Below are 72089 nucleotides of genomic sequence, written 5' to 3'. Positions count from 1 at the left end.
ATATACTCAAACAAGGTCAGCCCTGATTGACAAACAAGTTCATTGGTTCCATAATATTTTTCATCAAAAGAGAACGCATCCGCATAAGCCATGACCACTTTCTTTTCTCCAAAATTCAAGTCGTAATTGTAATTTGGATACTTTATTCCATTAACAGTCACATAAAAGTTGCTAACATCACAATGGTCGAATAGTGACGGATTGACAGTTTGACTGGAAGATCTGTTCGTCTGAAGTCCAAACACGATAAATCTTGGAACGCTTTTGTAAGGAATAAGCTGTCTTTCACATTTGTTTGATTTATAAGCCACTTGAATGGGAATCTTCTTAGTCATTAAATTCATGAAATTGGTCTTTTTCGAAACATCTAATTCAACGCGAGGCATATAAAGCCTGAATTTTTCAAGATCATTCATTCCTGCACTAACGCTCTCCGCTCTGTAAATCGCATCATCGCATACTTTCTTTGTAAAGGTGATGGTATGTCTAAACCCATAAACAACTTTGTCATAGGTTTCGCAAAAACCAAAAATGTGCTTCAACGGAATTTTAAACGAAAAAGCTCCAACAGATGTAATGTCTGCAAACAAATGGTCTCCTCTAATGTTAAATCCTGAATTTCCAACAAGATTTGATGCGTCCATAAGCCACATTTGCTTCAAACCATCTGTAAACTGAAATCCGTAAGGATATTCAAACATTCTAAGAATGGTGGTGGCTTGACCTGGATGAATAATTCTTTCCACTTGCTCTCCCGACAAGTCAGAAGTCATATCGTTAAACAAATACATCAAAGCATTGTTCACCAAGGCAATCTTGTCTGTAGCTTCGTAAAATGTTCCATCACTCTTTTTCAACACTCCTTCAATAAGAATGTAAGCCTCTGATGGTACTGTTTGAATCGATTGACAGTCAATTTCAAAAGTTATCGTTCCTGAAGAATTTAAATCAAGATTGGTTGGAAGGTACTCGAAAAAATCCTCTTTTTTAATACCAATGTCATACTCTTGGTTCTCAGTCATTCTTAATCGATCAGTATTTATCATTTTTTATTATAGAAAAGAATTTTTTTAATTCATTTTACGCAAGACGGAGGAAGCACGCGCGCCTGAAGACGCGCTTCACCCACTTCATACCATGTCTGAAGGACATGATATGATGTTCCCCACGCACACCCTTTGAAAAATGAGATTTTTCAGAGGGTGTGCGTGAAAAATGAGATTTTTCAGAGAACGCTTTCGCGCAAGTTGTTTTTTCAGACCCCAGACACGCCACTTGCGCGAGAGCGCAAGTCCCCCCGGAGTAGGAACAGAAGTTCCGCCGAAGTTCCGAATGTTCCGAATGTTCCGAAAGTTCCGAAGTTCCGACGATGTTCCGACGAGGTTCCGACGAAGTTCTGAATACTTCAGGCTATCTTCATACCCCTTCCCATTTTAACCAGGTCTTGGATTCGGATGGCGTTCTGTTTAGACATTTTCCTAGTTTGAATGGACGAACCAGTCTTTAATTTCTCAATGGTCTTTTTACCTTTATCAATGGCTACGTCTTTGGCAGCAGAGATGGCAGAAAAGGCTAACTCTGTACCAGCAGATTTTGCAGCTGTAATCGCTTCTCGTCCAATTTCGCTTTTTGCAGCATTTTTAAGCAAATTCACTGTTGCTTTAGTCATGCTTGAAGCAGCTACTCTCTTGATGAAATTTTTAATCGTGTCTACAATACCACCTCCTCCAACAATGTTCTTTTTCACATATCTCCGATTATTACAAATAAGCATTTTTAAATAAAAAGAAATTTTTTTAAAATAATTTTATCAATCGTCCTCATTAACGATTTATATTCCTCTTTATTAATTTCCCCTTGTCTCAACAGCTCGTCGCAAATAGCAACAGCCTCATTTCTCGAACCTGTATTTCCAGCATACCAGGCAGCAATACTCAATTGAAGCTTTTCCACCAACGCATTCGGATTGCTGGGAAGAATGATGACTCCACGACCTTTTTTCCCTTTTTCAATACGCACCATTTTTTCCCAAATAGGAGCAATAAGTTGTTGATACTTTGGTCTTCTTGAAGCTTTCGGTTTATGCGGCTGCGAATCAGATCTTATAGCATCACTGTCCATCAAAATTTTTTCATAATTTTGCAAATCTTCATCAGTATACCAGCTCGGTATTTCAAATTTAGTCATCAGCTCCCAAAGACCTTTTGTTCCTTCATACCTTTCTCCACCTACAATAATGTCATCTCCATCCATTTCAACCTCCCTTTTCCCAATGTACATTTTATCTCCAACTTTATTCACTTCAAAAGGCATTTTCTTTTTGATCAGCTTTTTATTGATAAGCGGCTGAAACATCTTTTCGTTGCTTTGAATGAGCGGCTTAAACAGCTTGCTCGTATTAGCTTGAAATTGAGTATCTGAAATGTTGTCGTTGATGCTGTTCTGATAAATCCTCTTTCTTCTGTCATTAATTTCTTTCACAATTTCATTCATTTTGTTTGGGTCTTGTATTTTAAAGAAAAATATCTTTTTAAAATACGTGGAAAAAAAACATAAATTGGTTTTTACGATTATGTTGATCCCTTTTTAAATAAGTTGTTGAACGTTTGAATCGCGTCTTCTCGGCCTTTTTGGATCAAGTTTTCTTTGGTGACTTCATCAATACCTATTTTGGTTTTGGTTCGTATTTCTTCCATCATGGCTTTAAATTTTCGAAGCTCGTCAAGAATCAACTGAAACTCAGAATCGCTTATTTTTCCGTCCATCAACGCTTTGGAAATGTGCTCGCTGATCGTATTCAATTTAGACTCGGCTAACACTTTTATCTTTTCATGCTTCTCCGCTTTCAATGCCATCTTTTTGTTCACTTGACCTCCGACAATCGTTAAAAAACCCATTCCAATAGCCACACCTTCACACGCAATTGCTACTGGGCTGGCAATAATCGTTTACAAAAGACCTATTCCAGTCACACCTAAAGCTATGCATAAGGCTTGCATCGTATTATCTACATTGGAAACGATCCTGAAAACGCGATAGTACTTTTTACTCAAATGAACACGCTTTGTTTTTTCACTCTCTATCTCTTTCTGAATCTCGCCGATCTTCTGAAGACGGTAAACATGTCCTTCCTGTTCAGTGGGGGCTGTTGGAAGAACTGGATAAAGTTCTTCATTTAATATTTCCATTTTTATTAAGAAAAAATTATTTTAAATCAATGTAAGTAATCTTACAAAGTTTTTCGTCTTTTTTAACAATCACGTCCTGTTTGCTGTTGCTATTCACGTCCATAATAACGTTATCTACAGACTCTGAAATAATAAATTCGTTTTTTCTATAATTCAATTGCTCAGTGATTTTATTCATTAATGTCACCACTGCAACACCTTTCTCCAAATTCAAACCAATGGATAAAGATATCGTTGTATGGGAGAGAGCAACAAATTTAATGTCTTTCTGAGCAAAAATCTCATACTGTCCGTTCGTGTTGTAATAAGTAGGATGATCCAACGTTATCGTAGACACAATAATGTTACTCGGTTTTCTTTCCTCCAACTCTCTTATCCTCTCTTCCAAATATCTCAATTGCAAATCTAAACTGTGAACTTCTGCTGTTGCAACATTTCTAAAAAACTTGTGAGGGGCATGCATTTTAACATTAAAATAAATTTTTAGATCATTTTTGCAAACTAACCAATTCATTATTGTCCACCCACGAATTAAACGAGTCTGGGTATCCCAACCATTTGACTATCGATCTGCTCTTGGTTTTGCGAACGATTTTTTCAATTCTGAATATGTACTGATGCGTCTTTTGCATCTCCTGCTCGTAAAAAGTGCCTTGAATTTCCTCACCGTTAGCATCAGCAATTTTATACGTAGGCGGATCCGTATACTGAACTTTTGACACGGTAAAAACCTCTTCAGTCCATCTCAGCGTATACCCCTTTTCAAAATTGGACCTCTTTTTTGTTATTCTCACTTGATCGCCCATGAAAAATTTTGGTTCTCGTCTTTCTGGTCCCACCTTTCCATTCAGATTCCACCAGACTTTTTTCTTATTCTTCTCTTCGCTGGCTTCAACTGGAGTCATTTTGATGGAAGAGTGCCTTGTGTTGTTGTAATTTTGTACCATCTCATCTAATACGTCAATGTATTTATTAGTGTTATTAGCTGAAAAATATTTAAACATTCTCTCTTTCATCGTTCTGTTCCATCGCTCGACGACACAACTTTTCTCCTCGTTTTCAGTGGAATACAATTGAACACCCAACGCTCTCACATCCCTGTTGTAAAATTCTTTTCCTTTATCTACCCACAATTTGATGCACTTTTTTTCTTCGAAGATTTTTTTCAACGCTTCAGCCACTTCAAAACCTGTTTTGCTTTTTAATAGAACGATCCATCCATACTTTGAAAACACATCAATGACCATGAGCAAATATTTTACACCCTTGTTAAATTTTGAAAACGATTTCATATCAACCAAAACTGCAGCCCATATTTCATCAACGTCGTTCACAATCACCCGTCTTCTTTTAAAATGGTGGGTGACCGGTTTATGAAGCTCCTCTGCAAGCTGATCTGTCCATTTCAAATCATCTCCTTTTGCTGGTGAAGATGATCCCTTTAGTGCATGCGTAGAAACAAAACTGCATTTAGTCGTTCCGCAAGAGTCGCATGTTCCTTTGAGCATATTTTGATTATTTTTTGTCTTCTCGTTTTTCAAGTGAATGGTTTCAGTTTCTCTTTTGCATTTAACACAATACATTTTAACATATATAAAAAAAGTTTTTAATATAAAAAATGGAATTTACTAAACTGTCTTGGAATATAGGAAAAACCAAAAGAAATAACAACAAGCTTTTACAAATAAGCATTCGAGGACTCATCGTCGGAAAATCTGGCTGCGGAAAAACAACGTTGCTACTCAGTTTACTGCTCAAGCCTGGATGGCTGGATTATAACCACTTGCAAATCTTTGCCAAATCCCTTTATCAACCCGAGTACCAAATACTTAAAAGCTCCTTTGAGAAGAAACTGCCGAAAGAATTCATTCTCCAATTGTTCAAAGAAGAAATAGTACAAGAAGAAATAGAAAAATTAAATTTAAACCCTGAAGATGTTATTATCGACCTATCAAAAAAATATTCAAACAACGAGAATATAGAGTGTAAATTTTTCGAAAATGAAGACGTGCCTGAACCTCAAAATCTCGATTCAACCAAAAACAATTTAATGATCTTTAACGACCTGCTACTCGACACAAAACAAAACACGTGCGAAAAATATTACACCCGAGGAAGACACTCCAACGTCGACTGCTTTTACCTCGCTCAAAATTATTTCATGCTCCCCAGGCAAACCATCCGAGAAAATTCAAACTTTATTTGTCTCTTCCCTCAAGACTCTAAAAGTCGGTCCCATATTTATCAAGACCACGTTTCGAGCGACATGTCTAAAGAAGAATTTAAAAAGTTTTGCGAATACTGCTGGGCTCAACCTCACGGATTTGCCGATTTATCCTCTAAAAAAGACTTTGGAAAATACCGAAGCGGGTTTGACGATTTTTTATTCTTCTAAAAACAATTTAAATAAATAATTCTTATTTTAAAAATGCCTGGTATTATAATCGATGTAGATGGAAAATCAAGTGTTATCACAACTGAATTTTTAGACAAAATCGTTTTTGACGAAGGAAAAAGTTATGAAATGGCTTTTCTCGGACTTGAGGCGTACAACAGCATTCCAAATGTAAACCGCAATAACAATTCTTTCAAATACAGCATGAACAATAGAGCTAATTGGGAAAACGTTATCATTCCTGATGGATGCTATGACATTAAAGACATCAATGAGCATTTGCAAAAGCCTATTTTAAACACGATAAAAACAGCTCAACGCGAAAGTTATATTATTGCAAATAAAATTAATTACTCCTCAAACAACCTTCAAATTGGGATCAATCTTAATACTTTAAAATCAACCATTAAACTTGGCTTGAATTATTTGATTGACTTTAACGTGGAAATCAGCATCGCTTCAGTTTTAGGGTTTACTAAAAGAAAATTAAATTCCGATTCTGAATACGAGTCTAATCATATCATAAGAATTTCAGACATCAACACCATCAGAATTGTTAACAACGTTATCGGATCATCCTATATTAATGGAACCCAATTAAATTGCATTTACTCCTTTTATCCAAACGTAGGTCCTGGTTTTAAAATCATCGAGAGACCTACCTATTTAATTTATCTTCCTGTTAAACTGTTCGAAATTTCAACAATGGTTACTCGCATTATTGATCAAAATGGAGATTTGGTTGATCTTCGTGGAGAGTATATTACAATATCACATTCGAGAAATGAAATAAATAATTTTCCAACGCTTAAAAAACGAGCAATTATCAAAACATCAAACTTAACATCTCACAAGGTCAAACTGATAAAATCAAGAAAGCAATGCATGATAAAACTGATGCTAGCATTAAACTCTCTCATCAAGACTTGAGCGGTGAACATGTTCTTGCTGTTACTAACGCGCAATTAAATAAAATTAAAAAAGCATACAGCAATGGAAAAGGTGTCACTCTTAAACTCAGCAAAAGACAAATCGCACACAACTCTTAAGTGGAAGGAGGTTTCATCGGAGTTCCTCTACCTTTATTAGGAATGCTTGCATCTCGTGCAGCTCCAGTGCTTGCTAATGGCTTATTAGGTGGACTTGCTTCATCTGCAGGTTCAGCTATGGTTGATAAAATTGCTGGATGTGGTGTGGTTTACTTGACCAAAAATGGAAAAGGAGTAAAACTCGCTGCTGCAGACTCTGGATTGTTTATAACTCCATGGACTAAAAATGCTCATGGTGATGGACTCTTCATTAAAAACGAAAAAGGTTATCAATATGCTGGTTCTGGTTTGCTGCTTGGACCCAATTCACCCTTCTCAAGCATCCCCTTCTTAGGAGCTATTCTAAAAAACTTCTTTTAAAACGTTTTCAAAAACTTGGATAAACTTTTTAATAAATTAAAAAAATGATTGACTTTCAATGGATTGATGTAGAAGGAATTATTTTACCTAATGAAGCTCTAACCAACTTTCAATTCATAAAGGCTGCTAAACGGTTAAAATTGAAAAGCTTTCTAGGTGTTTTTATGAGAGATGATCTGCCGAAGAAGTCAAGAAGTAAAGAATATGGCATTGTGAACACGGGGGACTCAGACACAGACGGTTTTCATTGGGTGTGCTGGTACAAAGACGGTGATAAAAAATATAGTTTCGATTCTTATGCTCAACCCCCTCTTGTCGAATTGGTTAATTATTTAAAAAGCCCCGTTTATTATAACAGCGAAAGGATTCAGTTCGATGATACTTCTTACTGCGGTCACTTGTGCCTTTACGTCTTGAAAAAATTGAATGAAGGGTTTGGCTTTCAAGAAGTTATTAATACCTTGTGGTGAGATTTTTAAAAACTTTATTTTTTAAAAATAACAAACCAACAAACTAACAAACTAACAAAAAACCCCAATGCGCCGAAACCAGCACTCAGAGCCAAAAAAAAAAATGGAAAGAATGACTGGTAGGCAGGTAGGCACACAAAAAAAACAGACCTGGTCCTGAGCCCTGCTTTAGCTTAATGGACTACGATCAAGTCTTCGGTTAGGAATAAGACACCATCTTGGAAATCCATGGTCTTTGGTTCGGAATAGGACGCCATCTTGGAAATTTTAAAACATTAAGCCTGACAAGAACTTTATTACTTCATTGCGGATTAAAATATTTTCTCAGCAGCTGCAATATTGCTGGTCATGAGCGTTTTGTATAATCTTATGGAAATTGCTACCAACGACTGTTTACTTACTCAGGGCTTCTGTTTAAATAAAGATGAAAATTTCATTTTGCCCGATTTATGAAGTCGTTCCGAAAGGTTTATATGATATATTGGCTTGCTTATATTGATATCTAACATTTTGTTAATCATTGGGATACTGAAATCAAAACAAGGGAGAAAATGTACAACAAATGAAAAACTTGTATTACTTTTAACTGGTAGTGATATTACGGTTGGATTAGTTCATATACCATTACGAGTAGCTTCAATTCAAATAGGAAACGATCTTGGTTGTAGTACTAGGTTTACAATAGGGTTTTGCTCAATATTTCCGTTGGCTTTTTCATGCACTATTTTGTTAACAATATCGATAGAGCGTTTTTTTGTCATTTTGAATGATAACAAATGCTACGGTGGAACTTTTAAAGCAGTTTATTTATTACCAATCATCACTTTCAACTTCATATTTTCATGTGGGGTTGGTGTTTTGTATGCATTACAATTTGACACTGTAGTTTTATATTTTTTCTTCCCTTCATGTTTAAGTATTAATTTATTATTAATACTTGCTATCAACGCGTCACTATTGATTGGTACAAGAAAAATACTCAGATGTAATGACATTCAAGTTGCAAGAAACATGGTTGTAGAAAAGCAACTTTCCATAACTATGATGATAATATCATTTTCACTCACGGTAGCATACATTCCTTTGGTAGCTTCCTATTACTATTTAGCAACTAGTGTTCTTAGCCGCGATTTCCAGTCTATATCTTCAAGCGCAAAATTTATACATTGGACCCTTCTGATATTTGAATTAAACTCAGTGTTTAACGCTTTAGTATATGTAAGTAGAAGTAGCAGAATCTCTAAGATCTACACTTAGTATATTCAAAACTTTCTTGAAAGTAAAACAAAAAAAAAGAAATACAAATACTTAGAACAGAAATTAAAAATGAACGATTGCTTCATCATTCCGTTATCGATCTGTTAAGATACCTGTGATATGAAGAAGGCAAACATGTAAAGATTATAGCCTCTTTTAAGTTCACAGCCATCTTCATGCTGTCTTAAAAACCCAGGAACCTTTCAAGCTTTAAGCTCTATAAAGGCATTGTTTCAAACATTTACGATCTCAGGTTGTCTGTTTGTTTTGGCGAAGACAAAAGAATCTGGGATTTTTATTCAAAATACTAAAAACCATATGGTCAGATCGTGACAAGTGGCCTAGTAAACTTTATAGCTGACTGAGTCCATACCACGAAGGGTTGTTTGAAAGCAGTAATTTTCAAAAACTTTTCAATAATGCTGATGTTCTTCAATAGCTTGCAGAGGATGATTCTGTTTTTCAAGTTCTTGGAGTAATCTACACTCTAAGAAAAGTTATTGCTGCTGTCAAGGCATATTTTGGGGTGAACTGGAAGCTTATTATGGAAAAAAAGTTAATCAGTTCAAAAATTTTTATCTGGCTATAAGATACGGAAATATCTTTTACCATTTTAATGACTTCATCATTTGTCGAAAAGCTCTTTTGGGTATCTATCATGCGTTTCCGATGTATAAAACAACGACAGTCGTGTTATGAAGCAAAGTTTTAATAAAAAGCGGAAGGCTCTTTAAAAAAGATTCAAATTTTAATTCCTATCATTAAAAGAAAATTTTTATATGTAAAGATAGTTTTTTAGTAAAATATTAACTATAATAGAAACATAACTCGGATCGTTTGATAAACTTTGGTTTACCTATTCAAAAAAATGAAAATGTTGTAAAAAGTGGTTTTCGACGATTTCATTTTTAAACGAGGTGTAGAAGCCGTACAAAAGGACTTTCACTACCGATAGCAAAGCTACAAAAGGGCCATTGATTAATAAGAATATTCAAACAGAATATATAGTTTGGTACAAGAGCAAGCATGTCTAAATGTGTTGTTATTTATTGGTTTCCTTAAATAAGATTTATTTAATGTTTTTAACATAAGAAAAATTGATAAAAAAAAAAGATCAAACTTTTGGAACTTTTATTAAAAATTATAACTTTTTAAAACATTTCAAATTCTACAAAATATACAAGATAACATAACAAGATAATATAATAAGATAGTTTACATAAGATAAGATTGATAAGAAGATAGAATATAAGATAAGATTACAAGATAAATGCTTGGTTTTTTAGCCACTAATCGACATTACAAACTTACTTAATTTCATTAACATGTTTAAAAAAGAGAATTGTTTCGAAACATTTTTCTTGTCGGAGCAGCAAGTTTTTTGAATGATGTTAAAAATAATAAATACTGAATTTGCATTAGTTAAGAATCATATTTAAATAGTTTTTTACTTAGAGAAGAAATAATACAATGATACCTTTTGTTAAACAAAGAAGACCACCTCAAATTTTTCTGATCAACAAGTACACATTGTAAATTTTCATCAGTTAACGATGCTGTACAGGCCATACATTAAATAAATCTTTTTAGCTTTCTACTAACAAATCCACTTATATATTTCACCACTTCTTCAGAATATTAAGACATGTGTGGTGGTTCCATATTATTTACTTGTGTAATATCATTGTTAGCTATAAAAATAGTTGGCTCATCAGCATTGAATTTACATTCCTGATGATTCACAATTCCTCTATTTACAGAAAGTCACAATTCCTCCTTTTATAGAAAGCTATTCGTGTAGTATCCTGGGCTAAACAATTCCCATTTTTTTATGTTTTGTAATGAGTGGTGTTCTAGCAAATGCCTGTATGCTATCATAAATTGCTTTGCAAATGGATTATTGATAAAAACACATGGACTCCTTACAGCACTGAAGAAAATTTCAATGTGGTCTTAACTCAACAAGAATTATAATTGACTTTCTGGGGACAAAATCAAGCGTCTGCTAAGTTGAATAACTTTTGCGTTTAAAAATCATTTAAGCTAGAACCAAGTTGAATAAGTTTATTTCATTTTATTAATTATTTATATTGAAATTACTGATTTCAATAATAGTTATTAGCAACTGAAATTGAAATACATATTAATTACTTATGAATTACAAATACCTCCGAAATAGCTTAATAAACTATGCAAAAAAAAGAATAAAATTACAAAATGTGAATGTGTGCAATATATACGCTGTTTAAACTGCACTTTTCTGCCTCACTTACGTCATCATGGTAAAATTTACCTGGTTTCAATTATTTCTGCCTAAGCCGTATCCAGTATTTTATACATCTATGAGTAAAGACGACTTTGCGTAATTTTAAACTTAAGCAAAACATATGCAAAGTTTACACACAATTTTGACTTAAGAATGTTTGGTGAATACGCACCATGTATTAGATCATTTTAGATATTGCTTTAAAAAAAGGAAAGGTTGCATTTTTCACCGCTGCACGCTTCGATATATACAACTATTTGCTTGTTTGAGGCATTCAAAAACTTTAACGGATTTACCAGTACTCAGACGTGAACTGTAATAGTTTTAATGGAGAAAGTTGAGGGAAGTTGATATGTACTCTTTGGGGTTTGCATTAGTGTAATTTATTAGAATCCATTCATCATTTTTATATGTACATACGTTGAGCAACATCTTTGCATAATTTGTGTAATTTATCACATATCACACAGTAATTTATATACAAATTGCAGTTTGCATAATTTATCTCCTCCTAAGCAGCCTAATTTTTCTAATTATTTGTAGATTTGTTATAAAATTCTTTACAAGTAATTTTATTTTAAATGTTAACAAAAACAAATCTGTAGAATTGTTGAATGAAGTTTTATAGACTGTATATACAATATGTTTGATTAAACTAAATATTATACTTGCTTCTTATTTTATTGATAAATTAAGCATTTTTATTGGTTCGAAAGAGAATTCACGAGCCGAAAATTTGAATAACCAGTGAAGCGGAAAAGTTGACTGCATCCTAAGCAATAATCAAAAGGGAAATTTCATTGTATGCAGCCGCGAGTTTCTGACAAACCAACGTTTTTTAATTAATAAAATAAGCTATAGAACACAAATAACTGACAAATGTTTTTGGAAAGTAAGTTCAAACCATTTTGTAGAAAGTATAAAAAACATTTGCTTTTTAGACATTTCTGATTATTGCAACTGCAGCAATTGCAATAGTTTCTAAACTATTATAAATCTGATTTTCGTTCCAGGGTTTACAGGGCTATAAATTGAGAGGAAGGGAAATCTATTTGAAAGGTATAAGTCATTTAAATCAGTTTCTCTCAAAAATGCAATAGTTAAAAAATATTTAAGTTAAAATCGAAGCGAAGAAACTTTTGGATACTTTGGTGCGAATTTAATGCCATCAGCTTTTATTTTTGTTTTGAACGAAAAAACAGAACATAAAAGAATTCCATCAAAACAAAAAGCAAACAAAAAACACAAAGCAAAAGGAAAACAAAGAAAAGAAATATTGCTACGATTTTTTTTTATAAGTTAAATTAAAATAAAAGTTGTTTCTATAAATATAGGGAGAGTATTGAAATATTTTCTCTGCAGCTACAGTATTGCTGGTCATGAGCGTTTCGATTTATCTTATGGAAATTGTTGTCAACTAACTAATAATTAAGTAAAAAATAGTAAATAGTCATTTCATACAAAAAGTCATTTCGTACAAAAAGAATTTTAAAATACTTTAAAAAATATGAATTTAAGTATAAAGCATTTTGTATATAAACAAATTTAGCAATGGTGTATTAAACCTTTTGTTTCCATCATTTTTAAGTACTAATTTATTGTCAATACTTGCTATTAACACGTCTCTATTGATTGGAATAAAAAAAATGCGCATGTGTAAGGACATTCAAGTTGCAAGAAACATGATTGTGGAAAAGCATTCACATTGAGGTTTTAATTATTTTCATCCCATCAGTTTTAAATGCTACTTTATTGTTATTACTTGCAATCAACACGTCACTATTGATTGGTATAAAAAAAATACTCAGATGTAATGAAACTCAAGTTGCAAGAAGCATGAATGTGGAGAAGCAACTTTCCATAAATTTGATGAGAATATTATTTTCACTTACGGTAGCATACCTTTCCTTTGGTAGCTACCTAATACTACTTTCCAACTAGAATTCTTAGCCTCGATTTCCAGTCAATCTCTTCAAGCGCAAAGTTTATGCATTGGACTCTGCTAATATTTGAATCAAACTCAGTGTTTAACGCTTTAATATATGTGGTTAGACGAAGTAGAATCTCTAAGATGTATATCTCTTATATTCAAAAGTTTGTTGAAAGTATATCAAAAAAGAAAATGCAATCATTTCAAAAGATCTTGAAAATGAACGATTGCTTTATCATTCCGTTATCGATGTTTCCGAAAGACTCTTAATTGAATAAAGCAACAGTGGCTTAAAAAAAATTTACTTTTTTGCCTTTAAAAATAGGGTGGAGAGTATAGAATGCATTTAAATAGAATAATAAGTATGCACGCATGAGTGATTTCAAAAAAGAAATTAATTTTAGAAGTTGAGAGTGGAATAAAAATAGTACAGAGCGCTTGATTTTAAATAATTATATCATATATTTATATACAACATCAGGCGCGGATCTAAGGGGTAGCCATTGTAGCAATTGCCATTTTGTTTAAATTGCCACATAATTTTTGGGTTTTTTCGCTAAAGGAATATCCCACGGCCTACTTAATAACAGGCCTGAAAGACGCGCAAAAAAAAAAAAAAAACTGTAGGCGGATGTTTGTCAAAACAAAAATGGAGAAAGTTTTGTGGTTTTTTTAGTTATATTTTTAGTGTTTATATATATATATATATATATATATATATATATATATATATATATATATATATATATATATATATATATATATATATATATATATATATATATATATATATATATATATTCAGTCATGTATATAGATATAATGCAGTAATGTATTTACATAATATGATATACTACACAATATATATTTAAAATCAATTGCTTATAATTATTTGATAGTCAATATTATTTTATTTGTATTTTATGTATTTAGTAATCTTTCAAAACAAAAATTACTATATCATGCCTTTTAAATGTTGTGTGACTGGTTGTAGAGGAAACTATGATAAAGAACATAAAGTTAAACTTTTTCGATTACCAAACAAAAACCGTAATCCTCAAGAAAGAGAAAGATGGATTAGATCTATTCCAAGAGAAAACATTCCAAATAGTCCAAATACATTCATTTGTGAAAATCATTGGCCAGTTAATTATGAAACTTGTCAAATTCATGGTAAAATTCGTCCCTTAAATCCACCAACTATTTTCATCTGTGTATTTCAAAGTCAAATTCCTACACCTCCACCAACAAAAAGAACAACAACAAAATCACTACCATCTACGCGTAACATGAAACCTGATGAAATTTCAGCTCACTTGGATTTGTATGAAATTAGTTGTTTTGATGATCTTTGCCTAAAAGTAAGCAAAGAAGTTATTCCATTTCCAGTAACATCTTTTACAGTGGATGATGGTTTAATAATCCAAAGTAAGGATTATATTGATACCTCTGCTATTCCACAGTTTCTTTTAAAAGTTAAAATTGATATGCGATTTGAAGGTTTTCATTTTGGATCTAGATGCTCTATTATACCACTGTGCAGTAATCGAATACATAAAATTACATCTTTCTTACAAATTTTAGAAGCTATTAGATATTTACATTCCGTTGAAATGGATCATAAAAAAAACATTATCCTACAACAAGTTGTTAGCATGCATGCATTAACATTTGTTGGTAATAAAAAATATTCTCCAGAAATTCTAAGTAGGGCTTTTGAGTATTTTTCAATTTCAAGATCTCTTTACAGTCGTATTAGAGATGACTATGAAATGCCAAGTATTGTAACACTTGGTAAACTTATATCTAAGGTTAGTAAGCTAGAGGATTTTGATTTCCTCAACAAATATTTTATGCAACTAGAAGATCCTCGTCAAAAAAATGTAATTATTATAATCGATGAAGTTTATGTAAAACCACAACTAACGTATCAAGGAGGTAACTTATTTGGAAAAGCAGTAAATAATCCAGAACATTTTGCAACCACTGTTTTGAGTTTTATGATTTGCTCATTATTAGGAGGAAAGAGGTTTTTGTACAAAGCACTGCCAGTGTATCGTTTAAGTGCTGATTTTCAATATGAACAAGTTGTAAATATGTTAAATTTGATTCGTTCATGTAATGGCATTACTGTTGCAATTTTATGTGATAATAATAAAGTAAATCAATCATTCTTTAAAAAATTCAATTTGATTTCTCCATGGCGCACAACTGAAAACATTTTTTTGCTCTATGATTATGTACATCTAATCAAATCTATCAGAAACAATTGGTTAACTGAAAAAATGCAAGAGTTAAAGTATTCTGACTGCGGCCTTGAAAAAACTGCAAAGTGGGTTGACTTGAAGAAGCTGGTTGAGTTAGAAAATAATTCTATTGTGAAACTATCAAAGCTTAATGAAATTTCTATCTGTCCAAAACCTATAGAACGACAGAATGTTGCTTTATGTCTTAAGATTTTTTGTGTTGAAACGTTAACTGCATTAAAAATTCATCCAGAAATTCAGGATTCAGGTGGAACTGTTGATTTTATAGAAAAAATTGTAGACTTTTTCAAAATCCTAAATGTAAAAAGTCAGTTCGAAGACGTTAAAACTAAAGACTTAAAAAGGGCTGTCTTTGATAACCCTAACGATCAACGATTAGATTTTTTACTTGATATAGCAAGTATGTTTGAAAAAATGGTTCCTAAAAAACAAGGACAAAGAGTAAAACAACTTACCAAAGATACTGCTCTTGCTCTTGCATACACGAGTAGAGGACTGGTTGAGTTAACTAAGCATCTCCTCAGCACTTCACACGAATATGTATGTCTAGGAAATTTTTCTAGTGATCCCATTGAAAAAATGTTCAGTAAGCTACGTCAAGGTTCTGGTGGAACATGTTTTATTAATGTTCAACAAGTTTTACAAAAAGTAAACATTAAGAAAACAAAGCTTCTCCTTGATTTAAACACAGATTTTGATGGAATTCAAACATGTTGTGAACATGCTTGTTTGAAATGTGGATTTTTGCTAAATGATGACAATACCTTCAATGTGTTTCATAATCTTTCAAATATGGAGTTAGCCTTGTCTAAGTCTGTAAAAATGGCTTTAGTTTATATTGCAGGATACATCAGTAGAAATGATGTAGATGAATATGATACGCAGTTCTATTACAACGAATTTGGAGAATTTACTAAAGAAATCAACAGAGGAGGCTTGAAGATACCTGGAGACAATATGTGTCAATGGGTGATTTATTGCTATGTATTTTTTCATCACATCATGTCATCAGTTTGTAGGACAAGTTTTATAAATATAACAATGATGGTAGCAGAATTTTATGGATTTGAAAACATAGATAAGTTTCATGGAAAAATACTATCTAACATATTATTTAACAACTATAGCAAGCTTTACTCACCTCGATCGACAAAAGAACCAGCTTTAAAAGTACTTAAATTGTCACAAAAATGATCATTGCGGAGCAGAAATGTAAATGTATGTAAAATATGTTTTGTGAAGTTGTAGGGTTTGTGAAATTTGAAAAGATATTATTAAAGAAAAGTGTTGTTTTTTTTAGTAATCGATTAAAAAATGTTATCTTATTGTAAAAGGTTTTTAAAATAAACAGCTCTCAAAATTTGAAAACAAGCAATTTAGCAGCTAGTGTAGCGAATTTTAAATTTTAACTCAACTTATTTGTTTACAAAATTGTTTAAATCGACATATTTGTTTACAAAATATCCGCCTACAGTTTTTTTTTTTTTTTGCGCGTCTTTCAGGCCTGTTATTAAGTAGGCCGTGGAATATCCCTAAAGATTTAAATTTGTCTGCCGTAATTTACGGATTTTAGCTTAGAGACTTTAGCTTATTATACGTTACCAACGCTTTATTCATTCAATAAATGCTGTGAAAAGATATTAAAATATCGATCTTCTATCGAACTTTCAAACGTGAAAATAAAATTTGGCCACACAATTACAAATTCCTGAATCCGCGCCTGAACATGCAATATTATCAAGTAAATAATTGTTTTAATTCTTCCTCGTTTAATTATTTGCTATAAAAATTTATCTTTTTATCAATTTTTAAAAAGTCAATACAAACAAAACATAACTAAATGTTTTTATTAACTATATGCTCAATTAGATGCCAATGCAACATGCAACATGGGAGACCAAATGCTCCAATAACAATAGTTTAAGAAATTCTACTAATAGACATTGCACAACGGGTACAAAAAAAAATTTCGTAAAAATGAAAAAATGATTCCCACAATCTTTTAGGCACTATCCACTTAAGAAAATGTGAAAGTTTCAAAAAATTTGGATCGTCCAAAAAAAAGTGATCACGTTCTGAAATTGTACCTTATAAAATGGCTTAGAAAGGCCAAAAAAGTTTTTCTGGATTATTTTATTCTTATTTCTTTATGAAAATATATTTTCTTTCACTATTAGTAGCTATGTTTAGAAACTTAATTTAAAAATTAAACTTTAACAAATAGGTTTTTTTTTAAAAAAATACTGGTCTCATTCTGTTTCTCACATCTGTCCACAAATAGGAACTGCAATTTATCTTCATGTATTATTTATAATAAACAAAATTTAGTTTTAAAACATGTCAAATGCTTATGCGAAATATCTTTAGAAAATATTGTCAGAAAACTCAAAATGAAGATAAAGGGAAAAAGGGTGTAGGAAAAAAAAAAACGTCGAGTTTAATGTTAATTTTATATTTTCCCACTTTTCTGTCCAAATAGAAACTTTTTTGTCTGGATATAAGCTACTCTGATTTACGGATATAGTTTTGAACAATTTTGTCGGTTAGCACCGTCTGAATTAGAAAAAAAAAAAAAACAAACAAAATAAAGCTCGTTTTCAACTAAAATCTTGATGGAAACAAATTCTTAAGACACAAAAAACTTTTCTAAAAAAAATGTCATTGGCTTATGTAGTAGCCTAGGTCCTACATTTAACCAAATTTTGTTCGAAATTTCGAACTTTCGAAATGCTTTAAAATTTGATTTAATCAAAAACATTTTTTCGTACCGTTTGAATAAACTCTCTTTACAAATCACAGAAATGTTGAAGCAAATCTTCAATTGGTGAATAATAAAAGAATTATTTAAGTGTTATATGTTCATAAACAATCTGTATCAGAATCATTTTCTTCAATAGTTTTAGGATTCTAAAGAACAGAGATTACAAAACTACAAAACGCTCTACAAAACGGTATATCTAAATTTTTTGTACGTTTCAAGACCGTAAAAAAATCAAGTAATCTTTTCAAGAGACCGTATCTCAGCAGGAATCTCTTGATGGTCTAAATCTTGATAATCCAGAAAAACTGTCTTTTTTGGCCTTTCTAAGCCATTTTATAAGGTTAAATTTCAGGACGAGTTATAAAGTGATAACTTTTATTTGGATCATCCAAATGTTTTGAACCTTTCACATTTTCTTAGCTGGAGAGTGACTAATAGATTGTGGGAATCATTTTTTCATGTTTACAGAGTTTTTTTTGTACCAGTGTTTGTTGTTCTTTGATGTTTTATGTTTTATTCTATTGATTTCTATTGTTTTATGTTTTTTACTTGGATTATTAATTACTTACTAAAACTCCTACAAAACTTTTTTTTTTAGATGGCACCAAAGTCACAAAGGGCAAAAGTTAATGTGCTAAACCCACTGATCTCTATAATAACTGGATAGCGCAACTCCGAGCAAAACTTCTAATTTTTTGACGCCAAAATCGCCATATTGGAAAGCCCCAAAAATTTAAATCCCATGAGCGTAAAGTTCTGTTTTTCGGCTCATCGCTTTAAATGTACTTATCAGATTTCAGCGTTCTAGGGCTTTCCAATATGCCGATTTTGGCTTCAATTTTGATATTAGAGATGCGCTATCCAGTTATTATAGAGATCAGTGGCTAAACCTAAAGAAAGCTGTTGTTGCCAACAACAACTTCCGGCGAGTTCTCCGTGGAGTAAAAAAAGGTGGTGGAAAAGTGAAGAAAAATGTGAAAACCTCCGAAATTCAATTAGATCATCTTAAGGACGTTTTCGACAAGACAAATCAGTTAAAGCTAAAGGAATATCCCTAAAGATTTAAATTTGTCTGCCGTAATTTACGGATTTTAGGTCTTGAATCTTGAAAGTTAGCGTTAAGAAAAAATCAAGCAACTAGTCAGTTATAAGAAAAATATATTTTTAACTGTTTTTTTAACATCCCATTAACAGTATCCCATGTTGTATTTTAGAAGTCATACTGCTAATGCACGAGTCTTCGACAGAAGCACAAATAAAAGGTCAAATAGGATGCATCTTAAAGTTCTCACCATTTGTAAATGGAAGCAAAAAAAATTATTTGAGGAAGCAAGTGATTGTTGAACAATTATTAGTTTTCAGTTTTTTTGTAAATTTATTATATATGCTATATAATATACAAAAGAATACATAATACATCTTTAAATAAAGTCTTTAAAAACATTTATTGTATTTTTAGTTTGAGTATCCCCGAAACTGTTTTTCTAACGCCTTGTAAGGGATTAGAAGCCCTTATATTAACTTAGAATATTGATTGTAATTGTGTTAAACATTTAATGTTAGTATGTTAACATTAAAGGTATATATAAACCGTTTACATACGGTTATATTCATATAAAAACCATGACACAAAGCCATAGGCTTCGGCAGGTTTTTATGAATATAACAGTATATTAATATTAAATATTAAACACAATTACAATCAATATTTTACGTTAATGTAAAACGCCAATAATTTTCCAACTTAAATTTATGTTAGTATAACGTTAATCTAACATTAGAATTTTACGTTTGTATAACGTTATTATCTAACGTAAATCTAACATAAGAATTTTACGTTACAAAGCCTTTCCATTTTGCCGAACCGGCAACGTTGTACTAACTTAAAATCTAACGTAAATACAATGTTAATACAACGTTGCGGGCCGGCTAGGAAGTAGGCAATGTACAGAGCTATAAAATTATATTGTTTTACCAAAATTGCAACCGCTAAAGCCGTTTCTAAATGAAAAAAAAACTTAACACGCAAACTTAGATATTTTAACTTATCGGTGTAGATGACACATGAAATTTGCTTTTGGAAAATATTTTAAAATTAATATGCAGATAGTAATGCTTTTAAACTTTTCTGATTGTTGCAACTATAATAATTAGATAAGTTTTTTAACCATTAAAAATCTGAATTTTGTCCCCAATCTTTTATGGGTTAAAAGCTAAGAGGGAGAAGAGAGAAACTAATTCAATTGCATATACTATTTCAATCAGTTTTTCTCCAAGTTGTTAAAAAGCATTTAACTAAAATCTATGCCCAGAAACTTTTGTCTACTTATGTACAAAAGTTAGGCCCTTAGATCTTTTTTTTATTTTGAACGACAATCAAAACATAAAATATTCACATAAAAACAAAAAGCAAACAGTATCAGGAAAATAGTGCAGAATTCTATTTACATGCCATTTTCGTCATAATAGTTCAAGGTGTTTGAGTATAGTAGACTTACCAAAGCTTCTCGAGCTGTAGTTTTTTAGGTGTTTTTGTTGGCACATAAAACAAGAAATATAATCACAAACAAGTTAAAAGGTTAATATCTTTTATGAAGGGTGTAGTCTAACTGATAGCAAATGTTCTTCTTAAAAATCAAAGACTTGAAAACAGGGAGTTCTATTATCTTTTTGAAGTTCTGATTTATATGTAAAGAAAATGTATACTGTTTTAGCAGCTGTAAGAATTTTTACACCCTTAATTGGATTAAATAAACGTGTTGATTTTTACTAAATTTTTCAAAGTGCTATACGAAAATAATTGATATATTGAAAAAACCTATATTTATTCGAATCGATTGAAGAGTAAATAATTAAAAATTCATCAACCATATATTACATTTAATGCTTGAAACTACTGATTCATTTCGGTACGAAGTTACATTATTGCTGATTCATTTCGGATTAAAGTTGAAAAAAAATACTAAAACAAATTTCAAAAATTATAAACTTACAAAAGTAATAGTTTTTAAAGACTTAAATTGCACAAGAGTGTCGTATGAACGAGCTGCCTTGGTTACACGAGACGTAGCTTGTTGATGTTGTTGATGACATGTTTCATCTTATGGAAATTTTTACCAACAACTCAGCACTTATTCAGAGCTTAGCTTTACATAAAGATGAAAACAATTGATTTGTGTCCAGCGTATGAAGACATTCCGAAAGGTTTATTTGGTAGCACATTCATTGCAATATCTTTAACAGTTAGCTTACTTATATTGATATCTAACATTTTGTTAATTATTGTTAATCGTTAGAATACTTAAATCAAGAACAAGAAGGAAAAGGACAGCAAATGAAATGCTTGTATTACTTTTAGCTTGTAGTGATATTACGGTTGGATTAATTCTAATACCACTCCGAGTAGCTTTTATTCAAAAGGGTAGAAAGCTTAGTTGTAGCAATAGGACTGCAATTGGGTTTTGGTCAACATTTCCGTTTTCTTTTTCATGCATGATTGTGTTAACAATCTCGATAGAACGTTTTTTTGTTGTTTTAAAAGACAACAAATGCTGCGGTAGAACTTTAAAATGGACTTACTTTATACCGATCATCGTTTTTAACTTCATGTTCTCGTGTGGGTTGGGTATTTTGTTTGCATACCAAATTCACATTGACGTTTTAATTGTTTTCATCCCATCAGTTTTAAGTGTTTCGTTATTGTTTTTACTTGCTATCAACACATCTCTATTGATTGGTATAAAAAAATACTCAGATGTAATAACATTCAAGTTGCAAGAAACATGAATGTAGAAAAGCAACTTTCCATAACTATGGCGATAATATCATTTTCACTCATAATAGCATACGTTCCTTTGGTAGCTTCCTTTTATTACGTAGCAACGAATTTCCTTATCTTCGATTCTTACTATTCAAGCGTAAAGTTAATAGAATGGGCACTGCTAGTATTTGAATCAAATTCAGTATTTAATGCTTTAATATATGTGGGTAGAAGTAGCAGAATTTCTAGGATGTACACTTCGTATATTCACAACTTTGTTGCAAGTATAACAAGAAAAATAAATACAAATACTTCGAATATTATTTAAAAACAAACGATTGGTTCTTCATTCTGATATCGATGTCTCCAATGGAATCTTAAAAATTAAGCAGCAAGATAATTCGCATGAATTTCACTTATTGAATCGTAGATATGCGCTTGACCCATTTCATCAAATCTAATTGTATACTTTCTTCCCCAGTCATCACGTGCAGTAAATTCAGATCCAGCTGCATGAATTTCATACCCCTCTTCAGTAAATACATGTGCGCAACCCATGTCATCAAATTCAATCACATACTTTCTTTCCATCTTTTTATTATACCAAGAAAATTTATTTAGCTCTCATTTTAGCAACTTTTCAAGATCTCCTTCCATTTTTCAAACTGTTGATCGTACTCCCATTCCTCAAAACCAGAATCAAAATTGACCAAAAGAGGATTTCCATCTCTATCAGAACCGAGTGTGTAAGAAGCGCCCGATTCATCAATCACTTCAAAATCGTCAACAAACACATATCGATTTCCTTGAACATCAATAAGATAACCATTAATAAACATCTTTTTTAAATACCAAGAAATTTTCTTAACTCTTTCAATTCTTCGAAAAGAATTAAAAAATGTTTATTCAGAATCGACTTCATTCGCCAAATCATCAAACATGAGTTTAATTTGCATCTTCAGCCATTGTAGATCATAATGGTCCTCGATCTCGTCTTCAATAAATTCTTCATTTGACTCGGGATCAGGCAGTAAATAATTTATATAATACAGGTCGCTACGAAACAGCCTTTTAATATTGTACATGTATTTTTTGTCTATTTCATCATCGGGAATTTCAAGTAATTTCATATGCGTCTGATTTTTGAGAAGGGAAAGGTCTTGAATCATTTTGTGAATTGGCTTGTATTTATTTTTAAACTCCACTTCAAGTGACGGTCTATCCAATTTTTTCTTACTATAACGAGCACTGCATTTGAGATTGAAAATTTTTTTAATCATTTTGCTTTGCTGTCTGATTTCTTCAATGAGTTTCAAAATTTCATCTACGACGAATTTACTTTGCATATTACCCATATTTTTTATTTATGCCAAGAAATTTCTTAACTTGAATTCAATTTTTTTAAATTTTAGCTCCAATGAAAAGAATTAAAAAATCAACATGCCATTGGAAGAAGTCATTTAGCTCAATTTTTTAACTTTTAACATGTTAAAAAATCAATTTTGCTGCTTTTTACGTTTTTCAAGCTTTTCAGAATTTAAAAATCCAATCTTGATTCCATTGTCTACCTTTCCATCTCGACGCTCTAAATACCTCCATCCACGACCAGTCCCTGCCATCGCTTTGTAAAGAGACTTGTATTCAATCACCTCACCCGTTTCAATGTTAGTTATTCTCACAGTGATGGGCTTTTTCCTAACCAAACAAAGCCATTCCCATTCTGGATCGGTTGGTTTTTCTTCTTTTATTTCACGTATTTTCTTTTCTTTTGCTCTTCCTAAAATCTCATCTTTACTGATCAAATTATTTTCAACCGCGAGCATCATCAACGTCATTAAATCGTTTGCTGTTTTACAAACACCGTTTTCATTCAGCAAATTTTTCAAATACGATGTTGTATATCTCATTTTATTAGGGAAAGAAAATTTTTTAAGTCAATTTAATTTTTTCCCGAAAAGACATCTCAATAAACAGCAGTCATGTTGGTTCCGTCTGAAACAAATTTAAGCAATTTTTCAGAAATAACTACTGCAAAAATAACGTTATTTGCAATAGTTGAAGTTCGGAATTTCAGGTTTACCACCAATTCAGCTGTTTCTGACGCCACTCTTTCTTTTTGCTTGCTGATATCAACAAAGAACAAGGGATACAATTGACAAACAAGTTCATTGGTTCCATAATATTTTTCATCAAAAGAGAACGCATCCGCATAAACCATGACCACTTTCTTTTCTCCAAAATTCAAGTCGTAATTGTAATTTGGATACTTTATTCCATTAACAGTCACATAAAAGTTGCTAACATCACAATGGTCGAATAGTGACGGATTGACAGTTTGACTGGAATTTCTGTTTGTCTTAAGTCCGAACACGATAAATCTTGGAACGCTTTTGTAAGGAATAAGCTGTCTTTCACATTTGTTTGATTTATAAGCCACTTGAATGGGAATCTTCTTAGTCATTAAATTCATGAAATTGGTCTTTTTCGAAATATCCAAATCAACGCGAGGCATATAAAGTCTGAATATTTTAAGGTCGAGCATTCCTGCACTAACGCTCTCCGCTCTGTAAATCGCATCACCGCATTCTTTCTTTGTAAAGGTGATGGTATGTCTAAACCCATAAACAACTTTGTCATAGGTTTCGCAAAATCCAAAAATGTGCTTCAACGGAATTTTAAACGAAAAAACTCCAACGGATGTAGTATCTGCAAACAAGTGGTCTTGTCTAACATTGAATCCTGAATTTCCAACAAGATTTGATGTGTCCATGTACCACATTTGTTTTAATCCATCTGCAAGCTGAAATCCGTAAGGATATTTCATCATTCCAAGAATGGTGGTGGCTTGACCTGGATGAATAACTCTTTCCACTTGCTCTCCTTACAAGTCATAGTTAATATCGTTAAACAAATACATCAAAGCATTGTTCACCAAGGCAATCTTGTCTGTAGCTTCGTAAAATGTTCCATTGCTCTTTTTCAACACTCCTTCAATGAGAATGTAAGCCTCTGATGGTACTGTTTGAATCGATTGACAGTCAATCTCAAAAGTAATCATGCCCGAAGAATTTAAATCGAGATTAGTCGGAAGGTACTCAAAAAAATCAACTTTTTCAATACCAATATTATACTCTGGGTTCTCAGTAACTCTTAATCGATCCGTATTTATCATTTTTATTATAGAAAATAAGTTTATTAAATTCATTTCAGTGTCTATCGCGAGACAGGTAGACTTAAAAGCAGATGATTTTAAGTGGGGGTGTGCGAGGCCTTCGGGCTCGCCCAGGAGGGGGAGGTGTGCGGGTCCGAAGGACCCGCCCCTTGCAGCAGCAGAATACTTCAGACAATTTTCATGTCCACTTAAAATTTCACCAGTTCTTGGATTCGAATCGCATTCTTTTTAGACATTTTCCTACTTTGAATGGATGAACCAGGCTTTAATTTCTCAATGGTCTTTTTACCTTTATCAATGGCTACGTCTTTAGCAGCGGAAATGGCAGAAAAAGCTAACTCTTTACCAACAGATTTTGCAACTGTAATCGCTTCTCTTCCCGATTCGCTTGTTGCAGCAATTTTAAGCACTTTCGACATACTTGAAGCAGCCGCTCTTTTTATGAAACTTTTAATCATGTCTACAATACCACCTCCTCCAACAACGTTCTTTTTCACATATCTTCGATTATTACAAATAAGCATTTTTAAATAAAAAGCAATTTTTTTAAAATGATTTTATCAATAGTCTTCATTAACGATTTATATTCCTCTTTATTAATCTCCCCTTGTCTCAACAGCTCATCGCAAATGGCAACAGCTTCATTTTTCGACCCTGTATTTCCAGCATGCCAAGCAGCAATACTCAACTCAATTTTTTCCACCAACGCATTCGGATCGCTCGGAAGAATGATCACTCCACGACCTTTTTTTCCTTTTTCAATACGGATCATTTTTTCCCAAAAAGGAGCAATAAGTTGCTGATATTTTGGTCTCCTTGAAGCTTTCGGTTTATGCGGTTGCGAATCAAATCTTATAGCATCACTATCCATCAAAATTTTTTCATAATTTTTCAAATCTTCATCGGTATAGTCGTTTGGTATTGTAAATTTAGTCATCAGCTCCCAAAGACCTTTTGTTCCTTCATACCTTTCTCCACCTTCAATAATGTTCTCCACACATTTCAACTTCCATTTTTCCAATGATCGTTTTATCTCCAACTTTGTTCACTTCAAAAGGCATTTTTGATACAAATTTTTTATTGATCAGCTTTTTATCAGGCAGTTTGCTCACATCCATCAAGTTCTGTTATTTGTTATTTCTTCTTGCCAACACCTCTTTCACAATTTCATCCCGTTTATTCGGGTCTTGTATTTTAAAGAAAAACATCTTTTAAAAATTCGTGGAAAAAAATCATAAATTGGTTTTTACGATTATGTTGATCCTTTTTTGAATAGGTTGTTGAACATTTGAATCGCGTCTTCTCGTCCTTTTTGGATCAGAGACTCTTTCGTCAACTCGTCTATCCCTTTTTTAGCTTTTAATCTTATCTCCTCCACCATCTCTTTAAACTTTTGAAGCTCACCAAGAATCAATTGAAACTCTAAATCGCTTATTTTACTATCCATCAACGCTTTGGAAATGTGCTCGCTGATCGTGTTCAATTTGGACTCTGACAACACTTTTATCTTTTCATGCTTTTCCGCTTTCAATGCCATCTTTTTGTTCACTTGACCTCCAACGATCGATAAAAAACCCATTCCAATAGCTACACCTTCACACGCAATCGCTGCGGGACTGGCAATAATGGTTGATAAAAGACTAATTCCGGCTACACCTAGAGCTATGCGCAGCGCTTGCATCGAATTGTCCACATTAGATATAATTCTAAAAGCACGATGGTACTTTTTACTCAAATGAACTCGCTTTGCTCGCTTTCACTCAAATGAACTCGCTTTCACTCTCTATCTCTTTCTGAATCTGACTTATTTTCTGCAGACGATAAGTGTGACCTTCTTCAACTGGGGCAGAAGGAAGAACCGGATAAAGTTTTTTATTCAATATTTCCATTTTTTAATACACAAAAATTATTTTAAATCAATGTAATTAATTTTGCAAAGTTTTTCTTCTTTTTTAACAATCACGTCCTGTTTGCTGTTGCTATTCACGTCCATAATGATGTCATCTACAGACTCTGAAATAATAACTTCGTTTTTTCTATAATTCAATTGATCAGTAATTTTATTCATTAATGTCACCACTGCAATACCTTTCATTGTATGTGAGAGAGCAGCAAATCTAATGTCTTTCTGAGCAAAAATCTCATACTGTACGTTCATGTTGTAATATGTAGGATGATCCAACGTTTTTATAGACACAATAATGTTGCTCGGTCTTCTTTGCTCCAACTCTCTAATCCTCTCTTCTAAATGAGCTAATTGCAAATCTAAACTGTGAACTTCCGTTGTAACAACATTTTTAAAAAACTTGTGAGGAGCATGCATTTTCACATATTATAATAAATTTTAGATCATTTTTGAAAACTAACCAATTCTTTATTGTCCACCCACGAATTAAAAGAGTCTGGGTATCCCGACCATTTGACCAATGATTTGCTCTTGGTCTTGCGAATGATTTTTTCAATTCTGAATATGTCTTGATGCGTCTTTTGCATTTTCTTTACCGTTAGCTTCAGCGATTTTATACGTAGGCGGATCCGTATACTGAACTTTTGACAAGTTAAAAACTTCTTCAGTCCATCTCGGCGTATGCCCCTTTTCAAAATGAGACTTCTTTTTTACGATCCTCACTTGATCACCCATGGAAAATTTCGGTTCTTTTCTTTCTGTTTGAGCCTTTCCATTCAGGTTCATCAAGACCTTATATTTATTCTTTTCATCGCTGGCTTCAACTGGTGCCATTTTGATGGAAGAGTGCTTTGTGCTGTTGTAATTTTTCACCATTTCATCTAATACGTCAATGTATTTATTGGTGTTATTAGCTGAAAAATATTTAAACATTTTCTCCTTCATCGTTCTGTTCCATCGCTCGACAACACAACTTTTTTCCTCGTTTTCAGTAGAAGACAATTGCACACCCAGCGCTCTCACATGCTTGTTGTAAAATCCTTTTCCTTTGTCCACCCACAATTTAGAGCACTTTCTTTCTACGAAAATTTTTTTCAACGCTTCAGCTACATCAAAACCAGTTTTGCTTTTTAATGGAATAATCCACCCATACTTTGAAAACACGTCGATCACCATCAGCAAATATTTTACGCCGTTGTTGAATTTTGAAAACGATTTCATATCAACCAAATCTGCAGCCCACATATCATCAATGCCGTTCACAATCACCTTTCTTCTTTTAAAATGATGAATGACCGGTTTATGAAGCTCCTCTGCAAGCTGATCTGTCCATTTCGTTGCAAGACCTAATCCGAACTTAGCTTTTGCTTTAATCACTGGAGCAATGAGTTTTCGCTCGTTAATTTCTTTTTGAGTAGGGTCGGGCATCGAATCCATCTCCTCAAGCATCATCTGATCTGCTAAATTTCTGTTCTGTCTGTCATTAAAATATTTATAAGCCAAATCATGATGGTATGCTGCACCGGTTTGCTCCACTCCTGATTCATGTCCGTGGAAGTCAGCCTCTTGTCCAAATTCGTACCAGGACCTGCAAAGTTCATCCCTGGAATATGCATTTCTCCTGGAAATTTTGCCCATGGAAGCTTGATTTTGCTCGACAGCTTATTAATCGATTCCACCAAGTCTCCTCCTTTTGTTGTCGAAGGAACAAACTTACATTTAGTCGTTCCGCAAGAGTCGCAAGTTCCTTTGAGCATATTTCGATTATTTTTTGTCTTCTCGTTTCTCATGTGAATGGTTTCGGTTTCTCTTTTGCATTTAAAGCAATACATTTTAACATATATAAAAAAAGTTTTTAATATAAAATGGAAGTAACTAATTTGTCATGGAATATCAGTAAAACCAAAAGAAACAACAACAAGCTTTTCCCAAGAAGCATTCGAGGGATCATCGTTGGAAAGTCTGGATGCGGAAAAACAACGTGGCTGCTCAATTTACTGCTCAAGCCTGGATGGTTGGATTACAATCATTTGCAAGTCTTTGGAAAACCTTTTTTTCAACCCAAATACAAAATACTCAAAAGGTCCTTCGAAAAGAAACTTCCTAAAAAGGATATTCTTGATTTATTCAAAGTGCAAAACGAAATTGAAAAATTAAATTTAAACCCTGAAGATATTATTAATGACCTTTCAAAAAAATATTCCGACAACGAGAATATGGAGTGTCAATTCTTTTAAACTGCTGAAGATGTGCCCGAGCCTGAAGATTTCGATTCGACTAAAAACAATTTAATGATCTTTGACGACTTGCAACTCACCAAACAAAACAAATGCGAAAAATATGACATACGAAGAAGACACTCTAACCTTGACTGCTTTTATCTCGCTCAAAACTATTTCATGCTCCCTAGACAAACCATCCGAGAAAAGGCTAATTTTATTTGCCTCTTCCCACAAGACCAAAAAAATGTCGATCACCTCTACAGAGACCATGCAGCTGTGGATATGCCTAAAGAAGAATTTAAAATGTTCTGCAAATACTGCTGGTCTCAATCCCACGGATTTGCCGTCATTGATTTGTCCTCCAAAGAAGACCATGGAAAATACAGAAGCGGGTTTGACGATTTTTTATTTTTCTAAAAACAATTTAAAAAATAATTCTTATTTAAAAAATGCCAGGTATCATCATCGATGTAGATGGAAAATCAAGTGTTATCAAAACTGAATTTTTAGATAAAATCTTTTTTGATGAAGGAAAAAGTTATGAAATGGCTTTTCTCGGTCTTGAGACTTACAACAGCATTCCAAATGTAAAAAGCAAAAACAATTCTTTCAAATACAGCATGAACAACGGAGCCAATTGGGAAAACATGATTCCTGATGGAAGCTATGACATTAAAGACATCAACAAGTATTTGCAAAGGTCTATTTCATTCACGATAAAAACAGCTCAACGTGGAAGTTATATTATTGCAAATAAAATTAATTACTCTCCAAACAACCTTCAAATTGGAATCAATCTTAATACTTTAAAATCAACCATTAAACTTGGTTTGAATTATTTGATTGACTTTAACGTGGAGAACAGCATCGCATCGCTTTTGGGATTCACAAAAAGAAAATTAAATTCCAATTCTGAATACGAGTCTAATCATATCATAAGAATTTCAGACATCAACACAATCAGAATCGTTAACAACGTTATCGGATCGTCCTATATTAATGGAACCCAATTAAATTGCATTTACTCCTTTTATCCAAATGTAGGTCCAGGTTTTAAAATCATTGAGAGACCGATGCTTTTGATTTATCTTCCTGTTAAACTGTTCGAAATTTCAACAATGGTTACTCGCACCATTGATCAAAATGGAAATTTAGTTGATTTTTGTGGAGAGGACGTTACAATACGATATCACATTCGAGAAGTGAAATAAATATTTCCCGACGCTATAAAAATGAGCAATTATCAAAAGATCAAACTGAACATCTCAGAGGGGCAAGCTGATAAAATCAAGAAAGCAATACATGATAAAACTGATGCTAGCATTAAGCTCTCTCATCAAGACTTAGATGGTGAACATGTTCTCACTGTTACTAACGCGCAATTGAACAAAATTAAAAAAGTATACAGCAATGGAAAAGGAGTCACTCTTAAACTCAGCAAAAGACAAATCGCACACAACTCTAAAGTGGAAGGAGGTTTAATTGGAGCTCTTTTACCTTTATAAGGAACTCTCGCCACAAAGGTTGTTCCTGCTCTTGCTACTGGACTTCTTGCTGGTGTTGGATCTTCTGCAGGTTCAACTATGGTGGATAAAATCGCAGGATGTGGCGTGGTTTACTTGAGTAAAAATGGTAATGGAATGAAGATGAAAACTGTAAGTAGAAAAGGGTTGTTTATAACTCCGTGGACTAAAAATGCTCATGGTGATGGGCTCTTCATTAAAACTGGAAAGGATATAAATATGCCAGTTCTGGTTTGCTGCTTGGACCTAATTCACCCATCTCAAGCATACCCTTCTTAGGAGCTATTCTATAAACTTCTTTCAATAACTTTTTAACAAACAATGTAAAATGATCAACGCTGAAGGAATTGTTTTGCCTAATGAAGCTTTGACGATTTTTCAATTGATAGAGGCTGCTAAACAGTTAAAATTGAAAAACTTTCGAGGTGTTCTTGTCAGAGACGAGTTGCCGAAAAAACCGAGAAGAAAAGAATGCGGTATTGTGAATACAGGATACTCGAGCACAGGCGGTTTTCATTGGGTGTGTTGGTACAAAGACGGTGATAAGAAATACAGTTTCGATTCTTATGGTCAGCCCCCTCTTGTCAAGCTTGTGAATTATTTGAAAAGTCCCGTTTATTATAACAGTGAAAGGATTCAAAAAGGAAACACGGTTTACTGCGGTCACTTGTGTCTTTACGTCTTGAAAAAATTGAATAAAGGGTTTGACTTTCAAAGCATTATTAATACCTTGTGGTGAAATTCTTAAAAAATAAAGTTATTTAAAAATAACAAACCAACAAACAAAATAAACAAAAAGACCCACACTCAGAGCCAAAAAAAAAATGGATAGAACGACCGTAAGCAGTCAGGCAGGCAAATAAAAAAAACAGACCTTGTCCAGAGCCCTGCTTTTAAATTCATGGATCTTTGGTCCGAAAGAAATTTAAATCATTGCGGTAAGAATATTTTAATACTTCATTGCAGGTTCTGGCAAGTTATCAACCTTAGGATTAAAATGAGACGCCATCTTGGAAATTTTTAAAGATTTTTTTTTACTAAAACTCAAACCCTTAAGATAGGAAAGTATCAATGAGCTAGAACCCGCATTTCCTAGTAGTAAGAGCAACTACAATTAAAAGATTATAATAATTTTTACAAGTAGGAGGACTGGACTTTAACGCCTGGTTCTGCAGCAGTGGATTAAAATGACTTAATGAGCAGTGTACAACAACATTTTTTCCATGTACAATAGGACCTTTTCTCCATGTAAAATAGGACAAAACCCAAAGTTTGTCAATCCTTGTTGTTGGTGTTGTTGGTAATTACTTATAGCACTTAAATTTTTTTATTAAACAAAAGAAATCAATAAATAATTGAACTCTTTTATATTTTTAGCTTGTGCTTGTCAGAAATTGGAAGTATGTGCAAACAGAAATCAATTAAAATAAAATTAAATATTGCGTCAAAAATTAAGAAGAGTTAAAATATGAAAGATATTATAAGAATATACATATTGCATTTCTGTCCTTTTTGATTTTTTAAAATATAATCATTTGTTTATAAATGCACTTTTTCTTATTTTTCCCAATTCCAAATATTCCTTATAAGCAATATACAGATGGTTTGTAGAATATCACAAAAAGTCAATAAAATTGCAATACATTGCACTTTTATAGACTTTTTATACTCTACAATATGTGCAGTATAATATATAATAATATAAACTATGATTGATGGAATATATTCTAACAATTCTAAAGACCATCTGAAATGATAATAAAAAGTATTTTCTATAGACTTTCTGTAGTTAAATTTCTATAGGCCGTGTTTTAAAAGCCTATAAAAAATAGTATTGATCTTTTGTATTTAAACTTCTATAAACTTTCACTTGCATATTCTATAGACTTTTGATAGTTGAAGTTCTATTGGCAATATGTTTCAAAAGCCTATAGAAAATAGGGTTGATTTTTTTTTTATAGAAAATCTATACAAATTTTGTCTTGGGAAACTTAGCAAGTATATTTTTGGGTATAATTGATAAATGCTTCCCTAAAGACAATAAAATTCACAAACTTTTTAACCGAAGCATTGTAAAAGTGAGTTATAGCTGCCTTTCAAGCATTAAAAAAATCATTTCTGCTCATACCAAAAGAAGACTATCTAATAATACTGATAATAATAGCCAATCATGCAATAACCGATTTACCGCGCATGCCCACTAAATGGAAAATGCCTTTAGAAAAACTTTTTTTATATTTGCAATATAAAAACTCAGCAGCAAACTCTACTGAAATTTCTAAATTTGTATGGGAGTGTAAAAGTAAAGGTTTAAAACCCATTCTAACGTAAAACATTCTAGATCAGGCAGAATCATTTAAACCTGGTGGCATACACTGTAATTTGTGCTTAATCGAAAAACATCACATCGTCACGTCGAAACTAGGCTTAGTAAATAAACGAAGCGAACTAACATCAAAGTGCCGCCATGAAAATAAATTTTTAATAAAAAACTTTAATGCCATCATAGCAAACACTCCATAGTACTGTTATGGAGTTAAGTATTTTTTTATAAACCAAACTAATTATTTACAAAGAGAATTTCCTTGGAGAGAAGGCTATTGCCATTTTATCGAAGTTTGTTGTGAAAAAACTACAATAATGCTGGCCGGTTTATATGCCCTTTTTATAATCCGTTTTTATATACTGTTATTAAATTTAAGCTGCACTCAAAATGTTCTTCCTTAGCTTTTAAATGATAAAAACATTTATGCATAAAATCTTTAAAAAAACAACTGATGAATTAACCTTTCAGAGAAACTCTTCTTCAGAAATGGGTATAATTGTCTTCTCCTTACCATTATAGCAAATAAGAAAGCGAAAATATCCCCCTGACAAAAAAAACCCCTGGAAAGTAATCCCCCGAAAAAATAGTTTTCTTTTAACTAAAAGACTGCCATCCCTCATCCCAATCATCAAATGTTTTATGCGCAGTTTCGTGCATGTTCTTCCTAACGGTCAGTTGATGTATGTACACTCCACTGCACTATTTCCAAAAAAGTCAGTCGATAAAAGAAAAATAGAAAAGCAACAAATAAATTTAAAAGTTTAAACATTAAAAACGGTATCAGGAAAAAAGCTGATAAAACAATAAAATGATATTTACTTTAGTGTATCTAAGTATGTAAAAAAACTTATATATAAGATATTTTTTCCAGGAGGTTTTTTCAGGAGAATTTCTTTCTTAATGCTGAGTTCCATGCGTTCAAATATTATTCCGGCGATTGCAATGGTTTTATTTGCTATTATAATCAAGGGCTGTTATCGATTGTTAATATTTTTTAGGTGGACAGGGAAAAAATATCTAAAAATCTTTAGACCGATTGTCGCGCCAAACTAAATTAACTATGCTTTACTACAAGTTTCATTTCACTTCATATCACTCTCTTATACAATATTCTTTCAAAAAAAAACTTATACCAAAAGTAAATTTACTTACTTTTTAAATAAAGATTACTTTTAATTGTAATTTAAAGTTACTTAAAATGTAAACATAAGTAAGTTAAAGTAATTTTACATAATTAACTTTTAACAGCCATTTCATTTTTTTGTATAAAATAAAACCAGTTTATTTAGAAAAACTAATTTTGTAAAAAAATTTTATTTACGTTTGATAACAAATTACTTTTATATGATGTATTTTAAAATGCAATTTTTTTTTACAATGAAGATAATATAATTTGTTATAAAATGAATTCTTTTTAAATGTAAAAGTACGTAACGTTTAGAAGTAAAATTATATTATGAAATGCAATTTAAAAACAGTGATTAACTTTTAAAGGTAAAAGTAAATTACTTTTTCAAGTGACTCAATTTTACATTTAAATTTAAATTACTTTATGATGAAATATACTTAACATAACTTACAATTAAAAGTAAATTCACTTATATTTATAAAGTAAAAATTGCTTTTTAAAAGTAAATTATTTGTAAATGTAATATGAACTTGCTTTAACGCTTATAAATGAATACGTAATTGACTTTTCATTAAAGCTTATTTATATGAGTAAGTAAAAAGAAAAAAAAAAAAAAAAGGAATAAAGAGCCATTCCAAGTGTTGAGTTGTTGTTATGTTTTGCTATCAACACGTCACTATTTATTGGAACAAAAAAAAAACACTCAGATTTTACATTAAAGTTTCAAAAAGAGTGTTTTAAAGGAACCTTCTGTTATCAAGATGATAATATCCTTTTCTCTCACGGTGGCATTTATTTCTTTGGTGACCTCCTATTACTTCTTTTCAACAAACTTCCAATTTCTTGTGATCTTCTGTAAGCAAAAAATTTAAAAAATAAGCTCTACTTACGGTTAAGTCAATCTCTAAGAAATATATTCATTCCTTTTACGAAAGTATATCAAAAAAAGTCAACAAAAAATATTTTAAACGGATTTTAAAAATGAGCATTTGCTTCATCATTCCGTTTTCGATTATACCGATTAACTCTTTTCTATTTTTCTTTCAGCACAACTGTTTAGATTACAATACAATGTTGATAAGTTTGCTCTTTTCTAGAATGACAGTGCCGAAAAAATTTTTGAACTACGTGAAAGAGATCGTATTTATTCCCATTCTCTGGTTTTATAAACATTTTCCAGTTAGTTTTGCGAATTTCTTGCTTTTTCCTAAATTATTATTTCATAAAACGTCAAAATATGTTTAAACAAAACCTTAGGAGGTAGGGGGCTATTCTAGTTTTTATCACAAAACTGTATAACATATGCATACCAGCTAAAATGAAATGATAAGTAGTATTACTATAATGCAGTATTATGTATATTTAGAAAAAAATTAACTATATTTCATATAAGTTAAAACACGTGTTGCAGCTAATATCGTGATTTCAAAATCAAACTAAGTGTTTCAAATGGAAATGTCTGGGGAAAAAAAAGTACTTTTTTATGTAGTTTTCGAGCTGTGAATCTTGTTCCGCTTTGAAATGTATTTATCATTTCAGCTAATTTTTTAAAATTTTTTTCTCGCTAATTTTAAGGTTTTCTTTAAAGAAATAGATTCTGATTAAAATTTGCATTAAAGCTAAAGAAAACTTCACGTGTTAAAAACAAAACTTTTTTTAGCGAAAATATAATAAAGTTCATTGAAAATAGATGGCCGTTTGATGACGCAACCACTAATGACACCTAATATCACCCTTTTCATGATGCAATCGTCAATAAACATATAAATTTCCATTTGGATTCCATAATGTGACTTAACTAATACAGATTAACTTTTATCTAATAACAATAGAAATAATTGTTCTGGTTTAATTATCTCTCAGAAAAAAATCGAAGGAAGGTTACATAACTTAAGGCTTAGAAAATGATATTATATATATAAAAAAAATGAGTTCACGAGAGTCTTTAAGATCAGGAAATATATGTTCGTAAATGCAGCTACTTGAGGAGAGAGATTGGTACATAGTCGTGCAGACGCTTGAGTTGAAACTTAGTTTTTAATAATTAGAAGAAAAAAACTGATTTTCTGTCGAACTTCGAACCTTATAAGTTTTTTATTTTTCCCAATATATAATCGATGCTCAAGTTTTTAATAGGGCGCAAGAATTGCTTGCACAAAAATTTCATGGAGATTTTAACCATTTTAAAATTAAACCAAAATAATTTCAAGTTTATCTTTTGCTTCTTGAATTATGTTTTTATTTAAAAATAGCAGAAAGCAAAATATTTGCACACACGACTCAACTTTCGTTAATAAGATAAAATGTCCATTCATCCGAATCATTTTACCGATAACAAAAAAGATTAAATCAAGCTTAATGATTATATACTGCTTTAACAAATTACAGTCTTAATTGACAAAAATAATAAGAATACATGATGCTGAACTACAAAGCAACCTTAACATCTTTGAACTTTAGTTTAATAAATAAATGTTGCGAAATACTAACTTACAGTTTTTGAAGATTCAGTTCATGTGTAATGGGGTTGAAATGGGTTTTCAGAGAGCATCAAATAACTTGATATTGGACTGTTCAAAGCTAAGACCCATTGATATCCTGAAATCTGTAAATGGTGATAGTTTCTAACTTTAAATGTTGAAAACAGTGAAAATCTGGGAGCTGAAGAGGGACAATATTAAAGTGCTTTGTTGGGTTGACCTATGAAGTTTGGTGACTGTGAAAAAAGTAGTATGTTCAGTAACAGCAGTAAAAGTCTTAGGCTCAGCAACAAAATGCTACTTAAAATATTCAACTTATCATTTTCTAAACGTAATGAGAGAAGATAACACGTCAGAAGGGGTTAACAAAAAAAAACATTAATGGTCTATAACTGCATATTGAGGATCTATAACTCTATCCTTGTAAATCATGGGTAGATGCACGGGATAAAAATACTAAAGGAGCGTTTGCGTTGAGTATTAGGCGAAAACGATCAGGATATTAGTCAAATTTCTTGTCGTAAATTGCAAATGAACTTACGATAAAAAATACGCTACAGAGAAATATTGCAAACGCCACTTACAGGTTATGACGACAAGGCAGTGGAGGCTCAGTATGTATGTGGGGATAATTTATCCACAAAGCACTTTATATGTGCAAGGACTTTGTATGTGATGGGATCAATTAATATAGCAACAAAAAAACACTAGAATCATATTTGAATATATGAACAACAAGCTTTTCTTTGCTATTGAGTAGAAACAAATTTTTTTTTGCTATCGAGCAAATTAATTTTAATCATATAGATAATAAATTATACTTTCAAAAAAAAGGCATACCTAAGTTTTTTTTTTGATTTTTCACCGCTGCATATTTTTGTTATAAGCAATTTTTTGTTTATTTGATGGATGTAAAAGCCTTAATCACATTTGCTATTACTCAGAAGTGAACTGTAACTGTTTTAATGCATTTAAGTAAATGTGGGTTCAATCGGGTTAATACTTGTGCAGTTTTTTTGCGGCTATTTATAATTATTGCATCTTCATACGTTGATTAGCCTTTTTGCATACAGCCAAGGTAATGTATTCCCTTTTTGCCGCCCACTTGTTCTAACAATTTGTAGACTGTATATAACGTTCTATAAAAGTATTTTCTTAAATGTTAATAAATTCAAATCCGTTTTCTGTTTGTTGTTAGCTTATAATAAGTAGCAGATATATTGACTCCATCCAATAATATAACCAGCAGTGAACTGTCATTGAGTACTGCCGCGAATTTTTTATCAAGCTAAAAAACACAAGTAGTGAAATTCATTTGCCAGCTCAAGACAAATACTTTAAAAACAAATACATAAATAACTCGGCATTACAAGATTTAAAATGAGTGAGACTAATGACCTTATGAAAAGATTTGAACCATGAAAAGATTTCAGCGTTATGAAAGACTAAAGAATAACAACTTAAAGGGTCAAACATTAATGATTTTTGATAAATTAGCTTTAAAAATCAATTTTTAAAGATCTCTCATATATAAAATGCTGCATCAGAAGATTAAAATATTAGCAAGATTCATATTCAAAGCTAAAAGTTTAGAGCTTTGAAAATAATTTAGCGTTAGCATATATTTCCTTTGTAAAAATGTTACAAAGAATATTTTTAACTTTTCAATATAAAAGAAAATTTCAAAAATAACAATTAGATTCTTAAGGTAGTACCCTAAAAAAAGGTGCTGATACCTTTACTGATACCAATTACTATGATAAAGCAAAAAATATTGATGCCATAAAATTAGGATATATTTGCTCTAGAATTTTCCTTCTTTATCTGAAACAAGGCAAAGTATAAAGCAATTACTTTAGTTACTTTATGTAATATACTAAAATAGCTACAGCTAAACGCAATTCGGAATGAAAAAAAAAAACGCTAACTTTGTTATTTTAACATATCAGTGTAAATAAAACATGAAAAATGCTTTTGGAAAGTGCTTGAAAATTATCATATGAAAAGCATTTATAAATATTCTGATTGTTGCTGCAGTAAGAATTGCAATAGTTATTTAATCTATTACGAGTTCAAATTTGTAAGGAGGAAGAATCTATTTAAAATGCAAAAACAAAAACAGTTTTTCTCAAAAGTAAGGCTATTAAAAACTACTTTATTAAAATATATGCGAAGAAACATGTTTGTCATTATGCGAATTTTACGCCCTACGTTTTTATTTTTACTTTGAACTATAAATATATTATAGAAGATTATCATTAAACAAAAAGCGAACATTACCAGTGAAATAGTGCAGGAATCCAATTTTGTGCCATTTTTCATAAAAGTTCAAGGTGTTTAGGTTCACATAGTAGCCAACCAAGACATCTGGAACTGTGGATTTTTAGGGGTTAATTAGTTGATTTCGTTGGCACACAAAACTAAGAAATATAATTAAAACATCAGTCAACATGTTAATATTAATTTTATGACAGGTGCAGTTTCATTGGTAAATAATCATTCTTAAAGATCAAAAATGTTAAAACAAGGAGTTCTATTAACTTTTTAGTTCTATTATCTTTTTGGTGTTGTGATTTACGTGTAAAGATAACAGTACGTTGTTTAAGAGGCTATAAGTTATTTTACATTTTTTATCGGATTAAATTAACGAGTTATTTTTTTCAAGTTATTTTAAGTCCTAATTATAGTTAGTTGATTGATTTAAAAAACCTGTATTTATTTGAATTATATGACGAGTAAACAATTAAATAATACATCAACAATTCATCGTACTTGTTGCTTTGCAGAGCTGTTTCACTTTGGTAAAATGATTGAAGTTACATTAAAACACTAAAAAAAATTTCACAACTTATAATAACTGAGAAAGATTTCCTTTTTTTTTTATTAAAAGAAGACCAACTTTCTTTAAATATAGAGAGCGAAGAAACAATTTTTCAGTAGCCGTATTATTGCTGGTATTTAGCGTTTCGTTTAATCTCATGGAAATAGTTACCAACAACTGATCACTTACTCAGAGGTTAGGTTTACATAATGATAATAAAAATTGATTTGTGTCCAATGTATGAAATGGTTCCTAAAAGTTTTTATGATAACATATTCTTTTCGACTTCTTTAACAATTGGCTTACTTATACTGATATCTAACATATTGTTAATCGTTGGGATACTTAAATCAAGAAAAAGAACAGCAAATGAAAGACTCGTATTATTTTTAGCTTGCAGTGACATAACTGTTGGATTAATTCAAATACCTCTTCGATTAGTTTTCGTTCAAAAATGAATAGAGCTTGGTTGTAGTACTAGGCTTGCGGTCGGGTTTTGGACGGTATTTCCGTTAGCTTTCTCATGCACTACAGTCTTAACAATCTCGGTAGAACGTTTTTTTGTTGTTTTGAAAGACAACAAATGCTGCGGTAGATATTTTAAATGGACCTACTTAATACCGGTCATCATTTTCAACTTCATGTTCTCATGTGCGCTAGGTATTTTGTTTGCGTACGAAATTCACATTGAAGTTTTAGTCATTGTGATCCCCTCATGTTTATGTGCTGTTTTATTGTTTTTACTTGCTTTCAACACGTCACTATTGATTGGAATAAAAAAAAAAATCAGATGTAATAACATTCAAGTTGCAAGAAACTTGAGTATAGAAAAGCAACTTTCTATAACTATGGCGATAATATCATTTTCACTCATGGTAGTATACATTCCTTTGGTGGCTTCCTTTTACTACACTGCAACTTGCTTTCTTAACGAAGATTGGGAGGCTTACCTTTCAAGCGTAAAGTTTATACAATGGGCACTGCTAATATTTGAATCAAACTCAGTATTCAACGCATTAATATATGTGGTTAGAAGTAGCAGAATCTCTAAGATGTATACTTCTTATATTCAAAACATCGTTACAAGTATTTCAAAAAAAATTAACTCAAATACTTTGAATAGAACTTAAAAACAAATGATGGCTTTATCGTTCCGTTATCAATGCTAATTATGAACTCTTAGTTATTAAACATTCTGCAAAGATGTGCTGGCCATTATCAACCTTTGAAAAACATGCTTTTTTAATAGACATAATTTACCGAAGTACTTTTCAAAAGTTGGAGAAGAAGTTGCATCTATTCAAGTTCTCTTGTTCAATAAACAGAACCCATTTGTTTTTGAAAAAGTTAATGATATTATTTGTAAATCTTTTTTTAATACATTGAGAACATTAATCCCAACCTTCTCAAAAACGTTACAAACTGGATAAACGTTTAGAATCTGCCCCTTTTCATACATGGAATTAATAGAGGAAAATGGTTTATGGGGATTATGAAGAGAGATCTATTGAATGATCTCATCCTAAGAATATATTCAGCACACAACTGATCAATAATAAAATTTATTTTATTTTTAATCAGTGGTTTGCTGAATATATCACATAATTAAGATCCCCGTAATACGAAGAATGTAAACTGATGTAGATAACAAAATTCAAATGCTAGTAAGAAGCTCGCGATATGAAGAAGGCAAACATGAAGATTACACGCTCTTTCAAGTTCATTTCCATCTTCATGCTACGATTGCAAGTTTTAGGCTCCATAAAAACATTATTTCAATTATTTACAATGTAAGGTATGTTTCGACAAGACAAAAAGATCTTGTAAGCTTTTAAAATACTAAAAACTACATGATCAAGTTGTGACAAGCACCCTGGTACACTCTATAACTTTCCCAGTTCATAACACGGAGGGTTGATTGAAGTTACAAAATGTCAAAAAAGTATCAACAAAGTTGTTGCTGTTCAATAGCTTGCAGAAATTGATTTTGTTTTCCATTTTCTTGGAGTAATTTTATACTATGAAAAACGTTAATACTGCTTTCAAGTTTTAGATTTGAATTAGAAACTGTTTAGGGTGCAAGGGACTTTAACCGTATTACTGACTTCATCAGTTGCCAAATAGTTTGCTTGGAAATCTTTAGTAAACGAAGTGTAGCAGTCATGCAAGGGGACATTCACCATTGTTGCCACAGGTACGAATGAAAATTGATCGTTAAAAATATTCAAACACAATATACAGTTTACTGCAATATAAAACATTTGTATATACTTATGTTCAATTTAACATCTTCAAAGTCTGGAAATAAAGTTAAGAATTGTTTTTAAAAAAGCTTTTAAATATATTTTTAAATTTCCAAAATAGTTAAATTACTTAATATGACGATATCTCCTAAAATTTAATTATCTAACTTTTTAGTCTAACAGCTTGGTCGGAAAATGAATTGAAAACATTAAACAACAAGCTCATGAAAATGTCAAGATTCCTAAAAGTATTATTAAATATGAATAAATGTTCGTCTTCTAAAATTTGATAAAAGTGCGACTATATTGGGTGAAGAGGAAGAAGTTAGACTAAAAAGAATGGATATTAGATTGTGCATAGTATTAGAGGGTATTTGAATGTGCTTGTTTAGAATTTTCAATTTAACCTAAAATGGAATTCTAAGTTCTAAATGCTGCTGTTAATATTATAAAATAATCTAATATTAATAAAAACTCAAAACGGACCTTCTCACTTCTTAATGATTGAATTACTGATAAGTGGGAACGTCTATTAGATCTCGCCATCCAGACGTTTGTAAGAGAATTCCTCATGTTAATATAAATTCTTGTATCAGAATATTTGCTTTCAGAATCATAACTTTTTTTCCTAGATGATAAAGTTATTTATGGACAGCAAGCCACTTTAGTTTAATGTTAAAATTATAAATATTAGTCAGGTTTTGAATAGATTTCTTAAAAGAAATTTTTATTATTATTTGTTGTAATTACTTTTTTATTATTCTTTATTAAAAGAAATCAAAAACTGATAATTATTTTGATAGCGTGATATTATATTCGATGTTACTTTAATTAAAGGCTTTATTATAAAACAATTAAAAGTGAAAATTTAGTTTTACTTAAATCTACAAATACAGTGGTTACCTATTTTCGCCTTAAATTTATGCGTCATAAGATTACTAATGGATAATATACATTGATAAAAAAAATTAAGAAATAAGAATGCGAAGTAATATAGGAAAAATAAAATTTATTCTGAAATCCTGAGGTTATTATTTAGTGCTATAGTACTACTATCGCAAAACAAAACATAACTAATGTGTTTAACATTGAAACTAACTACAACCCAAAATAAGTCCTGGTTCTTCTTCTGCGGTGTCCCCAAATATGGTATGTATATTGTTGTAAAAATGGTGGTGTATTGACGGTATAAAAGGAATAGAGTTTTAATATTTTTCACCTTTAACTTTGATATTTTTAATAACGTTATAAATTTCTGCTCCAACTCAGTGTGTGTTGTCTTCAGCGTTCTTCCTTTCTTTGCAATATTTACTTGCATGTACTCATCTTCATCAATGTAGTGCTTTATGTAGTACCTTAGCATATTCTGCATTAAAGTCATACGAAATCGTTTAGCAAAATCTAACCGTTAACTATCTTTTGTTTGTGTGGTTCTATTGTTATTTGGAAGGGATGTTAATTCAGGATATACAAAAGCATCAATTACATCACCAGATTTTAATGGGATGTTACTCTAAAATAAATGTTCAATAATATAATAGGCCACAGTGATAAACTTTTTTTCATTTATTATAATATTAAAAGCAATATTACAACAAACCATAAAATAAACTTAAATTTTTACCTGTTGATTTGAAGGCATATTTTAAATGACATCAGGAAGAGTCTTTAGCAGCATTACTACCATCAAAATCATTGCATTTGTTTTGAAATCAGCATAAACCAATTTGACATTTTGACGTTTCAGCGCTAATTTGTGTAACATCATTGTATAGCCTCAAAATATCGTAATTGATACATTTTGCTGTAAGATAACATTAAGATTTTGGCCCATATTTTAAGGAATAAGGTAAAATATTGCATATCATATTTGAATATAAAATGATAAAAACTCATGTTTGAGAAAATTGTTGCTGGTCGTCAATGATTCGCAATAAACCCTTTAATTAAAGCGATCACTTATTTTATCTTTTGCCGAAAAATGGAATCAGCAGTGTTTTTATATAGTGCTTCGCAAATTTTTCATTTATCGAGTATCGGTTAAAGTATTTTTTGTATGAACCAATGACTATCTTAATATCCCACAGCATTTACAATTATTTTAGTTGAATTAAGTTTTAAAACTCAAGTTAATCCAATTAAAGCAAAAAAAAACGCCCATCCATACCTCAGAGATTTAAGAAGAACGAAAAAAGCTCCGTAATTAGCTATAGAAAAACTTCGTGTTCCAGTAAACATTTCACACAATAGCACTTTTTTGTTTCTTGAATAAATGAATTTATGCTTGCTACATTGCATATTGTTAAAAAAACGAAAGAGGAAAGAAGAAAATAGTAAGATCTACGCTGATATAAGGTTGCTTTAGAGAGATTGAATATTTCAATGCAGAAGTAATCAACCAAGTTTTGATTGCTAGACCTAACTTGGCTAATGGTTTAACTGAAACTCAGGTTGATAAGTAAAACATTGGGTTTAGATGGAACTGATCTTGACATTGTATGATTTAAGATATCCATATCAAAGAAGGGTGGAAACACTTTGTAGAAATCTTGCAGAATATTGTCAAGAAGTCATGCAGACAAAAAAGAAACCGTTTTAAAAAATGTCATCAAAACTTTTAAATTTTTTTTGTGAAATCATACCACAACTGAAATGTTTAAAAAAGAGAATTATGTCGAAATGTTTCTCTTGACGGTGCGATAAGTGTTTGGAATCTTTTTAAAAGTGTACTGAGTTTGCATAAGTTAAAAATCATGATCTAAAGGTTTTTGTACTCAGAAAAGATATAAGCGTCTGAGTTGTAATTTGTTTGTTTCTTATACTTTAATCAAATATCGTTTTTCCTATAAATAACCTTGCAATTGGTTTACAAACTAAAATACTTGTTGAAAATTTTTTAGCTGGTTATTAAAAGGTTTTTAAACAAATTGCTAAATATCAAAGATAAAAGCTTACTAGCTTGGACATCTAAATTTTTTTTTGACACGATAAAAGAAGTGAGGAAAAAGAGAATGAAAATTCATCGCTAAACTCTGACTTACTTAAAACTTTACAAATGAAACTCATGATTTCCGGTTAAAAGCACTAATTACTTATACCAATGGTTTAAAAAGAATTTCTTCACAAGCTCTTAACTACCCAGCAGGCAAAAGACGTCTATAGATCATCTAAAACTACTCTAATTTGCATCTTTCGTAGATGCGTATATATTAGACGTATATTATTCATCGAAAAAAGGTCTAATTTCAGTGATTCTATTTTTTTCCAATTGTAGACGCATATTAGATGTATAAACAAGATTAAAACAGATATCTCTTTTCGGTTACATATAGATGCATTTAAAATGTCTTCTATAGATCAGTTGAAGAGAAAGAAGAAATTTTAACTAAAGACAGTCGATTTTACAGAACGATTATTATAAATGACCGCCATTAAAGAAACGTGCATGGCGGAAACTTGTTTCTAGAAAGGAATAAAAATTTATACGTAGCTAAGTTTATACTGACCTATGAAGAACATAAATCATAATGATAATAATTTTGAATGAGTTTTAAATAAATAAAATTACATGCTATTACAAATTACTTGCTAATATAACGACAAAATATTTTCATGGTTTCAGTGCATAACATTTTACTAAAATCACTTCATGATCTGAAAGATAACAACGTTATTCTTAAGTGGATATTTTTGTTTGTAGATTAAAATGTAATTTTAATATAAATGTGTGTTTTTATAAAAATATATGGTGTTTTTAATAACGCCAAAAACTGCCTTAGTGGTTGGCTGTGCACATAACATTTCCATTGAGAAAAATAGTTAAAAAACAAACAGTGAGAGGAAGGAGTTTTTAGAAGTTTGACTAGTGTGATTTATTTGCCTTTTTTTTTTGTCTTGAAATAAAAACATTTCTATCTAGATACAATTATGCCCTTTACAAAAAGTTCATACCAACAGTGACGTCGCAGATTCAAAAGGAATAAAAGAAATTACTAGAATCCTCATTTGTATCTTAAGACAGTATACTTAATGTTGGAATCTTAGGAGGAGATAGTATGAGAATGAAAGGACATTTGAGGAATATTCTAACTATGTTGAGTATTTGTTTTCTGACAATGAATACTCTGATAACCATGAGCTTAATGAGTACGAACTTAGCTCAACTTTGAAGAAAAGTTTGTCTGGATGTTTTAGCAATTGACCAGGTTTAAGTATAGTATAATTAGTTAAACAAATCTCTTTGATAGCCAAAATTTTTCAGGAGGAAAGATCAAGAATTGCTCTTAAGCCACACCCTAAGAAAAGTAAGAGGAAGTTATCAATAATTGTATGTAATAAAGCAGAGTAGTATGTTACTTTTTAGTTTTTTATCTGTTAAAGTAAGGTTCTCTTTTGCACCTGAATTTTTATTTTCATTTTAGCCTTTTTAACTGATAATTTGCATGCATTAAGTTATTTTGTAGATACAATATTGAAAAGTAGTTTATTTACAGTCCAGACTATTTTTATTAGGATTCCAGTCTGCATCTTTTGCCGCTGTCTGATTCTATGCAAGAAGTTACCACTGATATAAAAAGTAAGTTTTTTAAAAATGTTATGCCAACTACTGGGAGTGAATAAAATAACAAATGATATGTTTTTTTGGGGTTTGATTTAATTCATTCCTTTCTTTTGCATTTGTATAATGTTGGTGGTCAGTGATGTATCTAGATGTTATTTAGGCACACAGGTAAAAAGAATTTCAACTTTTATTTTGAGGACCTTTTTAAAAAAAAAAAAAAAAAAAAAAAAAAAAAAAAAAAAAAAAAAAAACAGTCAGCGCACAGCTTTATGGATATTTGTAAAAAAAATCATTTTTCCAAAAAACAATATTTGCAGAAAAAAAAGGTCCTTGATTTTTGAATTTGAGAATCAGTGCCCAAATACTTTGAATGCTGTCAGAACAGTCTACATCACCCTCTAAATAGAACTTATATATGAATTATGTTTATTTTAACTAATTTGATCTGGAGTTATGGCAGAATATTTTGGGTACCCAAACCGGTATACCAGTGTCAAAATCAGCCTGGATATGTCAGTAGGGGGTATGTACCCAAACATTGTTAGGATCAATTAATAAACAACTAATAGGATATTTTTGCTATTTGGTTTCATGAGCTAAATAATAACCTTGAGGTGACTTCTGACCTTTATTCACAAATACACAATTATTTATAGAAGTAGAACATCTTATTCTCAAAGAGCTGGCTGAAATAAAACTTATTTTAAAGAGCTCATTGAAGTAAAGTTTCATGCAACTGGGGTGAAGTTGCTAGAATCAGTTGACCAATTGGTAGCACCTAATAATTATCAAAAGGACAAATCAGAATATAATAACTTTATATGATCTAATTATCTTGTTTTTGTCTGGGTTATTTGAAGGTTCAGGATTAACTCTATATGTTGTATATTTTAGCTTGATAGTTTGAAAATAGTTGGTGGCAGAAAGCCAAGAGAACATGTTTTCATGATCATGAGAAGGTAAATGACAATTCCAATCTTATTTCAGTTAATCAGAAATTTAACTAAATAGCAGTAAAAAACAAATAATTTTGACCATTTGACTAACAATTACTTGTAACTTGAAAATAATAAAATTTTTGAGTAATTTACTGTAAGTATTTAAACTAGTATCTACATGCAAAAGTAATTTTGTTCGGAGTTTAAATTTAATGATTACAAAATTTTACAATTTATTGTTCATTCAAATAGTTTTTTTCATGTATTCAAATATGTCATTTCATTTACATATTCAAATATATATATCAGTTTGTTGTAAAAATATCTATCAGGTCAATTTCCAATCAGCTACAATATAAATTAAATCGAAAAGGTTATGGGGAAAAATAAGTCTTGAAAACCTTGTAAATATCTGGAGTGTTTTACGAGGTATAGTTTTAATGTGTATATAACTGCTCTTTGAATTAAAAATGTACTCTTTAGCTCATTTTTGTGCCATACTAGTATTTTTGTCTCCATCACCTTTCTTTATCTATACCAAAGTAAATTATGTTGAATATTTTAAAATTTTTTCGTTTTGACAGATTCCTGTGAATACAATGTTGAATCAATAAAAGATCTAGAAAAATGTTTTTGCAAATGCTCCTGCTCGTAATCAGAAAAAAAAAGTCTTTACAGGTAAATTGGTGATGCATAATTGTTAAAATCAATAAAATTATATTTTCAAATGAACTATTATTATTATATATTACATCTTCTTCAGATAATTGAAGATGAAGAGGTTAATAAATAGAAAAAAACAGCTTAATAAGGTTACTTTGTTCCAGAAAGACGTGTTATATCTCATATCTTTAATGTTTTTATAAAATTTGGCAACAAGTCGAGTGAAAGTTTATATATGTTTCATGTAAACAGATTTTTTTAATCATTCTACATGTCTTTTAAAGCATTAGTGCATTTATTTACATGCTGTTATATTATATTTTAGATACCGATGCCGAGGAACAGCGAGTTGGCGGACTCAGTAAAGAATTATAGTTTTCTTATTGTAAACATTTGTTTTATAATCTTGGTAAATAAATTTCAACAACTTGAACTTAATTGTTTCTTTACTTGTGTAATTTTTTAAAGACTTTAATCTTAACTCAGTCGGCGAAAGATATCTAAACTGCATCTAATATGCATCTGAAAACTAGTCTAAAAGAGGTCTGAAATCACGTCGTGAATGAACGCTAAATAGATGTCTATCTTATAGATGTCTTTTAATGCATTTTATTTGATAAAAGTGCATCTTTTAGATGCATAAAAGATGTGCAATATACGTCTACTTGATTAATTTTTTTTATCGAATAAAATGCATCTAAAAGATGTCTATAAGATAGACGTCTATTTAGCGTTCATTCACGACGTAATTTCAGACATCTTTTAGACCAGTTCTCAGATGCATATTAGATGCATTTTAGACATCTTTTTGCCTGCTGGGTACCGTGATGTTTCAACAAAAATATAGACATTTATTATTGTTATCTGCACCTTCTAACATAATTGACTTTTTTCAAGCTATTTCAGCGTTAAAGTTTCTCACAAAGATGTCAACTAGTAATATCATTTTTCTTTTTCGTATTACGCACGAAGTTAAAATGAAAAGACGCTAAAATGTTTAATTTTAAAGCCAAAGTTTTATATATTTATTCACGCCTATTTTTAAATATCAAATATTTCTCAAATATCTACACCTGACTTAAATCTTCTAAATCTTCTGACTTAAATCTGTTATAAATATCTATATCTGACTTAAAAGCATAAAACATCCCTCCTACTTTAATTAGTGATTTTATTTTGGTACAAAGTTCGTTCATAGCTACATTTTTCAATATCTATTACATTACATAAAACTTGTAAAACTAATTAAACACCGAGATTGCTTGTTGTTTATCTTCTAACTTTTTACTTAGATAATCCAAAGACAAATGGAGATTAAATCTAGTGATTTTGTTTGTCAATTCATTAAGCTAAGCATTTTTGTTCTCTCATTTTTGCGTCAATATTCTCTGCATTCACTGGCGTGTTTAAAGTAATAATTTTTTTCCGAACCTGAAAAAATTAAATATTCCGTTAAAATATAATTTATAAAAAACGTTTTAGTTGCAATATTACAGTGCCTTTAATCCTATTTAAGAAGATTTCAAGAAAGGAGTCATGGTGACATTGCTTGGGTCTTAGCAGTTTAAAATATTAGGCGTTTCATAAAAACCCTCTATAAAGTGATCTGCAGACAATATAATGATAGAGCGTTTTTTAACTTAAAATAAATGATGATTCGATAGTACAAATTTGGTGTTTCAAACAAGTATATACCAAGCCAGTCCTGTTTTGTCAGTGAGCAGTGACAGAGCATTAGCTTGTTACGTCAATTCTAAATTTATTGCGGATTCGTTAAACAGACGCGATAAACTTTATAAAAGACATAAGTTCAAGTGAGTTCATCTACTTTATGACGATGGTATAACAAAAATTATTTTATCTAGCTCGAAGAGTAATGCAAAATGCGTTTGTTTCTTTTCAAACGAAATTTAGTTAATTGTTCGTTTGATTTGAAAACATCACTTTGAGTTTTAAAAGAAAAAGTTCTCGTTAGGGATGGCACTTTTACTTATTTTTTTTACTTACTCAAGTAAGCATGCCTTTATGAAAAAGTAAACTGCGCATATAATTGTAAACGTTCAAAAAAAATTGAAACTTACTTTTAAAAGTAGTTAAATTTTATAAAACAGTTTTTATTTTGTAAAGAAAGGTGAATTTACTTTCAAATGTAAGTTATATAAAAGTAGATTATATAAAATTGTAATTTACATTTACATATAAAATTGAGTCACGTGGAAAAGTAATTTACTTTTACATTTAAAAGTTAATTACTTTTTTAAAACTGTATTACATAATATAGTTTTACCTCAAAATGTAACTTAGTTTTAGAATTAAAAAGAATTCATTTTATAACAAATAATATTATCTTAATTGTAAAAAAGAATTGCATTTTAAAATTCATTATAAGAAAGTTTCATGCTATCAAATGTAAATAAACTTATATAATTGTAAATAAACTTATATAATAAACTTATATAATTATAGTTTTCCTAAGAATAAATGTGTTATTTTATAACTAAAATGAAATGGCAATAAAAAGTAAATAATATAAAATTACTTTTGATTACTTAAGTTTACATTTTAAGTAACTTTTAGTTACAATTAAAAGTAACCTATACTTAAAAAGTATGTAAATTTACTTTTGGTCTACATTTTCTTAGAAAGGATAGGATTAAAAACTTCTTTGAAAGAATAGGATTGAAATTTTTGATGAGATTTGAAAGGATTGTATGAGAGAGTGAAATGCAGACTAACAAAACTTGCAGTAAAGCATAGTTAATTTAATTTGGAGAAACAACTGGTCTGAACGGATTTAGATATTTTTTCCCTGTTCACCTTTAAAATATTAATAATCGACTCCGATCGGTAATTATATTGGCAATTAAAACCATTTCTAGCGCCGGAACAATTTCGCATTTGCATTGAAACCATTCTTGGACCATGGTTAAAAAAAAATTTAATTCCTTGCCGAACATGGAAGTATTTTACTAGTAGCAGTTTAGAACAGTTATCTTTTTGAAAATTTTCAATGACAGAACGTATGGAATTCAGGCAGTATCAAGAAAAATATCCTCCTTAAAAAAAACCCTCCTAGGAAAAATGCCTAAATAGTTTTTTTTTAATATACTTAAATACGCTTTACTGTCATTTTATCATTGTATCAGCTTTTCTTCCTGATACCGTTTTTAATGTGTAAGTTTTTAAATTTACTCGTTGCATTTTTATTTTTGTCTTATCGACTAAATTTTGCACCGAGTGTACATATATATCGACTGATTGTTAGGGAGGACATGCACGAAATAGTATACACAACAACTGACGGTTTGGACTTGGGAAGGCAGTCTTTTAAATTAAGCATAATGTTAGTTGTTTTTTTTGGGCGGGGAGGGGGGTTTTTTCCTGGGGAACTTTTTGTCAGGGGGATATTTGGGTGGGGTTCTCGGATCTCTTTCTTAAACCAATTTAGAAATAGCCTAAACATAGTAATAAGGAGAAGATGCATTTACTCTGGTAGACACCCATTTCGGAAGAAGAGATTTATGTATACATGTTTTTATTTTTTGAAAACTAAGGAGGGACACTAAATATAATTAGGGCTTTTAATTTGTTTAAAAAGTTTCAAAATTTTAGTTGTATTTTTTTTAAAACACTGACTAGTTCTTTACTTTTGCTTCAGTCTTTTCATAGAGTAAGAATAAATTGGTCTGCATTTTACAATCATTTTCTAAATTTCGAATTAATATTCAGCGTGGTTCTTGTTAATAGCGTTCAAATGGTTGTTGTTATCTAGCGTGGTTGATAACAACAACCGCGATGATCAAAATGAAAATTGTTTGGGTGCATAAACCTTTACTAGAAAGTCTATCGGTCTTCTATCCTGACGGAAATCGTTTTTAATCAAATAGCTTTTACTTAATTTATAATTTTTACAAAAGCTTTTGAAAGGTCCATGTCCCACTAGGGTGGTCCTTAATTTTCAAAGTTTGATTTTTGTACAGGGCACCCTTGAATTTTGTTTATATGCATGCATAAAAAATTCACAAAAAAAATCAGCTAAGTCTGAAAACATTTAGAGGTCCCTACCACATATATAATAGTTAAGTATCATGTGGGGTTCCGTGGCTGCATGTCACTAGTTGTTATGCTGGTGAACTCTTTCACTGCACACTATACCGCCTGCACAATTTATCAATATGATGTTACTTATTTATTGTTAAATTATCCAGAATGCATTTCACCAGCTGTCAGCCATTTGTAATCAGACACTGACAGACACTCAATATAACAATAATATTTGATGAATCTGAATTAGTGACTACTGGATCAAAAGTGAGTGTTTTCTTTGTTTATTTTTGCTTAAATATTAATTTGCCAAATTATATTGATTTAACAATGAATTATTATAAAACAGACAGAATGACCGATCCGCTGTGCTAAATCCATTTTAAATTGTTAATTAATATCAATTGCCTGAGTGCCATAGTATCGAACTTGACTTTTCATTTATGCACATAATTATGTATTTTATTTATTGGTTTTAGACCTTGTCAGAGTTGTCAGAGTTTTCATATGTCATTGTTGTTTATTTATATTGCATAACATAAATTTTGTCAGTTAGTTTTCTGAGCTCTATAAGTTTTTGTTAGAAATTACATATAATTTGAATAATTAAATTGGATGGTAACAAATAAAATTTATCAATTTAAGGGAGATGGCCAATGCTTGCTGTAGGACTTCGAAACCAACTACAAGACGAGAAACTGAGTTGTGGCTGATAGGCCAAATGTCTGAAATTCTCAGCTCTACAAAGTTACCGTCAAAGAAGGAAGTCATGGCACTTTTCTTCTATTACAAAGAGGCCACCAAACAGACCGTTCGTGAAGCATCACATTCAACAACTAATGACGTTCTTGAAGTGTGGGCTAAAGCCCGCATCCCGACACGGTTGAAGAAACACGTTGTTGAAAAAGTTGAATGTCTGTTCCATGAATATGACAAACTGAAGAAAAATAAGGAAAATAAAGCAAAGCGCTCTGAAAGTCTACTGAAGAAGGAAGAAGAATGGAAGGATGGCTTAGAGAGTCTTTTTGACATTGCTCATGCGGACGCCATGAAGATGATTAGCATGCAGGAGGACAGGGAGTTCCTGTTAGCTCAGCGTGAGGCGGGACGACGTGGTAAGATGGGAAGTGTTGACAAAACCATGGCCAAAAGAGAAAGAGATGTTCATAGTAGAGAAGAAAACTTCAAGAGAAGAAAAGAGAGAGAAGAACAGGACAGAGTGGCCAGAGAGGAGAAAGCTATTCTTCAGAATTCCGAAAGCGAACAGGAGTCTGGTAATGATAATGAAGCATTTGGTGAGCCATCATCAACCACAACTTCAAAGAGAACTAAACGTAAACGTGGCACACACAAAATACTGAATGACAAGTTAGCAGTATGTCTGGATATGGCAAAGGTCAGTGATAGAAATGCTGCACTAGTCCTGACTCCAGCACTGCAGCACCTCCGTCATGACCCAGCAGAGTTTAATATCAATCGGTCGTCCATTCGAAGAGAAAGGATGAAATGTAGGCAGAGAGTGGCAGAGAACTTGAAAGCAGAAATCAAGCCAACAGTTCCACTAACAATACACTGGGATGGGAAATTGCTGGAAGATATCAGTAGCAAAAAAATTGTGGACCGGCTCCCAATCCTCGAGTCTGGACTAGGAGTTGACCAACTTCTTTGTGTACCGAAGCTGCCATCTGGAACTGGAGAAGCTGCAGCAACAGCTGTTTATGATGTAACTGTAGCGTGGGGCATAGCTGATAAAGTCAAGTGCGTGTGCTTCGACACTACTTTCGTCAGTAGTGGTCCAAGAAATGGTGCTTGCATCCTACTGGAGCAGAAGTTTAACAAAGATTTGCTCTGGTTTGCTTGCCGTTATCACATTTTAGAAATAGTCTTAGAGGCAACGGTTACTCTTTCTCTTGGCCCTTCAAAGGGTCCAGACATTATGATTTTTAAAAGGTTTCAAAGCAGTTGGGAAATCATTGACCGGTCAAACTTTCAGGCATCTAGTTCGAATGACATCGTGCACAGTGCCGTTTCCAGTGTTGCAAATGAAATTATTGCATTTGCTGAAAACCAGCTGCAACAGTTTCAGCCTCGTGATGATTATCGCGAACTGCTAGAGCTGACAATAATGTTTCTGGGAGGCGTTCCATCTCAAGGATGCTCATTCAAAGCTCCGGCAGGACTGCATCGAGCCAGATGGATGGCCAAGGCTATTTATTCATTGAAAATATGGATGCTGAGAAGCCAGTTTAAGATGAAAAAGAAAGAAGAGAAGGGAATAGCAGACGTGTGTCTTTTCACAGTGACTCTGTATGTCAAGGCCTGGTTTAGAGCGCCGTTAGCGCCATCTTCGCCTCGTGTTGATCTCGAGCTTATCAAGGAGATCGACAAATACAAGGCACAGAATCAAGCAGTCTCTCAGATCGCAATGAAGAAAATTTTAGGACATTTGTGGTACTTGTCAGAAGAACTGATTGAATTGGCTTTCTTTGATGACGAAGTCTCCGATGACACTAAACGTCTGATGGTCAGTGCCCTGCAAGCACCGGGTGCAGATTATCCTTTGAAGAGGATAACTGTTGATCCTACGCTGGTGAGCTCCAAGAACTTGGAAGACTTTGTCACCGAGAGCAGTCGTAGATTCTTCACTATCACTGGTCTACCGTCAACTTTCCTCAACAAAGATGTGAAGCTCTGGTGTGCAGATGCTGACTATCAGTTGGCGAAGAACACTGTCAGTAGTATGAAAGTTGTGAATGACATAGCAGAACGTGGAGTTGCCTTAATGGACGAATACAACAAGCTGCACACAAACGATGAGGAGCAGAAACAGTGCCTTCTCTTAATTGTAAAGAAGTACCGCCAGCGATTTCCTGATCGAGCAAAGAATACCCTGGCAATGGACTAACTAGACGGTTTTTGTCACTTTGACAGTCTCAACACAGAAGGACAATAATAATTACAATATAAACTCTGCGGTAGAGACCCCTAAAATGTATTTTTTTCAAATAAAATTTTCAGTACAATTATTTTTTCATAAACGTCAACCATTGAAGGGGGTGCCCCGTCAGAAAACTGAAGAAAATTTTTTTTGTAATGAATAAGGACCACCCTAATGTCCCACCCTAGACATATTTCATAATGCGTTAAACGAATTATGAAATATGTTTAAGTTAGTTAGAGTTGATTGACGGCTTTAATTGAATTTTTTCCAATAACTCAAGTTTGCACAAAAACGGAATATTTTATTTCCTAAATAGAATTTATTTTTTGCAATAGAATTGCTAACTGTCATTGTGAGATTTTCAATCTCCGCGTAAAAATATACTTTTTGGAAAAATGAATTTTGCACTAATTAATCTTTAAATTGCTTAATAATGTAAAAACAAACGTTGAACTTTCTTCCGATTTTCTAGCGACAGGAAGCAAAAATTGTCGCCTACCCCCACCGACCCCCGCAGATGAGAAGTGGAAACCACTAAAGGCAATCTTTTAATCTTCTTGCATATAAAATAACTTCTGACGAAAAAAACTTCCAGCAGCGGCCGCCAATCGGAAGGCGGAAGCTACTGTAGGTAGAGACAAAAACATTCTGCCCGCAAAAATATTTTGGAAGACGGACGGCAATTCTTTGCACCTCCAAAAAGAGTTCATGTTTTGGCATAATCTTACTTTGCCGCCGGAAGGGATTACTACCGCTGATGCGTTATATCACCATAAAAAGTAAGGTTTGTACAAACTGTTTGTATAAGCATAAATTTAAATTACTTTTTAAAATAAATTACTTTCACATGGTTTACTTTTAAAAGTAATTTACAAATAGTAAACAACTCTTTTATGTAAACTACTTTTGCTTGCCATAAAAAAATAACGCATTGTTATTAAGTTTTTAATAAGTTACGCATTTTTAAAATTAACTTTATGTATTTTATGTATTAAGTAATTTTATATGTAACATAATGTTATTTTTTAAAAAATGAATAACTTTGAAAAGTAAAAATATTTCATAATTTAATCTAAGTTATGTGAAGTAAATTTTTTTTAAAAGTAATTTTTTTTTTTACATCAAAATAAGTAAAAGTGCCATCCCTATTTTGAAAATTTGAACATGAATTCTTTAATGTATTTAGAATGTTGTTTATGAAGACCTCCATCAGGATCTCTATTTTGAGTACAATTTTAGTGGTTTCAACGTACAGCTTATTGCTTAAAATAATATTTAAGTAGAAGTCAAACGTCTTTAGAATTGTTTGGCAAAAACTTGAAGTAAATTGCTTTTTTGATTACTATTTAAGCTATTTCTTTAAAACCATTCATCATTTTTGAAAATACATAAGTTTGTCAACATTTTTTCATACAGTTTGTGTAAATTTTATACCCTATTCTGCCTACATTTTCTATCTTAAAGTCCTAGTGTCAACCTGGTAAAATTAAAAATGTTTTAAAAAATTCTTAAAGACAACATTCTAAACACATTGAAGAATTCATGTTCAAATTTTCAAACAGTTTTGATATTTTTTGAGCTGTATTAGATAAAAGAATAGGCAGTTTTAAGGGTAAAAATACCGTAATTATGCCCATAAGTAATGACATCATCACTAAATTATTTTTTTTGTACTGTTTTATATATTTTTTTGTTCATTAATAGAAAACAGCTAAAGTTTGTAAATAGCTTTTAATTTTTTTAATAAAAAGTTGCCTTACAGCGATTAAAAATACAACTTTCCTTTCTTCGAGCAACCTCCAAAATGAACTAGGCATGACAGTTCGTGAGTAATCATAAGCTTTATTTTGTGCAACAATTACCTGACCAAATAAAAATATCATCAACCTAAAAATTACACTTAAGTAAATGGAAAGCTAAGAAGAACCTGAATGGAAATCATCATCAAAAAGCTATAGCAAAAGAGCTGCGAATTTGCTGCATCAATATGGCCCTGGTACCTACTAGCCTCGGTCTCCCATGCATTTTGCGAGATTAGAATTATGTTTTTCTTTCTGCAATTTATATGTTGAGAGAAAGGTTTAGAATTTTTTCTAAAAGTAAAAATTACATAAAACTTTAGCTTAAACTTAAAAAAAACAAAAAACTTATGCTTAAAATAATTTATGTTTAAACAAATTAGTTTAGAAAAAAAAAATTAAAAAATAAAGCGTATTTTAAAAGCAATAATTTCTTAGTAACATTAATTACTCATTTTTTTGGCGATTTTTTTTTTACTATTTAAAAACGTTTTCACATGCCATTATTTTTAGAAACTATTTATCAATGTTCACCTTGGAATTAGAGTGCGATTTTTGTGCTCAACTGTTTACGGATGCTTTCGTTCAAGAGTAACACACGACTAGACCGTTTAGAAAAATTAATCTTTGACATCAATGACACCGACCGTTTAGAAAATTAATCGTTTAAACGATGAATCAAAATAAGTTAACGTTGTTACGTTTCTTGAGCAACATCAGTGTAAATGTTTGATTAAGATATTAGTCAAACATTTTTTTTTCTTCAATTAAAAAAAATCTGAAAAAGGAATTTAGTTAATATAAGATAGTTTGAAAGAACAATTGTTTAGCAATATAATTCATATTAATAAGAAAAAATAGTTAAAAAAAGTACTTACAAAAAGTTATTTAATTTATCATATACTTAAAAAATGACTTACATCAGAGAGTAATCGAGTAAAGGTTTAAAACAGAATGAGTTTTAAAAAAACAGCTTTAATTTTTAAAATGCCCACCTTTTTCTCAATAGCACACAGGATCTAGTCTTAGAATTGGTTTAACCAATATCACGCAATTTGTGGTATTTTTAACTTATTCCTCGTTTAAAAACAGCCGATAAGGCTCAGTTGATTAAATTTGACGGTTTGCTAATTGAGTACCGATCCTTCACCAATATTTTTGATTGGGTTGAGATCTGCTGTTCTAGGACACCATGTTAACAAAATTTACTTATTTGTGATGAATCAGTAAATTGTACTGTGTGCTGAATGTTCTGAAGCCCCGTCTCTCTAGAAGGCTTACTGCTTTCCTCTGCTTTATCGCTTTATTCAATTCAAATTTTGTTTATTCCAATATCAATTTTGGATTTTCACTGATATGTTAAACCTATAACTCTTCCATTGGTTGTTTAATTTGTTTTAGCTAACAATATTCCTAGTCCTTTTATTACCTTCAGGTTTTAGTGAATATTTGTTGATTTTGTTATTTGTAATAAAAGCAGTTGAAAACTCTTAATTATTAGAAGATGGTTATAGTGTCTTTTTGTACGTATATTAGTTGGTCCGACGTTTATGAATTTTAAACATACTAAGGCCTTTGTGAGAAAATATCCAAATAAATACAATACCCTTCACCACTTTTTCGTGTTACTTGTAGTTAGCGTTTACAATATTTCTCATTAGTAAATTTTATAACTTAGATTCTTCTTTTGCTGTTTATGGCCTGAATGTGCAACTATTGCTTAAAGTCTTATTTACTCAATCTTCTACTATTTAATGCTTTCCAGAATTCTCAGACTCAATATTTTCCAGAAAGAGAAACTTTATACCGTTACCTATCAGCTCATAGGTTTTCACTGTTTTCATTACATTTTTCTTACGGGAAAAGCCTTTTGCTGAAAAAGTTTTTACAATGAAATTTGCATAATACATGATCAAATGAAAAGTTAACAACAGTAAAAAAACAACGAGTGTCTTGGTCATTACCAATAATAAGTATATCTTGGCATTTTCAGATCATAACCCTAGGCTATAGCCCAAGTAAACAAATTTTGGCCATATAAACCCTTTTGCTGATCTTGTTAAATGCCACTTTGAAAATATCTTGATCTTTAACTTTTTAACCGTTTTTATTTGAAACGTCGTGAATCCATTGGTCTTTTCCATTTTTTTAAGTTTGAATACTTGAGCAAGCACTTAATTTTTTCAAGTTTTATTGTAATAATCTCATTACGATGGGAGATTAGAAGGCTTGACATATAAAAAAAGATATATTTTAAAATGCATTTTTGAAGATTTCTCCAGCAAAAGCAACAAAGCAACCAAAAAGAAAATGAAAGTAAAACGGAACTTTACCTAATAAAAACTTTTACAGTTTAATGTTTAAAAATAAATTCTTCAATTTTGAGAATTATTCTATTTAAGGATATTTATTTTCATAAATATAACTTTTACATCTTTCAAACACCAGCAGGTTAAGTTAAGTTAAGGATAATACAAGTTTAAAAGTTAAAATGTTATTCTTCCTAAAAATAATAACATTGGCTAATATTATTTTTGGTATTTGGTTTTTAAGATTTCCAATTATGACTTTGCAGAAGGGCAATGTTGTAAAGCACAAAACAGGAATTTATTGCAGCAAGTATACTTTGCAGTTTTGATCTTAAGGGAATATTAAGGTCCAGAAATTATTATTTTAAAATAATTGCATTTTATATTTCAAAGTAGTATTATATATAAAAAATAAGTTTGTTAAAAAATCAAAATCAATTAAAACATTTCAAAAAAAAGAAAAATAGATCTGATATTGATTGAAAGACAAAAATTATAAGTAAGAAAATGATAATCTTGAAAAAGAATAAAAAAAAAGATTTCTTTTATAATTCTATAATTGGCTCGATAGTTTCAGAAGACATGTCCCCATATGTAATCTTCATTGACTCGTTCTGAATACTTATATATACAAATGGTAGATATATTTAAATGATGTAAAGATATATATGGTATTAGCATTGCACATATGTAGTGTTGACATAGTATATATATATATATAGTATTAGCATTTTACATCTATAAGTATATTTATAGAATGTGTATACGTATTGTGAAAACGAAGTTTCTTTAAAATTAAGTTTTGTCAGTACCTGTAAAAAACCTTTTACTTTTATTAAAATATTAGATAAAAGATAAATAAAAATATATTGTAGTTTAGCATGATCCGCAAAATGTGTGAAAGTTGGATTAAATAAGTTTGGTTGTAATATCTGCAGAATGCTTCCGATTTCCTTTAATGAAACAGGAGTTTGATTAGGACCCCCACCATTTTTGTTTTACTCTTTTCTTTTACTAAAATACAAAGAATGGCTTAGGAAACCTTTTATTAACAAAAACCTTGATAAGAAAATATATAGTAACAGCCTAATAGAGAGAAGCCCAGCACTGTACTATACTGATAATCATACAATTTAGTCCAGAAATTTATATTCCAAATATTAATATTTAAATCACGTGTTTCAGTATAAATAACGTTTACTTAATGTCCACAAGACGTCTTTTAGATGTCAAAAGTATATCTCATGTTTACTGGGTGTTTTCCAATAAAAATAATCTTTGTTTTTATCTTTCTTTTTTACGTAAAAATCAACCAAATTCTATTGCTTTTTGTTTGTGTTCTTCCAGCATTTCTATTTTTCTTTTTGATATCTTTTAATTCCAATTCCTCGCTGCTGAATACTAGTGTTATTTCTTCATCATTTTTAAAGGTGGAACTTATTTGGTGGGTGAGGTTTTCGATCAAACAATATAAATAATGTTTTTAGACCATTCCTCATACTGTAGTACCATGGCCATTAAAATTTAAAAAAAGCTACCACCCTAATGATCATTACAACTAATTCTTTCAAGTATATTCTTTGTTATTTTGTGTGAATGTTTTATCAGTTAGAGAGATAATTAAAAGTTTATCTTCAAATCGTTTCATTTGCTCTTGAGATTTGCTCTTTATTATTCTTCTAATGTCATGTTATTTACATGTTTGTAACTTACAGTATTTGACTTGAGATGAAAAATAAAAGTCATTATTTGTGTTCTTTAACTTTTTAACATAATAAAAAAAGGTGGACTTGAAAAATGTCATTGGCAGTATAAAATGGCATCTCACTTTTGGTTATAGTACTTAGCTATTTACTTTTTAATTCATCAAAAAGATTTAAAAGTTACTTTAAAAAGCTCTTACTCTAATTTTTGAATAAATGCAGTTATGCTTAGAATTTTAATTGAGGTAATAATTAAAGTTTTAATTGAAGAAATTAAGCTTTTTTTTTTGAATGAATAATCTATAAGCTATGTACCTAATGTTAATTTGCTCATTAGCATAGAAAAGCTTGGGTCGGCATTGATTCAATCAATATATTGCAAATCTATTGTGAAATCTCTAACTAATTCTTGTTCAAAAGCTGCTTCAAATGCTTAGTTGATTGAATTTATTGATTGATAGTTTAACAATTGAGTGCCGATTCCTGACCAATATTTTTAACAGGGTTTAGATGTGTCATTCTAGAATAGGGTGTCCCACTTTTAACCTGACCAAAAAAAATTCAAATGCACCCTATCTCAATCATCCTTATTTGGTCCCAGGACACACCAAAAAAATTTTTAGGTCTCCAAGTCAACGGGTTCCAGTACAAGGTATTTTCATATGCGAGGTTCCATGGAATTATTCGCCGCCCCCTCCCTTTCGGTGCCCCTAACTTATGAATTGAATAGTAGAAAATTGTCCATTTTACATTTATTTTTGTTCTGAAAAAAAATCTTTCATTTAAGAGTTAATACTTCTGCAAACTTGTCATTTACAACAACTAAAGACAAATAAAGTCAAAAATCACATTAAAATTACATAAAATCACTTTTTTTCATGTCTTTTCCAACCTCTTTTCGGTTTTTTTGCACAACTTGCATGGTATCCTGTAGAAGACTTTCTTCATGACTTTCAGCCACAAATTAAGATGTCTTATTTTAGACATAAAATGAGATTTTTTATACAAAAATTGAAATATTATATCTTGAATGAGTAAAGTCAAATTCAAATATGTTGTTTTTGCAATATTTTGTCATTGCTTTAGCGATATTAATGCTCTAATCAAATAATAGTTTTTATGTAAAATATTATAAAACCCTTTCATTTTATACTTTTCAGATTATAACAATTTTCTTAAAATATATAATGGTCGATGATGATGGATTTCCTCGTAAATCTCCAAGGACTAGAAATGCTCAGAGTACTGTTAGAGAGAAAAATGAGAAGAGCTCCATAGTAACTACACCTCTCCTAGGACTAACAGGGATTGTCAACCAGGAACCTCAGGTACATTCTTTAACATAAGATTAGCTTCACAGAGAACTAATAGGTGTAAAAGAACAATCTACATACTTCAGCATCCATTACATATGTTTGCACCAAACAGGTAATATTTTAAGATTTAAGTAAAATAATAAATTGGAGAAACTTTTTTTAGGTGAAAAACTTTTGAAACAAATATGTAAAGACTTTTATATATGTTTAGACTACCCACACTGGGAGAAGTTTGTCGCCGAATATATTGGCTCAGGTCAAGTAAGAATAATCAAAACGCAAAACTGTCTTGTGCACAAAAGACAATGTCAAGATCTATGCTTTGCATTGGAGGGGAGTGTACAAAAAGTAACAGGGGAGAATTTACTGGAGTATGCATTCTGAGAGAACTGTTAAGTATTTGGGACAAGGGTGGTTTTGATTCAAGATTTCGGGTTACAGAACAAGTAGTGAAAGAGAAGCTTGAGAAATCTTATGAACGCTACGAGAAACTATGTACTCTTAGAACCCTTATGGAAATAAACAAGATGAAAGAAGAGCAATATAAAAAATAAGCAGAAAGTTTTATAAAAGAAGCAAACTGTGTTTTTCCTGTTTATAAAACAGACATCTTAAAACTTATAAGAGATGACGAAAATAGAGACAAGCAAGCAAAGACAGAAGATATTGAGTTCCTGAAAGCATTCAAAGGTGAAATGGTTAAGTTTGACACTGGGAAAGATAAATCTTATCAAGAAAAAATGGTAGACGGGGAAAAACGAATGTTAGATATGATAGAAAGTATGCGTAGAGAAGAACAACATAAAAAAGAAAAACAAGAAATGTCAAATTAAAAGCTATAGAGGACAGAAAGGATGAAAGATTTTGAGATAGAATTATCTTCAAGTGGTACGAGTGCTACTGATACTGACAGTAAATTTGAACCTTGCCAAAAAAAAAAGAAGATCAGTGAAGATAGAGTTTACATGGAGCTTTCAATAAATGATGTTCTTGACAAGTGGGTTCCTTTCTTGACTAGGTACAATGTCAGTGTTCGAGCTGAAACTTCACTTCTGTCCTCACTTTTCAAGATTGGTGGTGTTGATCTAAATACAGTTCCTGTATCAAAGAGTAGTCTACATAGAAACAAAAAGATTGTGATTGAAAATGAAGCTAGATTAGTGAAAGAAGAAAATCTGGACAAAGTTCGGGGTTTAAAGGTTGTCATTCATTTTGATACGAAACTGGTCAAACACTATCGAACTGACCAAAAAATGTCTAAAACTGTAGAAAGAGTTGCTCTCAGTATATCATCCCCCCAGGTCAATGAACCCTTAGATTTCTTGCTAGGAGTTCTAGAAATTGAGTCATCTAAAGGGCAGGATCAAGCTATAGCTATTGAGAACATATTAGAGTATTATGAGCTCACTGACCAGATCATTGGTTGTAGTGCAGATACAACAGCCTCTAATACTAGAAAATACAAGGGGAGAATTAAGTTCTTGGTGGATCATGTGCTTAAAAGACCTGTGCTTCGGCTGCTCTGTAGGTAAATATTTTGAAAACATATTTTAAAAGTTTGTTGCACTAAACTGTTGCAAAATTATTACATTTTGTAACTTTTAAAAATTGATATTTAAAGGCACCATATATCTGAAAGACATATTTCCCATGCAATGGATTATATTCAAGGCTCAACAAAATCTCCATCACGTGCAATATATAAAGATTTTCAAAAAATCTGGCCAGAAATAAGAGAAAGGGCAAATAATGTTGATCAGTTGCTGTTTTTCAATTATGAAAGAGAGGAGTATATGGTAGGTACTGATTTTCATAGAAGTGTATTAGATACTAAGAACTTCTGCATAACAGCCCTAAAACAAGATTGCTTTCAAAGGGGAGATTATAAAGTTCTTTGTGAGCTAATAGTCATTTACCTTGGTGGCCATGTACCTGGTTTCCAGTTCAAACAACCAGGTGCCCACCATCAAGCAAGGTTCATGGCTGATTGTCTATACTTGCTTACAATGCAGCTGACTTCAAAAATTAATTTAAAATTGAATAATAGTGAGGAAGATATGCTTGAACTGTCAACTGACTTTATTGTCACATTTTATGGAGCATACTTTTAAAAGTCTCCTCTGGCTGCCCAGGTTCCATCACATGATTTGGATGCTTTTAAGCTAGCTTATGAAATGATGAGCAATAAGCTATATATATCCAAGTATGGTCCCCTGGGAAAGCTGCTTCATGCAAGCCTGGTCCGTCATAGATGGTACCTGACCCCACAGCTAGTTATTCTTTCAATAGCAAATAGACATTTAGAACTGAAGGAAAGAGCTGGGCTAGCTCAGAAGCTTCTAGGTTTAAATTGTCCGCAACCTGACGATTTTGAACAGGAATAACCTCAACCTCCAACTCATGTGGTTCCTATGTCAGTTTTGTCCGACTTTATCACTAAGGACTCCTGTATGCTCTTCACATACCTAGGTGTAATTACGGGAGTAATCAACTCATGGATAAAGGATAACTTTGAAAATGATTCTTACAGACATTTTCAACATCAGATGGAGAATCTAGCAGTAGTAAATGACAGGGCTGAGCGCCATATAAAACTTGTGCAAGATTTTATGGCTGAAAGTCATGAAGAAAGTCTTCTACAGGATACCATGCAAGTTGTGCAAAAAAACCGAAAAGAGGTTGGAAAAGACATGAAAAAAAGTGATTTTATGTAATTTTAATGTGATTTTTGACTTTATTTGTCTTTAGTTGTTGTAAATGACAAGTTTGCAGAAGTATTAACTCTTAAATGAAAGATTTTTTTTCAGAACAAAAATAAATGTAAAATGGACAATTTTCTACTATTCAATTCATAAGTTAGGGGCACCGAAAGGGAGGGGGCGGCGAATAATTCCATGGAACCTCGCATATGAAAATACCTTGTACTGGAACCCGTTGACTTGGAGACCTAAAAATTTTTTTGGTGTGTCCTGGGACCAAATAAGGATGATTGAGATTGAATTTTTTTTGGTTAGGTTAAAAGTGGGACACCCTATTCTAGAACACCAAAGCAACAAATTGTACTTTTATGTGATGATTTATTTCTTTTTACCATTTGCTGAATATTTTTTATTCCACATTGCTGGAAGATGTATTTGATGAATGTTTGACTAATGCAAAAAATCGCTTTTGCCCAATATTCTTCTGCTTAATGCATGTCTTCTTACTTGTTAGTGTAATGTAATGTCGTTTTACTTGTAATAAGCGTTTGTAATATTTCTGAGTAGAAAATCCTTTTGTGTAGCTTCTTCTTTTGGAATTAACAACCTTAAAGACTAATGATTTGACTAATGCTCAATTAACTTTAGCCCAAACTTCAACTGTTCAATCCAAAGGCTCTCTCACCAGTTTTGTCACGTAATTCAATCCATGATTGACAGGTTTGGCTTTCTTTCTGCAATATAAGACCCATAAACGGAATACAACCGGATTTTTGAGAAAAACTGATTGAATTACTTTATGTCTTTCAAATAAATTTCCCTTCTTTCTCTCAATTTATAACTATTAAAAACTTGCGTGCAAAATTCGCATTTATTATGGTTTAAAAACTATTGCAATATTTAGTTGCAATAACTAGAAAAGTTTAAATTCAAATGATTTTTAAACATTTTTTATACATAATTTTAAAATACTTTCCAAGAATATATTTATGCCTCTTCTCCACCGATACACAGTGACTCAGGACTGTGGACTTATAAGAGATGGACGTGCAATCCACCAAACATGAGACAACTTTAAGACGTATGTAACTTATCTTTAACTCGTCTAGACGTCTGCAACTAGTTTAAGACGTTTCCAACAACAAGTTTAAGACGTCCGCAAGACATCTTAACAAGACGTCTTTCAGAATAACCAGTTTAAGACGTCTTTAACTTATCTTAACAATACGTCTATCGGTAAAGCCAGTTTAAGACGTCTGTAAGACATCTTAACAAGATGTCTATCGAAACAACCAGTTTAAGACATTCGTAAGACATCTGTACAAGACGTCTTTCGGAATAACCAGTTTAAAATGTCTTTAATCATAGACGTTTCCCACCCAACAACAAGTCGTTTTAAAGATAAATTTAAGACGACTTGAAATTGGTATTAAAGATGTCTTAAACTGCTTTCATATTAAACACTGTAAGTCGTCTTATTTAAAACGTCTTAAAGTTGTCATATTTAACACCTATTAACGACGGCTTAAAAAGACGTGTGTAATATATATATATATATATATATATATATATATATATATATATATATATACATATATATATATATATATATATATGGCTAAGATCGCAAGATCACTACAAATGATCGCAAGTGACTGCAGCGCGAGAGTCATTCGTGGACATCTTTCGAGGTGAAAACGTTGACTCGAACCTGCTTAACTAGTGCTTGGGAAAGTCGATACATGTATCAGAAAAGCGACTTGCTGCAAGGATGACGGCTACAATGGTAGCCCGATGGTTGCATGTCAAGAGGACGGGCGATGACCACTAAAACTGTCTTTTCTTGTTTATAGAAAAATTTTGGCTATAGAACAATTTTAGCTATAGAACATGTTAACAGTAACATATTTTACTATAAATAATTTAACAAATGACAATTTTTAATAATATAAAGGGTGTTTTTTTTAGAGGTATAGAACTTTAAGTTGATGTGATTTTATGTCCTCATCAAGCGAAAGAGAGAGTGCAGTGAATGAAAAAAGGGATATTAATTTTAACAGTAAGACAAACATTTTGAATTAGGATTTTGGATTTTTATTTAAATGTTTTTTGCAACCTAATGTTAATTGCAGTATTAAAAATATTGTTTTTTCTTTGTTAATAAGATTTTGCGCAAGGATCTTGGTATGCGTGCTTACAAAATCCAACTCGTGCAAGAATTGAAGCAAAACGATCATCAAGCAAGGCGTAGATTCGTCGAATGGGCCCAAAACGAGATTGCCGTTGTTCCCGATTTTCATAAGCGAATTTTCTTTAGCGATGAAGCGCACTTCTGGTTGAATGGTTACGTCAACAAACAAAACTGCCGCATTTGGAGTGAAGATAATCCTCAAGTGTATGTCAAAACACCGTTACATCCAGAAAAAATGACTGTTTGGTGCGCTTTATGGGCTGGTGGAATCATTGGTCCGTACTTCTTCAAAAATGATGATGGCCAGAACGTTACAGCCAATGGTGATAGGTATAGAGCCATGTTTACAAACTTTTTCATTCCTGAATTGAACAACCATGATGTCCAGGAGCTGTGGTTTCAACAAGACGGCGCAAAATGTCACACAGCTCGTGCCACAATCGATTTATTGAAAGACACGTTTGGTGACAGCCTAATTTCACGTTTTGGACCTGTGAATTGGCCTCCAAGATCTTGTGATTTAACACCGCTAGACTACTTTCTGTGGGGCTGTGTAAAGTCATTGGTCTATGCGGATAAGCCACAAACGCTTGACCATTTGGAAGACAACATTCGCCGTGTTATTGCCGATATACGACCACAAATGTTGGAAAAAGTCATCAAAAATTGGACGTCCAGATTGGACTACATCCGAGCCAGCCGTGGCGGTCATATGCCAGAAATTATATTTAAAATGTAATGCCACAAGATTATCTTTCTAATAAAAAAAAACTCTTGTCAATTGAATAATCCATCGTTGTCTTATTGCAATTTAAAGTTCTATACCTCTAAAAAAAACACCCTTTACTTTATTATGAATATTTAAATAAATGAAACAATTTTTTAATTTATATTTATAAATATTTAAATAACAATATCAAAATCTTACAACAATACAGACAATCACCAAATAGGTAAATTTTTAAAAATTCAATTTTTTTGATGTTTAACATTGTAAAATATATATTAAGTATATTGTTATTTGATCTAGTACTTCACAAAGGTACAAAAAACTTTTCAAAGTTTATTATTTAGTTAAAGAGTGGGTTGTAAACAAATTTTATATGTCATGACACAAACATGACAAGACAAACCCTTCTTTAAAAGCTAGACATACTGCTTTTCTTTGAAAGTATTTTTTACTTAGACAAACATGTTTCAAGTGAGTTTTTATATATCTAACAAAAACAATGTTAAAGATTTTAGAGTCACATGGATCTGTAAAAGCGCTTTTGTAAACACAATTTTTTAAAACAACACAGTTAAATTGATCGTTGTCTAATTTTCCAATAATCTGGGCAAATTCGCCTGTGTATAGGAGAAACCAAGAGTCTTTAAATTTAGGAGAAAAAATAACTCTATGTGATTTAGCATACTGATTACAACTTATTTCAAGATTTTCAAGCTCTGAAAATCTTTTTAAAACTTGAGATAATGGACTTTGAGGTTTGCGAATGAACTTTTTAATTACTTGCAAATAGTTTTCAAATTGGAAAGAAGAGATTTAATCTAAGGAACAGTTAAAAAAGCTAACATCTTCATGTAAATGAGTTAAGCTGTGTACATTATACACAGAAAAAGTAGGACCATAAAATTCTTCTGATTTAACTACAAAGTAATTCAACAAATCTTTTGCATATTGAAGATGATTATTTTGGACAATCGCATTAGAATCTAGAAAAATTCTCATTGCTAGAGTTAAAGAAAGAAAATGCTGATAACATTCAGGAGTAAAAGCATCTTTTAAAACTAAAAAGCCAGTATATAACAAAAATTGCCTAAACTCAGTGGCTTTCCACCTCTTTACTTCATGTAAACTTCTTGATTGACGAGCAAACTCAGATGGAAATTTACCACTAAACTTTAACAAATTTTCTGAAATATTCAACAATTGAGCAGAACCCAATCTATATGGGAAAGGTCCTTCGGTTAGAAAAATAAGAATTCGCTTAACAACACCAAGACATACTAAATGCATATAATCCAAGACAAAACCATCAACACAATTAACATTAAAATATATTAATATGCTACGGCTTATTTGATGTGTATTGGCATAGAAATACTGTTTGAATAACTTGTTAGTACGAGGCACACAATTTGTAGTATTTAAAATCATTCTAAACGACTCATACTTACTTTTAATTTCACATCTTTCACAACTAAAATAACCTGTATGACCTTTAACACATTTTAGATATTGCCCAGCAGGAGCATCACAAATAAATGCACGGATTTCAACCAACAAATTAACTCCATCTTTATCATAACCACATGCTTTTAAATTTGCAAACTCAATTAAAAAATCATATAAAAAATCATTTAAATTGGTTGGTTTTTGGCTACCATAGAAAATTGCAACAATAAATGGTGTAAACTTACTAAACTGGCAAAGTATAGGCCAAAATTGAGAGTTTGAAGATTTATGCAATGGCACACCATCAATGTTTACAAGTAAAGATATGATGTTGTTCTCAACTGGTAATAAGGGATTCTCTCTGAAAGTTTGACTAATACCATTACTTAACCCTAAATAGATATACTCCCCACCAAATTTTTTTCTGTCAAAACACAGCGTTGAGTCTTTAACAAAGTACAAGAAGATTTAGGCAAAGCTGCATGTCCATTGCATCTTAAAAGAGAAAGCAGCTCAGTACTTGCTGTATGAGTAATTCTATTTTTAATCAACCATTTTTTAAAATTTAAAATAAAATATGTTTCATTAGGTTCAACCGCACTATTTCTCTCATCTATTTTTATTTCATTTTCGTCGCTTCTTGAAGAAGAACCAAATTCACTGAAAGAATCGATCTGACTAGAAGAATCAAGTTCGCTAGAAGAGTAGTATTGATTGGAAGAATCAAGTCGGCCGGAAGAATCAAGTCGACTGGAAGAATCAAGTTCATTGGATAAATCAAAACGAACAGAAGAATCAAGCTGGCTCAAAGACTCTAGTTGATTTAAATGATTACTACAATTCAAAGAACCAATCTGAGTGGATGAATCTTCTATGTGGCATGGTTTTTGTTTGCTCGTATCATTTTTTTCCACTTCAAACGTTTTTTCAAAAAAATCTTCATCTTTGTCACTCTCGTATAGAAATTGTCTTAACAAATTATCCTTTCTTCTCCATTTTTTCATATATTTTCTGCTCATTTTCTTAATTTCTTTTTAAAATTAGCTTCTATTAAAGTTTCGGACCTGAACGCAACAGTTAAACAAAACAAAACAAAAAAAAATCTGATAATTCTTTTTTTTTTTATTAGACGACGTTAAACTGACGTCGCTACGACGTCTGAACAAGGGTCTTTAAAAGACGTCGTGGATACGACGTCCTAGCGACGTCCTTACAAGGTCGTCCGACGTTATAACTTGAAAATAACCTATTTACAACGTCGTTACAACGTCGTGTGTTTGCTGGGATATAGAAGAACTATGCAGCAGCAGTCTATGTGTAGTAGGAGGCATAACATACCAGTCGTACAAACTCACTACATGTTTAGCTGGTTCAGTGCAGAATAAATCTAATTTATTGATGTTAATAGGATATCCACAAGATATGGTTATGAGAATATTATGCAATCTTTCAATTATATCACAATCAACTTTAGTAATTTCAGAAAAAACTTTACTATTTTTAAATGCTCTTCTGGCAGTATTGCCGTCATTGGTATTTCCAGACCCAGTTTTCGGCATGTCAACATATAAGCTGAACCGTTCTCTGAAGAATCTCTTTTTTTTTATAAGTTTACAGATAATTTTTCCTCAATTGTTTTTAGCTTACACTTTTTAATTTCAATTTTATAACTCAAATGAAGAATAAATTCCAAGCATTTTATCCAGCAATGCAAAGCTGAAATTTCAAGCCCCAAGACTGACTCATTCTCAGTTTTTGCTTTTAATAAATCAATATTGTTCATTTCTTTGGGTTTAGAATTGCAAACATTGCAGTATTGAGTGGATTTTGTCTCTGTAAGTGCGTTAACTACTTTACTGTTAAACATTGTAAGTTATTGTATATATACACATATTATTTTCTGCGAAAAGTAAAATTTTCCTAGTATGGTTGATGATGTTCATTGATTCATCAGGAATTATGGTGAACTTCTTAGCGTGTATTAAAGAATCATAGCCTCACCTTTATATTTTGTTCTAATTTAACAAAAATCTACTTTATTTTTTATTATCTTCTACTACAACTAAAAAGTTTATAAATTGGTATGTTTAATTTATTACAAATGGAAAAAAAATTAAAAGTATTCAATTTGTGTAGAAAATTGAATTTGCCTCATTAACGTTATATACAAAAAAAAAAAAGAAGATATTTTGTTTTTACGCTCATTTGATATTTAGTATTGCTTCCTGAATTTTTAATGACTTCAAATATGCGACTTGACATACTTGTCACAAGATTTTGGGTATTTTTTATAGATATTTCATACCAAGCTTCTCTGATACGAGTTTTCAGGTCCAAGGTTTATTCAAATTGCTTACCATTTTTATAAACCTTTCTAGAAAGTACTCCCCATAGATTTTTCATTGAGCTAAGATCTGGACTACATGCGGGCCATTCCATTACGTGAATATTTTTTTCTTTAAATCAAGCTTTTGTAAGCTTTGAACTATGGATAGTAGCATTATCTTGTTGGAAAGTGGAATTTTCACCCATCAAATCCTCACCATGTTCAAGCAAACTTATTTCTAATAAGTAAATGTAGTCCTATGAATTCATTTTTGTTGAAATTCATGCCAGTAGAAGTTTTCCAGCAAAGGAAAAAGTCCCCCAAACCATAACATTTCACCACCAAGGTTACGACTCATCCGAGTTTTTTTCTCTTTTAGAAGATTATGCCAGCAATATTGATAGCCATCAGGACCATCTAGATTGAAATTTTTTTCATTACTAAAGAGAACTTGATGCCACTCATCATGCCAAGACGTGTTCTTTTGCATATTGTAATCTAACTTCTTTATGACGAACAGTAAGTTTTGGTTTTGGTTTACGCTTTTTCCAAACTGTGTTTGGATCTTCATGTAGGATTTGTTTCACACGTTGAACAGATACAGGTAATTGAAAATCAACACAAATTTGAGATGCAGCCAAGTGCTGAGCAGCAGCACGACGTACAATAACTGTTTAGTGCGATTATCAATTTTGCGTTTGCCGCAACTTCCCTTATAAGCTCCATAATTAAAGCCAATCTTGAAGTAATTATTAACCACTTTTGGAAATCTTTTAATTTTCTTTGCAATATCCCTTTTAGATAAGCCTGTATCTTTGTATGCTTTGATTAGTGCTAATTCTTCAATCTTTAAACGCTTACCACGTCCCATTTCAAATTAAGGTATCAAAAACCAAAT

The 72089-nt window shown here is 31.4% G+C and overlaps 1 protein-coding gene, 2 long non-coding RNA genes and 1 pseudogene across 6 annotated transcripts; 3 read left to right on the top strand and 1 right to left on the bottom strand.

Annotated features, from left to right (window-relative positions):
• Positions 1-11774: 11774 nt before the first annotated feature.
• Positions 11775-18702, top strand: LOC149882669 (uncharacterized). The gene is made up of 3 exons (XR_016444689.1): positions 11775-11877; positions 11999-12044; positions 18542-18702. It is a non-coding gene; the product is annotated as an uncharacterized LOC149882669 (long non-coding RNA).
• Positions 18703-44684: 25982 nt separating this feature from the next.
• Positions 44685-48120, top strand: LOC149882668 (uncharacterized). 4 transcript variants are annotated; one of them, XR_016456640.1, is made up of 6 exons: positions 44685-45829; positions 46038-46101; positions 46981-47045; positions 47357-47453; positions 47609-47702; positions 48013-48120. It is a non-coding gene; the product is annotated as an uncharacterized LOC149882668 (long non-coding RNA). The 4 variants fall into 4 exon arrangements; XR_016456639.1 differs by adding an exon at positions 47788-47931 and having other exon boundaries at positions 44685-46101; XR_016456637.1 differs by having other exon boundaries at positions 44685-46101.
• Positions 48121-62560: 14440 nt separating this feature from the next.
• LOC149882667 (uncharacterized) lies at positions 62561-64513 on the top strand (annotated as a pseudogene).
• Positions 64514-68767: 4254 nt separating this feature from the next.
• Positions 68768-70135, bottom strand: LOC149882666 (uncharacterized). Its single transcript, XM_090101222.1, has 2 exons — positions 69111-70135; positions 68768-69021 (listed from the first exon to the last, which is right to left on the bottom strand). The coding sequence occupies exon 1, from the start codon at positions 69882-69884 to the stop codon at positions 69258-69260; it is 627 nt and encodes a 208-aa protein (XP_089957348.1). The 5' UTR covers positions 69885-70135; the 3' UTR covers positions 68768-69021; positions 69111-69257.
• Between the last annotated feature and the right edge of the window lie 1954 nt (positions 70136-72089).

The sequence above is a fragment of the Hydra viridissima genome, unplaced genomic scaffold, assembly GCF_058129835.1.
Source record: "Hydra viridissima isolate aposymbiotic clone 2 unplaced genomic scaffold, HvirCarnegie_v1 scaffold_10, whole genome shotgun sequence".
Lineage (NCBI taxonomy): Eukaryota > Metazoa > Cnidaria > Hydrozoa > Anthoathecata > Hydridae > Hydra > Hydra viridissima.
This window is presented reverse-complemented; position numbering and strand designations above follow the sequence as displayed.

What these genes read in the sequence shown, in the direction of transcription:
- LOC149882666 (XM_090101222.1), bottom strand. Translation starts at nt 69,884, where the DNA reads ATGAGCAGAAAATATATGAAAAAATGGAGAAGAAAGGATAATTTGTTA.